At 40.6% G+C, this 72,089-nt stretch overlaps 3 protein-coding genes and 1 long non-coding RNA gene across 5 annotated transcripts in view; 3 read left to right on the top strand and 1 right to left on the bottom strand.

Moving 5' to 3' along the window:
* The first annotated feature begins 29,173 nt into the window (after positions 1-29,173).
* LOC143100327 (uncharacterized) lies at positions 29,174-32,453 on the top strand. Its single transcript, XR_012981899.1, has 4 exons — positions 29,174-29,444; positions 30,560-30,627; positions 30,811-30,985; positions 31,368-32,453. It is a non-coding gene; the product is annotated as an uncharacterized LOC143100327 (long non-coding RNA).
* A 9,990-nt stretch (positions 32,454-42,443) lies between these two features.
* gpr183a (G protein-coupled receptor 183a) lies at positions 42,444-46,581 on the top strand. Its single transcript, XM_076263396.1, has 2 exons — positions 42,444-42,763; positions 43,782-46,581. The coding sequence occupies exon 2, from the start codon at positions 43,807-43,809 to the stop codon at positions 44,878-44,880; it is 1,074 nt and encodes a 357-aa protein (XP_076119511.1). The 5' UTR covers positions 42,444-42,763; positions 43,782-43,806; the 3' UTR covers positions 44,881-46,581.
* Positions 46,582-47,983: 1,402 nt separating this feature from the next.
* Positions 47,984-52,073, top strand: gpr18 (G protein-coupled receptor 18). The gene is made up of 2 exons (XM_076263397.1): positions 47,984-48,132; positions 48,991-52,073. Exon 2 carries the CDS (start codon positions 48,991-48,993, stop codon positions 50,005-50,007), a length of 1,017 nt encoding a protein of 338 aa, XP_076119512.1. The 5' UTR covers positions 47,984-48,132; the 3' UTR covers positions 50,008-52,073.
* A 13,869-nt stretch (positions 52,074-65,942) lies between these two features.
* dachd (dachshund d) overlaps positions 65,943-72,089 on the bottom strand; it is a 118,538-nt gene continuing 112,391 nt past the window's right edge. For both annotated transcript variants that reach the window (XM_076263399.1, XM_076263398.1), the window contains one exon: positions 65,943-68,340. In XM_076263399.1, the coding sequence (XP_076119514.1) occupies positions 68,303-68,340 (38 nt within the window). In that variant the 3' untranslated portion in view covers positions 65,943-68,302. The remainder of the gene's footprint in view (positions 68,341-72,089) is intronic.

The raw sequence follows: 72,089 nt of genomic DNA on the forward strand, positions 1-72,089 counted from the left end.
CATGGATAAAGATTGTATTTTGGTCTGAAGCTCCGTCTTCTGTCCCCCATTAAAGTGATTGAGAATGTATTCAAGTTGGGCTGTACTGGTTCATCATTCTTGGACTTGCTGATATCTGTAGAAAGATGTACATTAAACATGGGGCTCAACTACAATATTTATTTATGCATGTATATCTGCATGTATTTCAAAATGTAGGCCAAGTATTTAAAAAAAAAGAAACATTAGAGCCATATTGATACAAACAATTTACAGCAGAAAGCACCATTTTAATGATACACAGTGAAATTGTAATTACACTGCTTTGCAAATAGTAAGAACCTTCATCACAAACCTGATAGTGTATTACTTGATATCGTTTGGTTATTGCGTGAGGTCCGGTGCAGGACTTTCTGGGGACGTCACCGTCAGGTCCCTCGGATGACATTTCAAATACCTCCTAAGGACCCGACAATAACGTTATACCGGGGACATGGGGGGGGGGGCGTTTGTTTATTCACACATGGCAGCGGAGTTGAGAACGCTCTGGCTACCGCCTGCAGGACGGAGACATCACATCCATGCACGACTTCACGTTACACGTCTGGGGATGACTATCTATCTAGTCTCTAGCAGTAGCTGCATTAGCCTACCGTAGTCTAAGGCAACATATCATACAGTTTATGAAGTTGTGCCCCATACACAAATGTGGTATATGGCAATATATGTAAATCACATATATTATGTATATGTCACTGTATGTCTCACACATATAAGTCACATATATACACATACATGTCAAATATATTTCAAAATATAGCAAAATTGGCCGTTTTTATATATGTCACATATATTTTCCCAGATATACAAATACATTACAAATATATGTCAGTTGCATATATGTTAATATATGATAAGTTATGTATTTGTACGCATACTAGGGATACCAATATATTGCAAATATATGTCTATGGACATATATTTGCACTCATATAAGGTAAATATATTGCAAAATATATGTAATGTTCTGCTATGTCACATTTATAGAAATATGTCACAATATATGTATCAGAAATATAACATTGTTGATGTTCCAAAGAAAACACACAAAATATTTGTTTAACCTTTTATTAAAGTTTAGTTTTTCCACACAAACAGTGAGTACACTCTCCAGGTAGAAACTTTTTTCCCCTTTATGGAAGTGGCACACATTGATTTGGCATATGCAGAATGCACTCAGTGTTCTCAGGGTAGCAGTCCTCACAAATCACCACCTGCAAACAGGGAACAGAGAAGATTAATATGCTGTAAAACACAGGACATGAAAAGACCATCACTGAAGCACTACTACCTTCACATGCATCTTTAATAAACACACACCTTGGCACAAGTAAGCTTTAATAAGGGCTATGAGATGAAGAACATGTAGCCTAATGATCCATACATCAGAATACTTTGACAAGATTTGGGAAAGATTCTTGAAAGATTGGAGTCTTTTAACTAATGCCCCCCATTCAAGCTTTACTCAAAATACTATCTTTCAAGAATCTTTCCCAAATCTTTAAAGTCTTCTGTTGTAAGGATGGCTTAACACTACCCTTCACAAACTAAAGATCCATTTAGGCCTACTAACATTCACGTTAGCCTGCATGGTTATTAGCAGCCACTTTAAATATAAGTTAGCTGCTATAGCTAGGTTAGCTAACTTACTCACACCTGATATTTCATTCAAACTAAAACTTTTATTCATAACGACATCTCAGACAGGCTTGTTGTTGGATATGATGTTAACTACCATTATAGATATTCCACATAATGGTAAAGTTAGTTAATAGAAAGAGCCTAGACTAAGGGATTTTATCAAAATATTAGCTGATGTGATGCTTGGTGTAACATTAGCAAAGTATAGCTTCTAGCTTAGCCTACAATGCGCTTTTCTTCAGATAACTGTCATTACGTGATGCATGTAACATGCTCTAAATAGGCAGTTTCTGAAAATAAAACAGATAATAAGTATGTGACTACGTTAAATAACGTAGTCACATACTTATTATCTGTTTTATTTTCAGAAACGCACACACGGCCGAATTGGGACTGAACCGGCTTTTGGAGCTGAATATGATGCAATAAAACTAGAGAAATGTTAAAAACAGACCACGTAGCATTTGTTTAGGGTTGTCTAGCAACATAAGTGACTACTTCATTTGTAAAGCAAAACGATCTAGCTCTACATTGCAGAAGAATTAAGGATGCTGCTTCTTCATGACTTGTTTAAATGTCATTGTAATTTATTTGACGCATGCTCGCGTTTAAAAGTGTCACGCATAGGCCTAGCTGTCCCCGATGTTACAGCAGCTCCTTGTGGAAACAGCAAAGAGTGCACATATCCGATGAGATTTCTAACGAGGAGCAGAAGCTCTCTGCCTCACCAGAGCCTTACTGTTTATTAATAAAACAATGATATAGAATAGAAACATCAGAATCTATTTATTTCATCTTAAAATTGGCTATAAAGAGCATTCATAGCCTAGACAAAACGATACAATTTTCTTTATCTGCAATGTTCCAGGAAGATAGGCTTACATTTATAGGCTGTCCCTGTTTGATCACAGCAGGTCCAAGAAAACGAGTGGATATAACGTCAATGCATTCTAGTTATGTTTCATGTTGGCCTACTTTATTTCATGTTGAGTTTTGCTTCCCAGCATGCATTGCGATTCATTTAGTATTTTTGGCTATTATTAGTTTTTAATATTTTGAAACAATATGGTTTGAACAATTTATCTTAGGCTAGACTAGGCCTACTCTGATGATGTTTTGAACAATATGCTACGGGATATGCCCATTAAAACGTCGTATTAGTTTATTAAGAAAATTACACCGTAGATGTGAAAGCAGCACATCCTAGCCCGGTATAAATGTCCATGTCTACTCATCATTGGTGTAATGCATTCGGAGGAGGTGATGTCATACATGCGTGAAAATATGAGGATATGAGGTGAGTGAAGTTGATTGTGTAGTTGTAGAAGAAGTCATTAATGCGTGATCATGTTCCGTCTACCTCTCTCCTAGCAACGCTGAGACTTACAGGATGTAATACCATACCAAATCGCGCTTCATGTTTTTTTTTTTTTTTACCATCGCGGAAATATAAACGTTGCGCGCATAACGTCGCGGTGACCATTACAGGACGTCCTCTCAAAGTCTCGTGGACGTCTTTTAGACCTCCCGAACAGAGGTCCGTGGGACGTAAAGGGAACCCTACACAATGTCGAGGAGGTGACGTTCGCCAGGGGACCTTTAGGGGACGTCGCCAGGACTTTATTTTGTTTACTGGGTAACCATCCCTCCCTACTTAACACGGGCAGATAGCCTGCTGATTACTTTACTCAAATTAATTTATTATCACAATGCAACAGCCAAGACGGATGAAGTTACGTGGTTAACACCACAACATTGTAGACATAGCAAAGATACTGCCATTTGGATATTTGCTTCTGCTTTGATGAGTTTGCTTAGTTTCTAAACATATTGTAACGTTTAATAGGTCAGGAGCCAGAGCTTTGTTCAAAGCAAGCTTTATTCGTAAGAAACGAGGCCAGGGACACAGACACCGAATACAGCACACACTAGGCAGGTCAAACACACACACCACACACACAGGGGTGGACGCAGCCCCCCACACAAAAAGGATCACACACGAAGAAGAACCAAACGGGCAACACACCACACCAAAAGAGCAAATAAAGGCATTTACAGACAACCCAAAGTTAACCCCCGCATCCCAGCATGCACTGTATGCACTGAGTCCATAGCAACATAGTCCGGAACGACAGTACCGTCAACACAAACGTAGGGTGTGCACACCACCAGAGCTCACTCACCAACAGAGACCCACGACTACTAGCAGTCCAACGCGGGCGTGCTAGCAGTCCTCAGCCGTTGCCGCTCGTCCCTCAGCTCCACTCCGCGACCACCCTCAGGTCACACGCACCGCGGTGTGCCACCGCAGCACTCCTCCACTCCAGGCGGGGCCCTAGGTGGCCTTCCCAACCGCCGACAGATGACTCGAGCGCTGGACGTCAGGGCCTGATGTCGCTGCACCCGCGCCGCTCCGTTCCACCGAGTCACCAACCAGGAGGACAGACACCAGCTCCACTGCAGCCGGACACGCTGCGCTTGCAAGCTACAGCAACCGGTATTCGCCGTCCCTCCTACGCCCATAGTCCGGAAGCACCGACATTACAATAGAGACAAACTTCAGTTCATTATCAGTGTGAGAAACGACGATAACACGATTATGTGCAAGAACAACAAGTCACTTACGAGATGATGAAATAGTTTTGCTTACCTTAGACTCTTGCCACACGAGAAATCGCAGCTCCTCTCTCCAAGAGTAGACTTTGCTGAGCTTTCATTCATTCACCGTGCAGGCAGGCTAGTGTTTGGGTGTGCAGCTCTAAATCACCCGTGTAGAACAATGTGTCGCATTAGTTCCACTTTTGGCGCTCGCGTCTGAAATCGTAATAAATTCTTTTTTTGTTTTAGTCAGCATGAGGTGGCCATGGACATATCTACACAGGTATGGGCCTCCCTAGGCATCCGTGTAGAACCGCCACTGGCGTATACCGGCACAAGCTCTGTAGTAGTTGATCAACGAAAAATACTGTCTCCACGGCTTGGGGTCAATTTTTGCCCGAGTTACACTTTCACACTTATTGCAATGGAGAGTATTGGCACCAGCACCTGCATCATGCCGGTGCCAAATCACTCCACTGCAACAAGTCTTAATGACTTCCATCCAGTTGCACTCACCTCCATCATCATGAAGTGCTTTGATAGGCTGTTCCTGGCCCACCTCAATACCTGCTTACCACCATTACTGGACCTCTTTCAAATTGCCTACCGTCAGAACAGGAGCACGGAGGATGCCATCTCTACGGCACTTCACTCTGCCCTGTCCCACCTTGAAAATAGCAACACCTATGTGAGAATGTTGTTCATTGACTTCAGTTCTGCATTCAACGCCATTATCCCCTCCAAACTCAGTGAACTGGGCATCAATACCCTCGTCTGTAACTGGTAACTTCCTAACCAACAGACCTCAGTCTGTTAGGTTAGATAACCACACCTCCTCAACCATGAGCCTGGACAGCGGCGTACCACAGGGATGTGTGCTGAGCCCTCTCCTTTACTCCCTCTTCATCTACAACTGCACAGCTCTACATGACTCTAACACCATTGTCAAGTTTGCAGTCGGCACTATGGTGATTGGTCTCATCAGCAACACCAATGCGATGGCCCATATGGAGGAGGTCCAGCACCTAACATTATGGTGCACTGACAATAACCTGACTCTCAACACCAAGAACACCAAAGAGCTGATTGTGGACTTCAGGAAGTCTAAAGTTAGCACACACACCCCCATTCTCATCAATGGGACTGAGGTGGGTGAGCTTCAAGTTTCTGGGTGTCCACATCTCTGAGGACCTCTCTTGGGCCCTCAACACCCCTACCCTGATCTACCCTGTCTCTTCAGATCCTGGTGAACTTCTACCGCTGCACCATACTGTAGACCTTTGAAGTTCGCCAACAAAAAATAACCAAAACTGCCATCTTTGCCCATATAAGGAGATCTGGTTGTTAACCCTTAGAACCCGATTGACGCAAAGTGCGTCAAAAAACACACCCTTTCTTCTCTGTTACATTGCTCCGGAACGGTTCATCGCAGCGAGATGAAACCTTTATTGCACGACAGAGCAGAAGTGGGGCTTTCCAACGAGACTACACACTTGTCTGTACGATCAAGTATGAAAATTAAAAAAAATCATGAAATTAAATCAAATTGCATCATATTTACAGTCTATACTTCTCTGCATTCACCTGCACACACATTACTCTAGTTTGAATTACTCGCGAACCCGTGATCGCATCGATATGGCAAGCATATCAGATGAAAGAGGGGGCACAGGGCTATCCATTGGTACCATGTTTATCGATCCTTCTGGCTTATAAAATCAGACGAAGTGACTGCAAAATAATGTCATGTACACAAACCAATGCTGCACACTCATTACTCTCGTTTGAATTACTCGCGGACCCGTGATCGCATAGATATGCCACGCACGTCAGATGAAAGAGGAGACTCAGAGCTATCATTTGATACCAAGTACATCCTTCTGGGTTATAAAACAGACGAAGTGACAGCAAAATAATAACTTCATATAGCTGGACTTACCCCACGTTTTTGTCTGTTCTTGTGGCAAAGCATGTTTATAATCCAATGCTATCATGTGTTTCTCTATGGCAAAGCATGTTCATATTCCGGTTTTGAGATCCTAGCAAATTCCTGCATGGCATCCAATTCAAGGCTCACATTGCATCCCAATTTGTTCAACAAATAAACACCTTTTTTGCCTTTACTTTTTTCATGGCAATGCAGTAAAGAGTTGAGAATTATTATGACTGCATACACACAGGCATGCAGGCTAACACGCAACCTCGGGTCAAGTCGGGTCAGATCAGTTCGTGTCACAGATATGGAGCGCAGAAAGGTCATTTTTCATCACTAAATAAAAAATGGCATTTATTTCGTAAATCACACAGCAAATATTTCTGTAAATTGCTCAGCCCCAGAGTATCCCTCCAACATGGCAATTATATTGCCCGATTCAGGACAGTCTGCCCTACACACACATGAAATGCATGTAGAGCTGTGAGCTTGCTGTGGTGAGATACATGTCGAAATATAAGATTTTTTATAATACACTTTTTATATTTTAATTCTTTAAAAATCTAAATAAAATCAATGCTAGTATTAATACATGAAATTATGGCAGATCTGAATAGCCTAAACTCTCCTAAAAAAAACAATATATAATATATGTGTGTGGCACTTACAATGACCAGAATAAATCCTTATGAATAAAGGTAGTGAAAATGCCCTAAAAACAGCTTAGGGTTCTAAGGGTTAATTGAAGCTAACTACCTATGGCAAGTTGCATTGCAAGTTAGCTCTGAGGTAGCAAAAATCTGCCGCCTTCACGTACCGGAGATCACAGTATCCACTCGAAGGCAGAGGACAAAAGTGTGTTCAGGAAAACGTCTGCATTTCAGACTTTCATCCCCACGAGAGTTTAACAGGTGCGATAATTCAAAATCCCCATGTTATTTTCCCATAGGAAAAATCACCAATGTCAAAGATGGCAGCTTTTTTGTAGGTGAACTTCATTAATTAATGCCTTAATTAAAAGAAAATAGGACATTCATTATTTTTTAATGTATCATGTAAATAAATAAATGTTATTATATATAAATGTCTTAACTTATGCACAGCATTGTATATTCTAAATAGCAATAGTTTGTACAGTGGCCTACAGTGTACAGTTGTACAATGGCTAATACTAATAATGTAATAAAGAAAAACATGAATAATCCTGTAGTACTGCAATAATCATGCTTTGTAAATGCTTGTGTTGATGGTTATGTCATAATTTGTAACTCAATCTGTCCATTTCTTTCACAAAATCCACCAGAAGTCACCATTTAAGGAGTCATTTTTTCAAAATGTTCTCTTTTCTTGGGGGGGGGGGGCTTCCTACGATCAACAGCACCGCTGCTGGAAAAAAATTCTAGGGGAAACACTGAGGACACCAGTAAAGTTCTATTTAAATGTTGCAATTGTCATATCCGTTAAGTGCACAGAGGTAGTGTTCAATTTGAGACACTTTTCTGTTGAAATTAAAGTACTGACGGAAGTATGCCAACCAGAAGGTTACACTGATTTTACAACTGCTAAGGGGGGTTTTCAGATGGTGACCTACATTCCCTTAGGCTACTTTTTGCCAGCTAGCCCAGTTAATAGAGCAAATATTCAGCCTGAATAAGTGCTTCACAGCAATGGAAGCATGTGTATTTCAATTGTTACAATGGGGGAAAGGGATGCTTTTGTTTGACTTTGACAAATAACTACAGCCTTTCTAGTGTTGCCAATTTCTCCTCTAAGTGCAGTTCCACAACTTAGGCGAAGCTGTTTGTAATGTAATTAACATTTTACATAATGGACAGAGTGGAAGTGAAAGAGAAAATGACTAGTAGAGATAGAGTACAAAAAGAAGCAAGAGAGAGATGAGTGGAAGGAGAGAATTGCCTAAGGGTAAGTTGTCGGTCACAGTGACTATACTAGCAATGCCATCTTGTGGATTTCCATGGTAATCAATTTCCGATCATAAACTAACTTTACAGTGTATTGTGGTGTTTTACTTTATAATTCCTTTAGATTGACTATAAACTTACTCACCCTTTGGTGATTTTCTTTGTTTTTATTTGTTGTTCCTCCGCACTTCTGTAAATAACTATCTGGTGCGTCAACGGGAGAGGACTAATTTCAACTACTTTCATATATAGTATAACAAGTCATTAAGATCAATACAAAACATTCATAAATTGATTAAATATGCACATAAGCCTACAAGAAACACGATAAGTTCAATTCCTCATTAATATTAAAAAACTCCTATGTAGAGAGGCGTTTTGGATATTCACTCTTAATACACTGGAACCCCATGGCCTCAATGAGGAATTGAACCTATCTTGTTTCTTGTATAGGCTTATGTGCATATTTAATCAATGTATTGATCTTAATGACTTGTTATACTATGCTCCGGTAAAACTCCTCTCTCTCTCTCTCGATATTATAGAAAGCATTGTTACATCAGCCATAGTGGTTTGGACAAGTCAACACTTCCAAAAGTCATCAGCTAAATCACTCAATATCAATTTTCTAGATGTGAGGTCATTATAGATGTGAGTAGGTTACCAGTAAGTTTGAATGAATAATTGATGGGTACTAGGGTGTGACTTGAGCTCACTGGTCTCTAAGGAGTGCAGTGATCGTAAAAACCATGCCCATTCCTGTAGAAAACCCATAGGGTTTTAATTCAAGACCTTGACAAGAAAGAAATCAATGCAATTATGTGGAATTCATTGTCATGACATTTGCAACTGTCTAACATTCCCAAAACAGTCACTAGCATAAGTAACTTCCCCCATATTGTTGGGGTCAGACATGGTGACTTTTTCCGTTATACAACCCCAAAACAGAAAAAGTTGGGACATTGTGTAAAATGCAAATAAAAACAGAATGTGATAATATACGTAATATAGTCTCGTAAACCAATATTTATCAGCAAAAAGGACATAGACAATATATCAAATGTTGAAAATGAAAATTTTTACTATTTCATGGAAAATATATGTTAATTTTGAATTTGATGCCAGCAACATGTTTCAAAGAAAATTGGGACGGGAGCATGTTTACCACTGTGCTGCTTCAACTCTTCAATTAACAAAATTCTGTAAATGTTTAGGAACTGAGGAGAGTTTTGAGAGTGAAATGTTGTCCCATTACTCCCCAATATACTGTAGGATTTCAGTTGCTCAACATTATGGGGTATTCTAAGTCATGTTTGTCATTCCATTATGCGCCTAATGGACACCTTACACCAAACAACTTTGACAAGATTTAGGAAAGATTCTTGAAAGATTGTAGTCTTTCAACTAATGCCCCCATTCAAACTTTACTCAAAAGACTCCAATCTTTCAAGAATCTTTCCAAAATCTTGTCAAAGTTGTTAGGTGTAAGGAGGCCATAATTTGACAAATCTGGACTGCAGACAGGCCATTTTAGCACCTGGACTCATCATATATGGAGAAATACTATTTAAATATGTGCAAAATTCATTTTGCCATTGTTTTCCTGAAATATTCAAGGTCTTCCCTGGGAAATACATTGCCTGGGTGGGAGTATATGTTGCTAAAAACCTGTATACATCATTCAGAATTGATTGTGCTTTGCCAAATGTGCAAGATGTCCATGCTGTAGGCCAGGGGTATTCAATTAATCTTCAGCGAGGTCCAGTTACGGAAAATTTCCTCAAGCAAAGGACCAGAGCACCATAATGTTTAACGTGCGTGTTTAGGCTATGTATATGTATGTATGTATAATATTAGGATGGATGGATGGAGCCTAGTTGTAGATAGATAGATAGATAGATAGATAGATAGATAGATAGATAGATAGATACTTTATTGATCCCCAAGGGGAAATTCAAGAAATAGAAGATTGTAGGCCTAGGCCTAATGTTTAATGTGAAATAAAATAAGTAGCCTAAAAGAGAACATTCGAAATGAGGAGAAATAAGGCAAGATAAGAGTAGCCTAATTGGGGAGAAAAACTGAGTAGCCTTGGCTATTTTTAAGATCTTCGGGTCAACATAAAAAAAACTAAAAATAAAATTTGAGCTGAGACAAGGATGAACTTAAAATAAAATTTGAGCTGAGACAAGGATGGATATTCCACACCCATTAATCAGCAAGTTTAATTTATTTTTTTTTGTTTTTTTTTATGTTGACCCGAACTTAAAATAAAATTTGAGCTGAGACAAGGATGGATATTCCACACCCATTAATCAGCAAGTTTACTTTTTTTTATTTATTTTTTTTATGTTGACCCGAACTTAAAATAAAATTTGAGCTGAGACAAGGATGGATATTCCACACCCATTAATCAGCAAGTTTAATTTATTTTTTTTTGTTTTTTTTATGTTGACCCGAAATTCTGGAAACCCAGGAATATCACGTTGTTGGGCAGTGAATGCATGTAGGCTTAACTAGATTGTGGTGGATCAATCATATTGCCTTCTTAAATCGTAAAATATTCTGTGGTCTCAGTTCACTGTTGAATGGGCCTAGCCTACCTATGCTTGCTCAAAATATATGGTTTGTCTAGAGGTGCTTCAAATTGTCGCTTAAAATCGCCTGTCTCAGAATAGAAGAGGTCCAGGGCAATTCCACGCAAAACTGTCACATCCATATTTAGTTGGCGTTACGGACGTGACAGTTTTGCGTGGTAGGCATATAGGTTATAGGTTGGTTATATAAAGCTCTGTTCTCGCTGTCTAGCTTTCTCCTCTTTGAGTAATCGATGATTTGAAAATAACTTACTTATCGTTAACTTAGATATCCATCTGATTGTTTTGGTCCCGTCTCCTCTCCTCGCTCGTTTCAGGCTATCAGTCTCTTCTCCATAGTAGGCTACTTTACTCACTGACTCGACTTTATCAGAATTCACAGATTTCACTGGCTGAGTAGCAGCAAGCGAAATGATGGTTCCTGAAGCTCCTGAAGTAAATGCTGTTATCCTAACCAACGAAGCACACTGAAGAAGGCACACGCCGAAACGCGTATGTGCAAATAAAAGAGTATGTATGCATAGTGCGGCCTCTCTCCTATTTTTCTTGTATCCTAACCAACGAAACATTTAGTGCAGCTTTGAAATCTTACGTGAAAATCTAAATTAGGCTATTATGGTCTGGGTCCGGATAGGATCACGTCACGGTCCGGACTCGGACCGCGGTCCGCCATTTGGTGATGGCTGCTGTAGGCACTAATGCTCCTCCACACCATCATAGATGTTGGGTTTTGAACTGAAGACTAAAACAAGTTGGATAGGTTGGATACTTGGATAGGCCCTCTCCTCTTTAGCCCAGATGAGTCCATGATTTTCAAAAAGAATGGCAAATTTTGATTGGTCTAAACACAGGACCTTTTTCCATGTTACCTCAGTCCATTTTAGGCCCAGATAAGATGGTGGTATTTTCTGTATCATGTTTCAATACAATGTTGGCTGTTTTGACTGTTACAATTTTGGCTGTAGTTTTTGAATTGAGTATCAAACTGTGCACATAACCAATGGTCATCAGAGGTTTTCCTGAGCCCCAACAATGACAGGTCTGGAAACAGGTTTGGTGTTGATGCAGTGCCATCTGAGGTCCAAAAGACCACGGCCATCCAATTTGTTTTTCAGCTCTTTCCCTTGTTTGCAAAGATTTCTCTGGATTCTCTGAATGTTTTAATGATATTATGTCCTGTAGATGACGAACTCCCCAAATACTTCACAATTGCATCTTAAGAAACATTAAAAATACATTGTTTCATCATTTGTCCACACAGGTTTACACAGAGTGATGAATACCCCTACATCTTTACTTCTAAGGGACCCTGCCTCTCTGGGATGCTCTTTTTCATACCCAATCGTGTTGCCAGTTACCTTTATTAGTTGTGAAATATTCCTCCTTTTGTTTTCTTTATCATTACACAACTTTTCCAGCATTTTGTTAGCCCTGTCCCAACTTTTTTTGAAACATGTTGCTGGTATCACATTCGAAATTAACATATATTTTCCATGAAATAGTCAAATTTGATATGTTGTCTGTGTCCTTTTTGCAACTAAATATGAGTAAGAAAGTTGCAGATTATTACATTCTGTTTTTATTCACATTTTACACAACGTCCCAACTTTTTCTGTTTTGGGGTTGTATTTCACATTTTATTTCAGATCCAAACCCCTGACTTAATAGTCACTTACTTACAGTAACACTCACTTGTGCTACTTTCTGTAGGTGTGCACTGACTGAGAGCTGTGCTCTGCTGTGTGTGGGCAGGGAGTGTCTAGTGCGGCAAGAGCCAGTGAATGCTTTTTTATTTTGCAGTCCTTATCCAACCAACATAAAACTCAACACTGTATTCACGTGTGCCCTTGCAGGACAGTGTGTCTGACAACTGAAATGGGAGCTAGTGCTAAGTTCTGCCAGAAAGACTAATGCTACATGATTTATTCATTGACTGCTTATGATCAGTCACCGGTCTGTTTTTGAAATGGCTTATGAACCTGTTCTACTGCTTCCAGCAGGTGCCAGCTTTTGTATGGTATCCTCCCTCCCCAACCACCAGCAGTTTGGCCCATGTCCAGTGGGTAGACTTGGTCCGATCTGTGGGGGTCTCTGTTTCAAGACCTGAACCAGGGATGGGTCCTATGTCAAATACTTTATTTCCCTTTTACTTTCATTACCTGCAAATCCAGTAAAGGAGTAAAAAAGATTAACCTTCACTACTGTTTCCTGAGTTTTTCCTGATAGAAACTGGATGTTTCAAGCTATTGTGCTGTGCATGTTTTAAGCTGATGTAGTTCATCATGTAACCAGCAGATGGTGGTGTTTCTATGACTGACTTCATTTGACTTCATATGTGCAAACCCACAATTAGTCATCAATTTAACACATTGCCTAACACATTGCCTTACAAACTGCAAGTATGAAGATCTTGGTGTGCCCATAAATCGGTTTGTTCAATAAACTAGAGTGGATTGCAAAAAACTCAAGTGAGCGTTTTCATATGATTTTACAAGATGGATGTGAAAGATGAATTAATTCAAAAAGTAATTAATAAAAGACCCTAAGCACAGGCGAAGACAAAATCTCATGCGTTGTCAGGAATGAATTTCACAACTATATACAGAAGTTTGTGCAAAAGCAACCACAACCTCCCCAGCAGAGGCTGATGCAATCTCTCATGACTGCTGTGGTAGCCACCTTAGCATACCAGCATTGTGCACATCAGTCGGAGGGAGGGAGTGAGAGTGGTGTGAGGCCAAGTCAGAGAAGGGTGAATGCAGTCAGCTAGTGAAGTTATTGGCATGCGCCTTCACAGCTTTGATTAAGAGTGAAAACACTACATGCAAATATTGTATTTTTTTGCCTATGCAGCTGTGTACTGTGTGTGAAAGTGTGTGTGTGTGTGTGTTTGTGTATGTATGTGTCTTAACAGGATATCCTCTCCATTACAAACTTCCTATGTGTAAGGGTGCCCATTGCCTTATAGCATGGTTGTTGCAATGATAATTGACAGTAATATATCATCAGAAAACACAATTAGTGTGGCATGGAACCTGACACAAATATGGGTCACGAAAACCCCCTCCCACTGGTCACTGAATACTTCCAGTATCAGTTACACCCCATGTAGCATTTGGGTACTTTCCTTTAATCCCTTGGAGAGGAGGTATCCTGTAATTCTATTCTCGTCTTTAAGATGAGAGAAGTTAAAGAAGGGGATCCACACATACTGGGAATTTTTGATAAGTTTACATTGAGTGCCATTAGGTTCCATGTACTCTACACAAAATGCATTAATTAGAAGCACCATGAACTGTATTTTTATAGTTCTCAAAAGATATTCCCGGGGTTTAGGTTAAGGAGGAGGTAAGGACGATGATGTGTTAAACGTAGCAACATGATAAAAGTATATGTGAATGGAAATGAATTGTTGTACTTGAACGTTCATTCATTTAAGTATAAGTATAAATAGTCTTTTGATCCCGTGAGGGAAATTTGGTCTCTGCATTTATCCCAATCTGTGAATTAGTGAAACACACTCAGCACACAGTGTACACACAGTGAGGTGAAGCACACACTAATCCCGGTGCAGTGAGCTGCCTCCAACAACAGCGGCGCTCGGGGAGCAGTGAGGGGTTAGGTGCCTTGCTCAAGGACACTTTAGCCGTGCCTACTGGTCGGGGTTCGAACCGGCAACCCTCCGGTTTCAAGTCCGAAGCGCTAACCAGCAGGCCACGGCTGCCCCTTTAGCAGACATTTTAATTCAAAATGATTTAGAACAAAAGCAATTATATAAACGTTCACACCTTTAAACTTACTACACTACAGTAAGTATACTGGAAGTAAAATGTGACCAACATACAGTATTTTTGTGATATTTAATAATACTATATTAATGATATATTTCAGTCCTCTATTGCTGCCTCATGAGCCATATCTCCAGTGGTCTCTGTCATTGGTCTATGAATAGATCAGGCGCAGTCTACCTACAGACTGACCGCCAAACAGACAGCACAGTGTCCAGTAAGTCACACCCACCCAGCCAGAGAACACAGGAAGTGACCCACCCCCAACACACACACACACAGGCTTCCCTCACTTCCCATCGCTCTGTTTTTCAGCACTAGCCGACATGTGAAGGGCACAAGTCCATGCTTTGTGCCAGGCCTCTGTTTCACACACACACACACACACACACACACACACACACACACACACACACACTCTAACACACACACACACACACTCTTAACACACACATACACATATTCAGACTGATGTCATAGACTCTTAGCTATTGAAAGAGCAAAGCAGGTGCAAAAAGGGGAATTCGCAGAATAATGGAGAGAGTGTGTCAGACACCACTGAGGTCAATGAGTACTATATGAATTATATTTATTATTATTGTAGGAATATTATTGTTCTGGCATTTTTTTCTAATGTCAGTGTTTCCTAATTGTAGTCACATCCCTATATTTCTATCAAACAAACAAAACAGAATGATACCGAGGTATGATGGGTATGAGAAGGATTTGGGTTACACTTTACTTGACAGTATCGACATAAGAGTGATATGACACTGTCATGAACGCGTCATACACATTTATGACATAACGCTTCTGTTATTATGACCGCCGCGCAGCGAAGCGGCGGTCATATAGGTTTAGTCAGATTTTTTTTTTTTTTTTTTTTTTTTTTTTCTTTTTCGCATGTCCAAATTTCTGTCAATGATTCCCGGGACACTGAAAGACCGGGGTAGACGAAACTTGGTGGGCATGTAACCCCATATGGATAGCATGGAACCATCGTTTTTCGTTTTGATCTGTAGCCCCCCCGCTGGACTGCACCCCCCGAAAGGAGGGTAGGGCAGACACAGTTTTCTGTGAATATCTCGAGAACCGTAAGGTTTAGGAGGACCATTTTTTTTTTGTATGTTGATCTCAAGGGGCCATGTCAACCCATTCCATAACCACTCATTTCATGTATAGCGCCACCTAGTTAAACACAAAAAAGTAAAAATGAGGTGTTGTAATCGCAGGTATCTGTGACCTAACATAGTCAAAACTGCACGAAATTGGAAGTGTAGGATCATTATGACACCCTCTGAATGCACGCCAAGTTTCGTGGAATTCCGTTCATGGGGGGCCACACAATAAATTCATTTATGTTACTATACACCAACTGGCCTGTAGGTGGCCGGAGACAGTTTTCTGTGAATATCTCGAGAACCGTAGGGCCTAGGAGGTCCACCTTTTTTTTGTATGTTGATCTCAAGGGGCCATGTCAACCCATCCCATTACCACTTATTTCATGTATAGCGCCACCTAGTTAAAAATTAAAAAGCAAAAAATTAGGTGTTTTCATCACAATATCTCTGGCTGACATGGTCAAAACTGCACGAAATTGAAAGTGTAGGATCATTATGACACCCTCCGAATGCATGCCAAGTTTTGTGTACTTTCGTTCATGGGGGGCCTTACAATAAAACAATTTATGTGTACATTTAGTGACGTACACCAACAAGGATTCCCGGGACACTGAAAGACCGGGGTACACAAAACTTGGTGGGCATGTACCCCCACATGGATAGCATGGAACTGTCATTTTTCGTTTTGATCTGTAGCCCCCCCGCTGGACTGGACCCCCCGAAAGGAGGGTAGGCCAGACACAGTTCTCTGTGAATATCTTGAGAACTGTAGGGCCTAGGATGACCATTTTTCCGTATATTTGCCTCCAGGGGTCATGTTAGCCCAGTTCATGTGCACACATGTGCACAAACAGATACACACACACACACACATACACAGTAATCATGACACATACTCACACAGTAGACATATGTACGCTTCCATGCACAGGCACATACGCAGGCACGCACACACACACGCACACACACACACACACACACACACACACACTCACACACACACACACACCCACACACATAACATAAACATAACACAAACAATCAAGAATTTCTCATAATTATGAACAGGCAAGATGAAGGTGGGGTTGTATAAAATGAATTTTACATGTGAAATCTATGAACTAATCATGTTTTGGTACTTGTTGTCTAGCAGATACCAGTGAGAATTGAGTGTGGATAATGCAATTTAGTGAGACAGTTAGAATCATATAGGCCTTTCAGCGTGATTTCTTTTTGTGGAAAAAATGTGCTGGACTGGGCGGCGGTCATATTTTGTACCGCTCTGCGGTACATCTAGTTATCATTGAGACAACAGGGGTATACAAAAAAATCCGATTGTAGCTTACAGCAGCCGACTATTTAGGTTAAGTTTATAACGTTGTGGACGGCCACCAAGCGTCTTCTGCCTCACGGCTGCGCGCGCATCCAGTTTTGTTGGTAAACGGGAAACCCGTGTATTAGTAGGCCTAACGTTACCATTTTTAACCACCGTGGCGCTAGAAGCAACAGAGATAGAGAACGACTTCAACTTCTCAAGCAAGTGTCAACGTTAGGTAGATTCCTCCAGTAGCTTAAATTCGGTTTGCTGCTGACGTGCATGGGTAAATGTAAGTTGCTAGCAGACGTCTAGCTTGTTGATACACCTTCATGTATTAACGTGTTTTGTTCTTTCATAGCTCATGTCACGTCTTCATACATTTAATTACCGGCTACTTACCTGCTACTACCCACTGAGGCTAGTAAAGTGGACCTTGGTTAGATACCAAGGTAAGTTAGCAAGATAATTCTCTATTTAAATCATTTATTATTGTTATTTTACATTGTGGTCAGGTAAAATCTATTGTCATTTCCAAGGAGATGAACTCCAGTCCATAGCCTAGGTGTCCATTCTCATTTTATCTTGAATAAATTATTGTGCCCTTTTGAAATTAGTTTGGCACAGATCCTGTGTTGTTTTTATATTAAACACAAGAGGGTCTGATGTAGCTAGCCTACATAACATCAGTGAAACCTGTGAAAACATAAAAAGAGCCAAGTAGCCTAGGCTAAAACATACATGTGTATTTGAATTTGTTTTTAATTGGTTAGTATTAAAATTGGTATTAGTTTCATCTGAACCCTGAAATATGACCGCCTCTCAGTCCTGCATATTCTCTTCGCAAAAATAAATCACGCTTGTCAATTTGTCTCCATCTCCTACTCCTGCAACTCATGTGCATGTACATGAGTGTGTGCATATGTGAGTTTGCTTTTGTTTATAAGTGTGTGTGTGTGTGTGTGTGCATGTGCGTATGCGTGCCTGTGTTTGTGTGTTTATGTGTGTGTGTGCGTGTGTGTGTTTGCATGCGCACATGCGTATGCATGGCATGCCTGTGTGTGTGTGTTTATGGGTCTGCATTCATGTGGGTGGGTGTTTGTGCATGTGTGTGTGTGTGCTTGCCTGTCTGTATGTGTTTATGTGTGTGTGTGCTTGCTCGTGTGTGTGTGTGTGTGTGTGCATGTGCGTGTGTGTGTGTGCATGTGCGCGTGCACACAAATGAGTGGGTATGGGTTAGGTTGATGTGGGCTCTTGAGACTAACATACCATAAATATTTTGTCATCTTGGGTGCAACGGTTCAGATAGGGCTAGTTATTTAGGGGAGTGGCCACCAAGTTTCATGTTAATGATGTAAAGTCAAGTGCGCTTCTATGGGACTGGTGTGTGCGCGCACAGTTTTTATTGATGAGTCGGAGTGGCAAGTACTGCGCATAGTTGCAGTGGAATGTGGCTGCCCAGGGCATTATAAAACGTCTCACTCTTAGACCTACTCATACACGGCGGTGAAATGGCGTATTTAGCTGTCTAAATTCGAATCATATGCTGGGGAAGAAATTGTTGGACATCCATGATTATTTTGTTATTCAGCACCCCTGGTCAAAAATATGTTCCCGCGCGCCTGGAAGTAGGCTATGATTTGAATGTAGACTGTTGTCAAATTTGGCAAATACAAAACGGGAGAAACAATATGGTTCATGCTCTCTCATGCTGTTTCATTCGTGCTGAAAAGGAGGGAGAATGAAACATTAAGCACGTTCCACTTTTGCATAAATAATTCCTGAACGGTTTTGGTCAGGGCTGATAATGCAACTGTATTTGACAAAGGACGATATAGGCTATTTGCTAGTGACAAAATATGAGCTTTCAGTGTGATACGATCTCTTTGTAGATTATGTTTAGTTAAAACGTGTTCCATCTGTTCTGGCTATCCCCGCTATTTGGATCTTACTGTATCTCACTCAATGAACAACATCTCAACACTGAATGATGATCCGTAATTGTCAACAGATAGCCTAATCATATAGGTAGACATTCAGTGTGTTTGAAATAATTAATTCGATAATATTTTCCATCTTTGCAGAGGAAAAGTTTTGTGTAAAGGGAATTAAAGGCCTGTCTCATATAGACGCCTCATATATCTCTAATACTAGCCGGTGCAGTTTGGCGATTTGGGAAAATAAAAGCCCGGGCTATTATTTGGAGTTTTACGGTAACCCGAATTAAAAGCAAATAGTGTTCAGTTCAATCAAACGTCAATTAGTTGACAGACTGCTTTAATTAGTCAGTCAACAGATCCCTTACGGCTCCCACACACAGCTGCGTGCATCGCGTTGCTGGAGACGCATCCCATTCACTTTAAATGGGCTCACGTGATCCGTTGCCGAACTGAATTGTGGGTCCGTCATGTCGCGTTTCTCCCGCCGCTCGCGTTGAGGAGTTCAGCTGTTGCTGCACCGACAGACGGCACCGGCCAATCAAGCCAATCTACGGACGGCACCAACCAATCACATTACGGTTTTTCTTCAAGTCATTTGCATAGCTACCGTCGGGAACACCCACTGGCATGCGTTGACGGAACGCAACTGTGTGTGGGAGCCGTTAGTGCCAGACAAGCATTTGAAACCACACAGAACAGTGGAGTCCTGGCTAACTAATGTTAACCAGCTACGTTAGCATGTTAGCTATTCCCTCAGTGGCTATTAAAATTCCAACCGTCTTTTCAAATTCGTTACAAAAAGATTAAGACGTCGTCGACTCCAATATTATATTAATGTCAGTTTAGAGTGTGCCAATTATTACAAATGATTATAAACTTGGCCATTTCAAATTGATAAGGTTATAATATAACCTACCGAAGTTAAGGTTAGCTTGCTGGTTAGTTTACCAACCATCTGAGTAGAAGCTAGAAGCCTTGCTACTGTTAAGCTAACTTCACCAATATTTCCTAGAAGGTCAAACACGTTGGTATGAAAATATATACCTGTGATGTGACATTACTTAACTGTATATTTGTAGTAGTTTTCATGCTAGCTTTCACAAGTAGCAGGAACAAAATACTTTACCTTTTACTATTCCATGCTGAACTTCAATGGCGTCCGTCTTCGAGGCATTCTTTTCAAAATCTCAACTGAAGGACGTTTTTCAGATGTTCAAAATATTTGAGGAAAAGGCTGCACATTTATCATCTTTTAGGGAACATTTTCTCTGAATATTTTTCTCGCAAATGTAGTTGATTTATTTGGGGAAAAACATAATAGTTATTTTTTTAAGGCGACTGCTTCAAGAAATTAAGTCATACTTGATTTTTTTTTGTGTAATTTCCTTGGCACCAGGATTCATTTTTTACAGTGCAATGGTGTAGAGATGACGCCACAGGGTTTTGTTTAAGTGAGCCACGTTTGCATGTAGGCAATTTATATTCACAGTACTTGGGCATACTAAAAGAATATTATTTTATTGCATTTGTATTGGTTGTTTAGAGTAAAAAAAAAACAATCGGTCGGTATTAATGCAAGTTTACAACCGGCAAGTCGGTCAGACTAAAAAGGGGGAAAAAAAAATATTTGGGTCGGTTCTAAATTGACAGGGTCGTTCGGGTTACGGCAAACGAAAATATTTTTAAGGATGGCCTTATGTGTTTTATGTAGTTTGTCGAGGACTGGTTCAGACACGTCACATCCATAACGCCAGTTTTTTCTACATAATGCAGTACGAAAATTACGCATAGTTTCAAAAACACACTTTTTGTGGTCATTCAAGTCTCCTTCATGCTACATATATCAAAGAGTTTGTAGAAAACCTGTAATCTCTCACAAAAGTGTGTCCATTTCATGTCACATCCATAACGCTGATAAAATGCCTTGTATTCTTAGGATGAAATTGATTATATGAAATGTGAGGATTTCTCAGTATTCAGAGGACAGAGGTTACAAGTTATGCAAATTAATTCACTGATACTAATTTTGCCCCCACTCTAAGGCATTTTGTTTACCAATATGAGTCCAATTGTCACATCCATAACGTTTTTAGTAACCTTAGCCTACTTGGCTTTCTTGAAGAAAGACATTGCACCAGCAGCACACGATTCATAAGGTAGTCTATCTTTTGTTTATTTAGTTGAGCATTGCTAGTGGACCGCTAATTGACCGATCCCAAGCTCCGCCCCCTTTTACTATGTCACAATGAGGACTTCGGTCCACTAGCGATGCTCAACTAAATAAACAAAAGATAGACTACCTTATGAATCGTGCAGGTGGACTAAACCATTTAGCTCTTTAGCAAGGGAGAGTGAGAGTGACCTTAGACCAGTGTTTCTCAAACTTTTTTTCTGGGGACCCACTTTTTAAAAATGACAGACTATCGCGAGTCTCGACCCAACTGACTGTGGTAGTTAACAAACTAGACAGTTTTCAATATGTTTTATATACAAAATCTAGTCAGTCAAACTTTACATTTCGTCTGACATTCATTTTGAAATTTAATTTGTAAGTTAAAATATTCAGGTAAAATAAATATATGGTGGAAATAAGTATTGAACGCTTTTTTTTCCCAGTAATTAGCCTAAACTTCCAGTGAGTAGCCTATATTCGACATTTTCACCACACATTATATTAACACACATATAAAAAATCCAAACATAAGAGGAATGACACAGGAAAAAAAGTATTGAACGTTCCTACTGAAATTTCTTAAATACTTTGTGGAAGCCTTTGTTTGTAATGACAGCTTCAAGACATTTCTTATTAGTCGCAGTATCAGGTGTGATTTTGGCCCATTGTTCTAAACAGATTCCAGGGGTCCCTCTTGTGAATCCTGATCTTTAGTTACTTCCAGAACTGTTTAATTAAATTTAATTGAATTGGCTGCCTTCAAGTCTTTTTGGAGCTTTCTCCGAGTGGTCCTTGGCTCTTGGAATTGACTATCCTTCTGACTCCCTGGTCAGAAATATTGCGAGGAGATCCTGTGCAAGGCCGGTTGATGATGCAGTGATGTTTCTTCCACTTGCAGATAATGGCTCCCATGCTGCTTACTGGAAGATTCTGAAGTTTTGAAATGCATCTGTAACCAGTTTCATTGATATGTTTTGCAACAATAAGGTTGCAAAGGTCTTGGGAGAGCTTTTTGCTTTTATCCATCATGAAATGTTTCTTGTGTGACACCTTGGTAATGAAAAACCTTTTTATAGCCCATCGATATGTAGGCTACTAACCAAGCTTATATTAATTTGCACAGACAGAAAGGATAACTACTCTCTAACTACTTACAGATTTCAGCTCGTTCCTTCCCTTTCCTTGCCTTAGTGCTTTTTCTTAGCGTGTTCAATACTTTTTCCCTGTGTTATTCCACTTCATTACACATGACTCTACTTATGGAGTTGTTTGGATTTTTATGTGTGGATTACCTGAGTTATTACTAATGCCTGGTGAAAATGTTGTGCTCCCTGTATTCCACTTTTCAAGGGCCCTCTCCTCCATTGGGGCCCTATACTTCCCACTTTCCCCCACCAGTTCGACACCCTTTAATCTGCTGAACCTTCTGCTCGTTTCCAAATATAAAAAAACTCTCTGCAACTCAACATTGGCCTGCCTGCCTCAGCTGCCTGTGAGGGGCTTTTCAGTTGTGCTGGATTACTGTTCACTGCAAAGTGACCCAAGGATGAGTGCAACTAACTTTGAAAATCAACTACTGCTTAAACTTAAAGGAGAACTCCGGTGATTTTTCACATAGATCTCCATTTCTCAACGTCCTTATCAGGCAAGTACCTCCACTCGGCGGCCATATTGCAACACTTTTTGGGCACTTATCGTGCATCTATTTCGGCAGAAATGCGTGTGCGTAAGGCTTCACGACACCAATCTTGCTCCAGCAGCGAGATCACAACAGATGATTAGCAAAATGTCTTCACAGCACACCACTTGATTGGCTCAATGTATTTTACAATACACCACATGATTGGCTCAATGTATTCACATGTCGACGTTTTGCCGTGGAAGGGTTGTGATGTGTAGACAACTGCCATATTGGCGTTACAAACTAACCCCATGCACTATGGAGGATTTTTTGAGTGCTGTATCTCCTCATTAGAAAGTCTCTGGTAAAACTAGTTGTTCTGGTACCCACTCCCCCCCCAAAAAAAGTAACTAAGTAACTTTTACTTAAAGTACATTTTAAATGAACTACTTTTTACTTCACTTGAGTACATTTTCAGATCGGTATTTTACGGAGCCCCCCTGGGGACAGGGTGGGCAATATTTTTAGACCACACTTTTTGCGTTCCCACGCAATAGTTTTTGCGTTCCCACGCAATACTTTTGCGTTCCCTCGCAATAGTTTTTGCTTTCCCTCGCAATACTTTTTCTTCCTCTGGTATGTTGGGGGCTCTGTACGCAGATCCCATTCACGTAAGAGGCACGCTGTCATAGGCTTGGCTAGGCTACTGGTCCAGGCTGGCCCCGGATAAAGCGCACGGCATCTTCTAGGCTATTTGAGTTTCTTAAAGCTGAGCTGTGCTACATTTAAATTATACATGATTTCATAGCAGGCCAAATATAAAATAAATTTTATATATAGCCTAGATATCTGTTTTTATTAGATGATCAGATGATTTACAGTTATTTGTAATATGTCATGTTTCATGTTTTTGTAATGTTTCATACAGTGATGCAGGTCTACTGCAGTGAATAGGCTAAATACAACTTTGACCGTTTTTCTTTAAAATACGCTTCAGAGTCTTCAAGCACATAACCACATTGTGTCTCACCGCCAAAGCCTCCAGCATATTTTTGTATGTGAGCCCCATGTTAAAGTAAAACTTAATCAAGTTGAGGTTATCCATGATGTGCGAACCAATGGACCTGTGTGTCTCCTACGCCAGACTGGGAATACAGAGCCCTGCAATAGCCCACTCCAAACTATTGCGAGGGAACGCAAAAACTATTGCGAGGGAACGCAAAAGTATTGCGAGGGAACGCAAAAACTATTGTGAGGGAACGCAAAAGTATTGCGAGGGAATGCAAAAAGTATTGCGTGGGAACGCAAAAGTGCGGTCTAAAAATATTGCCCACCCTGTCCCCAGGGGGGCTCCGTAGGAACGCAATAGTGCGGTCTAAAAATATTTACCAACGTGACCTAAAAATATTTACCAATGTGACCCTTCCTGGGCTCCGTAGTATTTTAACTTGTACTTGAGTAATATTTCATCAAGGTATTGGTACTTTTACTTGAGTACAATATTTTCGTACTTTTTCCACCTCTGTGCACAACACATGTTGCACTTGGCGATCACGGTGGGGATTGATATGGTAGTGGACCATGATGGTCATAGAAGAAGTGAAGGAGCAGTACCCCCCAATTATGGTGGGGTAATTCGCACTCTGGTTCAGAGCTTAAAGCAAAGACAAAATCTGTACCATATAAGGTTATCAGATTTTTGAAGATGGTTGGCCTATATCCAGCCCATTGCCTGAGCCCTGATATATTCGCCTTACTCGCTTAGCCTACTCTTAAAAGCTGACAACAAATTTAAGCTATCTTCTATCGTAATAGCCTACTCAGATAATGATTTACATATTCATATGCACTGCTACTGTAGTAATAGCATCCTTTGACACTTTTACCACAGACCAACCAAGGGACATCTCAGTCAAAGAGGGCAGACGGGCAGTTGCCCGGGCAACTTTAGCCCTGCCTGTGCACGTTCCTGGTCTACACATATCCCGCCCCTTCTGCGGCAAAAAAGTCGACATGTGAATACCAATCATGCCAATCATGTGGTGTGTTGTGAATACATTGTGCCAATCATGTGTTGTGATCTTACTGTTGGAGCAAGGTTGGTGTCGTGAAGATTTGCGCACACACATTTCTGCCAAAATAGATGCCCGATAAGTGCCCAAAAACCGTTACAATATGGCCACAGAGTGGAAGGACTTGCCTAAAAGGACTTTGATCATGCGACACGAGTAGAGCCCAACCAAAATGGGATTTTAAAGATCGATACCGAATTCAATATTTGTGGATTTCAAAAACCGATACACAAAAAATCATCCGACGACATTCATTTTTAACAAAAAACACAATGTAAAAATGTACTCTAATACTGCAGGGTTCTCAAGTCTCACGCAATGGGCGTGAGACACACGCAATTCAACAAGTTCACACGCCACACCTTGCATTTCTCACGCAGAAATATTACTAGGGATGTCAAGGTATCTGCATAATTATTAGAGGAGGCGCAGGGATACGAGAGGATTTCTCGCAGGGTTCAGAACTAGCGCACCACTCACCAGCCAAATCAAAAAATAAATAGCCACCGACATCCAATCAAAAAATAGTAGACTATTTGTTGCATCCGGGTAAAATTCCAAAATAGCATATCCCCTCCCTACAACCACGTTATGCTTGTGTGGGGTTACACGTTTAAGATTTTAAAACTGCACCAACATTCTTTTTATTCAGAAATTCAACTGTCTGTCATTTGGTAAACCAGCCTACTTATGCAGACATCCCAAGTCTCCCGGAAGTTCCGGGAGTCTCCCGCATATTAACAGCGGCTCCCTGACGCCCACAAATTAGATAAAATCTCCTAGAATCTAGAGCGACAACTACACTTCAAATCGCCAGTGCATCTGAGTGTGTAGCGCGCGCACGACAGGGGAGAGAGAGAGGGGTGGTGCGTGTGTGCCTGAGCCCATCCAAGACAGCGAGCATCCTGATTGGCCTGTTTTGCTAAATCAACCAATCAGTTTGCAGAGTAGGCGGGCTTTTTATCTCTTCTCCCGAACTTAATCAGTTCAGTGTATCTAGGAACAGGAGCGTCATGGAGTCAGTGCCCCCCCAAAAAATGTATGACCCATTTCAAAGTGTACCCTGGTCTCATAAGAGTAAAAAATAATGATAGGCCTAGTCTTGCATGCTGCACTGTTTGTAACATTGACTTTAGCGTTGCCCATGGCAGGTTACACAGAGGACAAAAGGTCAAGATTGTACTTTTTGTAGAGAAGGACCATCTGAACACAGCAAGTGTTTGCGGTCAGAGAAACGTTAGCCTGTCCATCAGCTATTTATTCTTCATAGCTCAGGTTTTTACTAACCTCAGTCTGTCAGTCAGCTCTTTATTTTGCTGATTGCAAAATAATTTGGGGCAGCCGTGGCCTACTGGTTAGCACTTCGGACTTGTAACCGGAGGGTTGCCGGTTCGAACCCTGACCAGTAGGCATGGCTGGAGTGCCCTTGAGCAAGGCACTTAACCCCTCACTGCTCCCCGAGCGCCGCTGTTGATGCAGGCAGCTCACTGCGCCGGGATTAGTGTGTGCTTCACCTCACTGTGTGTTCACTGTGTGCTGAGTGTGTTTCACTAATTCACGGATTGGGATAAATGCAGAGACCAAATTTCCCTCATGGGATCAAAAAGAGTATATATATATTCTTATACTTATTGCAGTCTGCCAGCTGAAGAATATGGCAGTTGTTTATGGCAAGCCGTTTAGGACATAACGTCTGTCAAAATAACGCCTCCACATGTAGATTTTTTACTTCTTCAGGAGTAAAAAATAGACGTCTGAGCGTGAGACGTCATATTTTTACGTGTGCCACGCGCAAAAACTTTGCGTCTGACGTCAGAAGTAAAAAAATGACGTCTGGGTGATTTGCTGCAATGCCAGAGCCTTTGTGCCAGAGTAGACACAGCATTGGCTGCTGGAAACAGGAAATGCAGCCGCTATAGTTGCAGCAGAAGAAACAAGATGCCAGAGCAATGTGCAGCATATTCCTGCTCAAATCGGCGGACCATCGCAAACAGGGCTCAAATCAGGGGGATTACTTTTCACAAATAAGATTTAACATTATCGTACTATTGGTTGTATTTTGTGAATGCAATATTACCAGAGAGTTGAAAAGGAGCAAGGATCTTTGTTATTACTGTATGTAAATCGTAGCCAGCTAGCTAGGCTACTTGCTAGGTGTTCACCCGGCTATGAACTGAGACTTGATAAGTCATATTCCATAACACTGACTTACATTACAACTGACACAAGAATGCTATTGTAGAAAGTAATCAAATATTACTAGTATAACATTGGCCGGCGAATTTTACACAAGTGGCACAGACTGTAGCCTATTATCGGGCAGTTGCTACTTGTAGCTTAGCTAGTAATATGTGTTGGTGGTAGCTTCACTATTTCCTGAATAAAGTAACTTTTCAATAGCTTAACTTCTTTATATGAAGTAGCTTGGCCAAACAAGCTACACTTTTGTCATGTGAAATTAGCACAATTTAAAGTAGCTTCCTATGTAGTGAACTAGCCTACTGCTGTGTTTGTGTTACTAAGCTTGCTACATTTGATTGGGGTGGTAGTTTTGTGTAGTGAAGTTTTATTCATGGCAGAGTAACTGATAGTTTCGCTCACTACAATTCCCAAGTAGCTTGCCCAACACTGTATTATTCACATGTAATTCACCCTAACAAAAATAAGATGCATCTCAAATCCCTTTTTATTCATTTATTTATTTTATATCTCCCCAGAACAACTGCCTTGCTCAAGGACTACCACAAATGAGCTGAACGGTCTCCTCACACCCCTGGAACTGAGGAAGGTGCAGCTCTACATTGCATTACTGCAGGGCATCTGCTAGACTGTGACTGAATATTTGATTTATTCAGATGGACTTCAAAATTACATAGTTGCTCTCCGTGGTGCTTGTAAGACCCACTGTTGCGGGCATGTGTATGTTGTAAAATTATGTTATGATGAGTTTAATAAAGGGCCCGGTCATGTGTAGCGCACAGAGGTTGCAACGGTGACGGGAAGAGTCAAAAATAAAATTAGGGCGGTGCAAATCTCACTGAATGCAGAAGTTACTGTTGGGTGGTTGCATTGGCGGAGCGAGGGGGTGGCCCCGAATCTCTTTTTTAAAAGCCCTGAATCTTTTTTTGTATGTGTTTTCAATTTCCAACGATTCTAATTTCTAATTTAACTTCCCCTCGGTTTCTCTATAAATGTTACAAAATGTAGCCTACTATTACTGAGCAAATATCCCTTACTTTCAAAGCCCAATATTGACAGATAATCTGATTTCCCACACGATGAGTTTAGGCAATGCCAGAGCCGAGATGTAGCGCTTTACGTCATAAACCTGGCAGGAAAGTTCAGAGCGGCGCAGTCAGTTTAAACAGCAAGCCGGTAAGAAAAACTATTGTCAAGACATTAGGCAATTAGGCTACTGTACCCCGGAATACAAAAATAAACTTCAGAAAGACAGAAAGTTTGTTGTACTGTATTCTGTAGTCTCAATGACCGAATCAGTAGATATACCTGTTGTCAGTTGAGTTCGTTCAATTAATTTATTGTAGGCTAGTAGCCTAGGCAAATATGAAACAGAGATGTAACGTGGCTACCGGCGGGATTTTGAACTTGCATGTTTTATGCAATTTTGGGCAAAAAGTACTATGGGATTGATGTGTTCTCCATTTGAGGATCATAATCAATTGCGGACGTGCACAGACAGCTCAGACACAGAGCGCATATAGGCCTAGGTTAGGCTACTTTCACTTTCTAGAGCGCATTCATTAGGCTACGTAAAAGATGCTTCATACTAAAACAACGATCAAACATTATCAAATGTATCCTGACGTGTTGTCACAAAGACTTACTCCAATTAGAAAATCGAAACCAAAATCATGTAAGTGTTCTCTCATTGACGCCTGTAGGAGATAATATCGTTGATCCAATTTTGTAAATTCGTCGTCGTAAAGTTCAATATGAGAGTTTAAATAAAGCCAGTCATACAGCAGAACATTTTATTCAATATTTTACACCTACTAAATCATCAAAGTAAATTTCAAAACTTTTCAGCAACCGTGAGTCATAACTCGTCCTGACTGGGGCAACCTATAAGCCTAATACGTCCCACTCTGATGAAAATGATTGGAAAGAAACCGTTTGCATGATCTTAGCTCCTCCGGCCTTGTGCCGTGGGAGAGGCCCGTCCCACCTTACCCGGAGGTGGGGGAGGGGCGCCCTCGCACCGAGCCCCTGCGGGTCCGGGCTGGGGGCGTGCCGCTACCCCCGCAAGCTCCGCCCCTGTAGCCTACCTCTCCCAGGTGCAATCATTATCACCTAGCCTACTCCTGAACAATGCTGAACTCAAATCTCGAAACTCGCCTGTCAACACCGGATAATGCATTATCATAATAATAATTGAAGGAATAACCTACACTGTAAAAAGTTTCTGTAAATTTACACCCAGATTCTAACATTATTCACCGGTTTTCTTTAATAAACAGGACTTTCCGGTCATTAGTAAGACTAATATGTAAAATCAGGCTCCAACACTGTTATTTACCACGCCCGTAATGTTTATTCTGGAACACACGTACTTCCTGTTATCTATTAACGTTACCTTCGTTCTGGTGATGGGAAGCTGTCTGCTGAGAGAAGACGATACGTTGGAATCATACCCAAACCCATCGAAAGCCATCAACACAATAAGGTGAGTTTATCTGTCACCTTTGACCAGAAATACAACGTTTGAAAGCACACTGGTCATGTTTATATTAAGTTGTATAATACAACATCTCTGAATGTTACCCTGCTGAAACGAAGTTAGTAGCAGTGCTATTCAGCTAGCCAAGACCGCGCTTTCGCCCTTCTTAAGCCATGCGTTATCGTTATCACTACACTTGTCGATCAAATTTTACGTTTCTTCATTGCAATCTGGAGCCATCTAAATGTATTGGTATGTGTAGGGTATGCGTAGTTTTTGAAAGTTTGACTCGCGGGATTTACCTGCTATAACACGTGCTTGCTAGCTAAGTCTGCTTAGCATCATCAGTTTAATAAACCAGTGGCCAAATAAACAATATGGCACAAACGGATCAGTGTTGACTGCTGCTTTCAGTGTTTACTTGTATGCATGGATTTCGCCCGTGCTGGTAATTACTTAAAGTTGTGTTAAGTCCTTCAGTTTAGAAAGCTAATGCTAGTTAGTAGCCTAGCTAGCTCTCCATAGCAGAGGTGGTTGCATGACACGCGTATGGTATTCCTCCCGAGTTCATTTGAGCTAGCGGCATGCAACAGGAAGATGTTTACATGTCAGATATGTGGGCCATACCTAAATTCATGACAATATACCCAATATAGACCTTCCATGCTGTGTTCCAGATTGGCAAATAAAATTTAAGAGACATGCAGGTCTTGGATTTCCCCTGGGGATCAATAAAGTATCTATCTATCTATCTATCTATTTATCTATCTAGGTCTTTAGACGCACATATATAGAAACCATAAACAATGTGGTTTTGATAAGACGGACACTATTTCAAAAGCAAGCCCCCTTACTTTGCACACACATTCCTCACACAAACATCTTATCAAACCCGCCTCATCACTTTTAATCATTCAACGGCAGACACACACACACACACACACCTTTCATACTCACCTTACAGACAACTCACATTCACTCACTCCTTACATGCATACACACACACACACTCAGAGATTACATTCACTTTCTCACTCACACACATAAACACACACACACACACACACACACATCACATCACATCACAGAGTTGTTGAGTGCCTTTCTTTTCTTTTGCTAAGGGATGTGCGACCGTAGCTGATGTTGAGTCTTCCAAGCCTACCTGTGACGCCTCGCCTGATATTACTAGGTATGTTTGTTTTCATTCACTAGAGTAATAATGATCAACATATACATATTTAAATCAACTTTTGAATACTAAATGTTTTTTTTTCTGTATTGAATTTTGTTTGGACAAAATCCTAAAATGAATAATCATAGTTGACATGTGGATCTATATCTTAAATTGAATATGATAAATTATTTTTTTCAGGTGAACGACAAGGTAATCATCAAAAGTGGATGGTCAGCATTGAATCCTTAATCGTTTGTGAAGGGTCCAACCTCGCCACATTTCTAACAGGCCTTGCGACATGTTTCTCCACCTTCTACATTCTGAATCTGCAATATCAGGAGGAGGCAGCGGGCACCCTTGAATTCATCCAGAGGTAAGTTCATGTCACACTTTCGAACCAGAATTTGTTTTAGGTGTGGTATGTATTGGGGGGTTGTGTAGTAGTCTACTATGTAGTTATAAGCACTACTATGCAGGATTACACCCTCTGTAGAGAGCAATCATGCATAGTACTGCTGTAATAACCACAGAACACTATACTTCTACTTCATACAACTGATTAAATCAAATATAAATGCAGTTACAGTTAGTAATAAATGTCAGTTAATTTCATTGTGAGAAAGTGTGTTAACGTTACAAATTCACATCCGATTCATTCACTTTGGCACAATTTTCCTCTACATGAATCCTAGTGTACCCTATCAGTTTTTGTAACTCTCTCTCTTTCTCTCTCTCTCTCTTTCTCTCTCTCACAGAAAAAAGGCCCAGAAGAAGCCTAAGAACAATCACTAATAAGTAAAGTGAATGTTATACTTGATTTCTCATGAATGTTACTTGATTTCCTCCCTGATTATCATTTATACTCATCTCTGTACTTTAAATTCTTCTGGACATAATCTGTCAGTTTATTCATTCTCACATGTACACAAGCCCAATGCGATGCAATGATATTGATAATTATCTGTGATAATTATTTTGTATCTTATTTGATTTTGAAATAGTACTACTGTAGATAACATGTCTACATTTTACATATATATGTGATACACAAGCCTAATGCAATGTTTTTATTTTCCATGATAATTCTTTTGTACCTTATTCACGATTTTTGAAATACAACTAGATCACGTGTCTACATTTTACATTCATACGTGATACACGAGCCTAATGCGATGTTTTTGTTTTTCATGATAATTCTTTTGTACCTTATTCCTTGTTTTTTGAAATACGATTTTCAAAATACAACTAGATAGCGTGTCTACATTTTACATTCATACGTGATACACGAGCCTAATGCGATGTTTTTGTTTTTCATGATAATTCTTTTGTACCTTATTCCTTGTTTTTTGAAATACGATTTTCAAAATACAACTAGATAGCGTGTCTACATTTTAAACGGGCCTAATGAAATGTTTTTGTTTTCCATTGTAATTCCTCTGTGTCTTATTGCCTGTTCTTTGAAATCCGATTTTCAAAATACTACTATGTATCTACATTTTACATTCATACATGATACACGAGCCTAATGCGATGTTTTTATTTTCCATGATCATTCTTCTCTGTCTTATTCCCTGATCCTGAAATACGATTATAGTCAGTCTACATTTTCCAAAATTACTATTTATCTTGCTTCATGTCCCTTCATCTTTCAAAAAGATTACTTTACTGTTAGACTGTCAAGTAAGTGCTGTGAAATAAAATATCTGTTAAATTACAAATAAGTAACTGATGTGAAAACATGGATTTTTATCTTTAAAATGTTGATTTGAGAGTGGATGAACTCAATATATGGCACTTGTTTCCTGTAATTGTAAAAAAATAAAGACCTGTTGTGTAACTAACGCGAAGATCACATTTTTTTCATGAAACATGAAAATTATGTTATACAGGAATTTAATGTTATGGTAGTCTGCCGTTAAACAACGGGAAGCTCCTGGAAATCCCGCCAGTTGTTTCCTGTTAATTTACAGGAAATTAATGTTGTTATTTTACATTAACTTAACGTTAACCCAGGGCACCGTTAAATAACAGGAATCTCCTGGAAACTCTGCTGCCAGTTGATTCCTGTTTTTTTACGGGATAATTTCTTACAGTGTAGGCTACCTCTCGCTCTAAATACACCCATTATCACAGTGAGACATTATACATTATGAACACAAATAGTTACTTCAAAACTTCTATTGACACGTCATATTTACAGGTTTTTGGTTCATACTTTTTGGTATGAGGCAGGTGTGAAGACTCAATACAAATTTAATTGAGGACATCTGTACGCACTAACTCTTTCTTACCATGCTGTGTTTATAAAAATGTCTTTACTTTGTATCGCACCAATATTGCTGCCCTCGCAGCACCGAGTCACTTAGCTATAGGCTAAGTAGCCTAATAAGCAAGTAGGCTAAGCTAGTCTCTCAGCTATACCAACAGGTGTGCTGTATGTGTTCTGGTGGATGATAAATGGAGCGATGCGATGGGCCAGCTTATCAAACTTCCCAGCAGACAGGTGAACATACTCGTGGTGCTTTTTCCTTCATCAGCTCTTCCTTCGTTCAGTGCTCGCACATCCCACGTTCTTCTTTTCTTCAGGAGTTTCAGGCTTCTTTGGTGGTTGTGTCCTACTTTCAGGCTCGACGTACCGCCCCCAGTTGGTGGGGCAGAGTATCACAGTTAATCCGTAGTGCGCAGGCGCTAACCTTAAAGATTTAACGCGCATTCAGGACAGCAGAAGTTGGAGTATGCTTCACGTCCACGGCAAAAATGACGCACGTCTTGGACACGCACAAATGTGACGCACGACCATACCAGAGCCTTTAGTTATAAATATATGCATATTTAAGGGCAATGCAAGGATTTTGTATTTAATTAGGTGTGCCCGACCGATTTGAGGGCCACTTGGCCCAAATATGCCAGGGTCGTTTTTTTGTCCCAGTCCGTCCCTGATCATACCTGTAGCTCATCGGGTAATTAGTGCCTTTCTCTGCCGCCTACCACAATTTGTGAACGTTCGCAACTGACTGCATACCATACCTGTCAACACTCCCGTTTTTCCTCGGTTCTCCCGTATTTTAATGTCATCTCCCAGCACCCTCCCGTTTTGTTATTCCTCCTGGAAAACTCCCGTAATTTGCATAGTCATCTAACTTCATTTTAAAATCATTGATCCATTCATTTTTTCTATTAGTCTGACATCTCTTAAGTTGCCAGGTGTATGAAATACACCCTACACATACACAATCACTTAGTTTCAATTTCAACCGTTTTGTCATAGGCTAAAACCTGGCAACCCAAAACCCAAATAAGGAAGCGGGTGCCAACTGCGCAGCCTGAGTCTTGTCGTAAGCAAGCGGGCTAATTGAATGGCCTACTCCAGAAATAGCTGGCTGCTTTTTAGCGCCGTGTTCATCAGGTCCCGGGACACCCATCTGAGCCTCCATGGACCATGTCAACAATGAATGAAAATTAGCTTATTATTAACACGTGTTATCAATTTGAGCGAGTATGCTACACATCATTTTTTTTCTAAAGATACAGGACTGCTGCAGACAATGACCTGCCAACCACCATAATGTAATAGCAACCCAAGACAATGAACTATGAAGCTGTCCTTATAAAAAATGAAAAAAAAAAATGGTCTCGGCATGCACATGCTTAGTCCAATGATTCAGTGACAATATAGGCTACTCAAGTGAATAAAGCAATTAGCCTAATAAATAAAATATTTGTCTCACTCCAGTGTTTCCCACAGAATTGAATTCTATTTGTGGTGGTAGGTTCTCAGAATTAACTTGAATGCAAGAGTTTTTAACAAATTAGCGCAGCGTGGTTATGATGCTAACCAGATTTAAGCACAATTTAGTACAACCTGTAAAATCATTGTGTGGTGGTCAATGGTGATAATGTGGTGGGCCACCACAAATAAGTCAATGTATGGGAAACACTGCACTCAGTACATATAGGCCTACATCTCGTAAATTGGTGAGCCATAGAATATCCCAGTGTCACGATTATTATATTTCAAGATTCCAATCTATCCCACCTAAATATGAAAAGTTATTTCTACTGACAAGGGGGTTTCCCTTGATATGGCTGACATAAGAGACATAGGCTATGCATTATACTTTCCCAGATGGGTACAAATCCCTGACTGTCCTGAAAAATAAACAAAAACAAGATATAGGATGTATAGATTACAATGACAAATTCATGGTCTCAAAGGGTTAATGCTTCTTTCCATTTTTTTTTTTTAACAAGTGAGTGAGTGCACCCCCCTGCCTGTAGGCAGCCACTCTGACTAGTCAAAGGCGATTCAAAACGAGTCAGAAAAGTCGAGACAGGACCAAAATTCCGGTGTCCACCACTCTAGTTCATCCAAAACAAACCAGAAAAGGGACTCAAAGTGCTAAATACTGTAATTTTCCTTTAACAGCCTCAAATATTGCAATACTTTGTGTGAAAGTGAAAGAAAGGGAAAGTGTGCGCACAGACATGAAGAGGGTGAGTTTTTATGTTGTAAAGATATCACAACCAAAGTGTTACACTTCCTGTTGTTTCTCCTTGATAACAGATAAAATTCACAAAAAAATTCATGTCAGCAGTTCTAGTGATATGTCCACGCACATCGTAGACTGTTCCTGATTTTTTTCCCCTCTTTCTGTCAAACACCATTTTTATGAACAGTAAACATATTTTAGGGTTACCATGAAGTAGAACGTTTTGAACAAGTGTTAGCACAAGGGCAGTAAGACAGAAACATTTCTCACATAGCAGCCCAGGATAGAAAAATAAATTTCCTGACAGCAATTCGACAGGCAGTGCCAATGACTTGGGCTTCCTGTACAATCCAAGAACTGTAACTGAAAATGGCCAAAACAACCATCACTAAGTGACACACACACACAAAAAAAATCAAGCTTCGTGTATTGCTGAAGAGGTGTGAAAACCACATGCAAGTGAGAACAGTGTGCTCTTTGCTCTTCACTCCATTCAAAACAAGGACACTGCAGATGAAGGTGTTGCCACTGTTTGAGGGGTACGCTTACAAAATAGCTAACTCAGGAAATGGCATCATGCCTGAATGTGTCGGCTCAGGTTATGCAACCACACCCATAACAGAATCATGACTTATGAATTATGATTATAATTGGCTGATTATGATCATTATTACCTTCAAAGCAAGAAAGTCTACATGTAAAGTTGATTTGAGCATGAGCATGCATGTATCTGTTGGTAGTCTGGCTTTCACCAGACCAAGCTCAATGTTTTAAGATTGAACATTAGTCTGGGGAGTCCGCTATGTATTTTCTACTGCACAAGAGGCGTTAACGGGCATAGTTCAAATGACTCTGTACGCAATTGGATAGTCATTCACCAATCAATGACCAACAAACCGGGTGACGTTTGCAGAGCGACATGAAAACTCCAGCTCTCCCGCTATTGTGATCGTTTTAAACCTGCCAATATAGCGCGCCAGGTGGATAAGTCAGTTCGTGATTGGCCCCCACAAAAGTGTAACGGAAGCATGAGAAAGAGATGTACAGGTTTTCAGCCTGAGCTGCAGGGCGGAAAAGAAACCGCCGTCAGATGCCTAATCTGTTGGTTGTTTTTTCCCCTCTTTTACAGTGTAAACAATAATGGTTGTACTCACAGTCTGACGAGCCAGACCCACATCAAGATGTAGGGTCTGGGAACTTACCATTGGCTGCAAATTACATTTGCTGCCGCTAGGGTGCGTCTAGATTTCTAGGCTAAGTTGCATGTGTAACGTGTATGAAATATGCATGAGCTTCCCTTAATGGAAACAAATGAGGAAAAGCCTCTTTTACACATGCATTTAAAGGAGAAGGAAGAGTCATTCAAAATGTGATAGACTCTAAAAAACTTGCCTATACTCTATGTACTAGTACAACTTCCTCTCCTTAATCTGTCTGAGCTGATTGAGGGTGGAACCCTTTTTGCTTCACATGCAAGATATAATTGATAAGCTTTCTCCTTCTTTAAGTAGGTTACCAGTATAGCGGTCTTGTCATTGCTGGGCTACCTGTGTTAACCACAGCCTGTGGCCCCATCACATTTCAGTTAGGGTTAGACCGAGAAGTGAGTTCCACTGAGGCATCAGTGTAGGAGCACTATGGTTGCATGCATTTTTGGCACACGTTTACACAATGTTTACCAGGCTATTTGTTGACTGAAGGCTATTCAGAGCCAAAGGTGGGATTATCAAATAGGAGGAGTCAATGTCATACAGGTCACAGCCGAGACCAGGGGGCATATCATGACCATGGAGTAGTGGCAACCTTGCTATGAGAACTCAGAGTGGTAAAGCTCATAATATGGGGCTGATGTTTTAAATCCAGAGTTTTTTCCATCCATTCCCCTTTGGATGGAAAATACATAAAAGAAGACTGGACAGTTATTTTTGTATAAGTCCACAATATTCATGGGAAAACACTCTAAATGTTGATATTTAAACTACATGGTAAACATCCTTTTGTTTACCCCAGACAGCCAAAGAAGCACTTCTTAGTTTTAAATATTTGGGTGGCTTTAGACAGTACAGTCTAAAACACACGTGCAAGAATATAGACAATTGTCTACACTTTAACTTTTATCCTACTCCATCACTCCACTGGAAGAAGAACTAGCGTGATGATGACTATGATGGTTTGAGTCTCAAGTAAGCAGACCCAGGTAAAAAAGTAATATACTTTAGTGTGTTAGAAATATGATTAAAGTACATGAAGTATAAAGCAAGTATGCTTACACTTTTTGTACTTAATGTAAAGTATGTTTAATGTGTACTTTTAGAAAGTATACTTCAAAGTGGATGTTATTAAGTTCAACTTCAGTGTACTAAAATTAAATATACTTATTGTGCAATATTCAAAGTGTTTTTGTAATGTAATGTACTTTTTTAAAGTGTACTTTGTTGTTAGTGTATTTTAAATGGTTAAGAAGTTTATTTAGTTTAAGTGTATTAAATTGCTAATACTTAGAGTTGTAATATAGTGTACTTATGGAAAGTATATATTTTGGTAGGTCTAATACATTGTTTGTATAGTTTCATAGTCATAGTATTAAGTTCAACTTCAGTGTACTAAAATTAAATATACTTATTGTGCAATATTCAAAGTGTTTTTGTAATGTACTTTTTAAAAGTGTACTTTGTTGTTAGTGTATTTTAAATGGTAAAGAAGTTTATTTGGTTTAAGTGTACTAAATTGCTAATACTTAGAGTGGTAATATAGTGTATGGAAAGTATATTTTTTGGTAGGCCTAATACATTGTTTGTATAGTTTCATAGTCATCTCACCTTTAATAAAATACTCATGTGTGTTTATGCCTGATATGTCAGCCGCATGGATGGCAATGTGCAATAACCTAGCCTAGACACACTGATCTATCAGTTTTGGTCATCAAATAATATTTTTTTCTTTTGTTGATTTTGTGTCTTAGCAAGGTAGTAGCCTATATGTTTGTGATGTAGTAGAGGTTGTGAGAGGATGAATGTGGCATTTTGTTAAATTTATAGGCAACACAGTTAAATGTATAGGCAGTCCAGTTGACCAATAACATGGTTGTTTGAATTTGAAATGGAGTGGGCGGATCTGTGCAGCTTTCCAGCAAAATGTGGTGTGAGCAAACATTAACGTTATTTTATACAGTCTATGCTTGTAACTTTATTTGCAAGACAGATGGACTGTAGAGACCAGAAAATGCATACGTTTACGGTCCGTATAAGGTTACAGGTTTGTCCAAATTAAATACCATAAATTCTAGTCATGCCAGAGACGTTGGTCCTACAGAGCCAGGACTCGTCATATGAGATAACAAGGGCTGAAGCCAGTTGGATCTAAAGTGCCAAGTTATTCGTTATCAGGTGAGTCCCAAAGCATATTGTTAAATGATTCTGATGTAGTTTACTCTTTATGACCTTCGGTAGTCTTTGGAGAAGTTAAATTGATGGCTTAGCAATCTTTCAAGAGTTTGTTTTTATCCTTGCTAGTAGCCTACAAGCTAGCAATGCCAGATTTTTTTTTTTTTTTTTTTGCTAGCCATGCCAGATCACGTTAGCTAATTTAGCTAACGTTAACGTCATAAACGTCGACCAGATCCCTATCAAGAAGAAAACTAGCAGCTAACGTTACATTAGCCTGCTTTGTGTTTGTGGGATTATTGACAAGCGTTGGCTAGCACTAACGTTAGACAAACTATGATGGAAGAAAGTGTGTTCTTTATTAAGCAACATTCGCCTAAAGTTCACCAATGTTATTTAATATTATAGTGTAGGCTAAGTTAACTCACAGAAAGGAGGATGGTGCTAGGCTAGTCACACTTCACATTCATTAGGCATGCTAATGACATTGTAGCTGTTTTTTATTTAATCATGGAGACATCTTATAAAATGAGTCTACAGGACAAATTACATGCATTTTATGAAGTAGAACGTTTTTTTCCACCATTGATATTAGAGGGGGAATTAAACCTGGTGTTGTACTAAGTTAGTGCTATGAAGCTTAGGCTACATGATTGATATTATGCCTTGGTTTATGCGATAGATTTAGATTTTTTTTAATTATTTGTGTTTGACAGAGCATTCCAGTTCATTTCATGGTAGTGTTTGTAATTTACCTAGTTTTAATCTGTAGCCTAACTATGTTTTTACAGGTGTTCCTGGACAGTTTTGAAACCGAGATGTCTGAACACCTCAAATAATCAGCAGTAAAGGTAAATATTCTTCATCCAGGACCTTGTCCCATTACTCTTAAAGCATAACTCAAGCCAAAATGCAACCTAGGGTCTTTTTGTGAATGTACCTGAGTCAAACTTTCGTTTGAAAGCATAATTAAGTCAGAAGCGCCACCATTAAGCTTGACTGTATTGTCGTTTCTGGGTCAAATGCCATTTTGAATGGGAGTCGTAGGGGCAGAACTATTTTGATACATGATGATTTTGATTCATGCATCAAAATAATAGGCTAGTGCCCCTACGACTCCCATTTAAAATGCCATTTGACCCGTAAACGATAATACGGTTGTATTGGAAACAAAGGAATCTAAGGTAATCAAATGCAGAAAACAGGGTGGTTGCACTCATATCGGTGCCAAGGTGCACAACGCTTTAAGGAAAGACTACCTGGCCAGGTCTACCCATACCAGGATGGCAAACAGATGGTGTCAATACCAATTTGACCCATAAAAAGTAAATGGCAAATAGGTACAGATAATCTGTATTAATCTCATCATTGCCAATGGATTTCTGTGTAAAATATTGTTTATCTTGTAAAATGTTGTCCATCTTCTTTCTGTTCACAGACAACAGAGACAAATTCTCTAATACCAAGGTCAATGCATTTGACTGCGGTCCAGCCCCGGGTTGCCACCTAAAACTTGTATCTTGGAACTGGAAGATGGTGTGCTAGTAAGGAAGCTAGCTACCACAGCCTTTGCCACCACATCTCAGTGTTGGGAGGGAAGTTTACTCACTGCACAACTCTACCAGCTGTACCTTTCCTCCTCAGCCATGATCCGTAACCACCATGGTTTTCTTTCTGGGCCAGAAGACTGCAAACAAATAAGCAATAAATGATCATGCATTACAAATTTAGCCATGTTAGACTGTTAAGTTGTTGGCTTGTAGGCTGGGTGTCCAGTAAACAATTTCAAGCTTAGAGGGCAAATTCTCTCACCTAGGAGGGTAAACAACTTTTGTTTTTCATGAAATCTGCATTTTGAATTGATGGTCTACCAATGAGGCTGTAGAGTATCGCGACACAATAGTGGCAAAAAGCACTTGCGCGATGAAACATGCATTCGGGTGTATTATATTATATATTATTTCACACACATAGATATTAAATGTGTGCGCACAAATTCTCGAAAAATCTATGCATGTGAAATAATATAATACGCCCAAATGCATGTTTTATCGCGTTACCACATCCAACTTGAAAAGATATGCTCAAGAGATCCATAACTTTCAGAAAAATGTTTTACTTTTGTTATGGATGAATATTATGTTTTGTTTTCATTCATGTCAATAAAATGTTTTTCTCCTAATCAAAGTGTAATTTGTCATGTAACAGAATAGGTAGAGTACTAATAGTACAATTTTAAATCACACTAATATTATACTTAAATTGTATGCCTTTATAATGCTTAAAGTATCTTAAGACTATACTTTTATTAACATAACTGCAAACTTTTAAGGCACTTATTGTAGTCAGGAAGTACATTTAAAATATTACAGAAGCATGCCAAATGAATAGAAATGAGGATAAGAGTGTATTCAAAGTACACTACTACACTATTATTAGTTATACTGTAATGCCTTTTAAGTACATTTCCAATACACTTGGGATGTTACAAAATTGTACTGTGACTGTGTTTCGAATGCTCATAAAATCTGTTTTTGTATAATGTACTTAAGAACACGTAAAGTTTGAAAAAAGTTGTTCCATTTTAGCACACTAATTACACTCAAAGTATAGTCAAGTTGGTATTAAGTTGAACTTAATACATAATTCAATGCACTTAATTACACTTGGATTTGACGAAAAAAGTACAAACGGTACTTAGTACACTTTCAAAAAGTATACTTTTAATAGTTTTTTTTTTACCTGGGGACTCTAAAGTTGCATGGCAACGATACTGTCAAACAAAAACTATCTATTCTCCACCTCAAAGCAAGAAAGAGGCTTATGAAAAGCCGGTGAACAGATGGCTGTTTCACTATTACTAAAAAGCAGGTCAAAGGTGGTCACCAAGGAGTTCAAAACAAATGGAGCTAACATGGACATCAAAGTGATAAAAAAAATATATATATTTGTGGTCACGGTCCATAAAATGTTGTTTCAGAATATGGTCCATCCTGATCCATGCATTATAACAATTGCTGCGAGCCCTTGCAACCACAAACACAAACATGATTCATCACGGATATGTTATCAATTGCAGAACAGCCCACATCCTTTTGAAATATGGAAGTGTAAGTGAAACAGTCTTCTAGAAATTTTCTTTTTACCCATTTAGATAACGGCTAAGATAAACTATTCAAGGGAAGCGTGTCTTTATTGCGTTCATCTATTCACTAATAGCACCACCAAATCTGTGATTCCATGATTCCAATGGTGAAAATAGACTATGGGGAAGTTGCTGGGCCCCTTTGTCAGTTAGCGGTGATAGATATGTGTGTGGGCAGAGAGTAGTGACACATGGTCCAACATGTGCCTTTGGCAGTGTTGTGTAGTTCCTGTTTTGTTCTGTTTCACATCAGACCCTCTCTACGCGCCCCTTGCGCCTCATTTTGAGGTGTGTTACGGGGTGGACGTCAACAGGTGTAAGTTTTGGTTTGTTACAGAATGTGTTATGTTTTGTATTCTTTAAATAAAATACAACAAAAATAAGTGTATTTCCAAAAAAGATGTGTGGATAAGAAGGATGCAACATACTGACCGAGCACACCATGTAACACTGCTGATGTGTGTACAGAAAATTGTGATAAAGAAATGAAATTTCTGGTTATGGCTGACCTTCAGTTGTTGCCTCACTTTTGCACAAGCACTATGCTGACAGACTCTATAGTCTTTTTTTAAACGTATAAACGACAAGAAAGGTCTAGTCCTCATATCATTATTTCACCGCAGGTGATTTGATACAAGATAAAGCTAGAGGATGGGGGCAGTAGCAGTTGTTGTCTCACTTTTGCACAAGCACAAATTCACTTCAATGCTGACAGACTCTAGCCTATTCTGAAACTTAGAAACGGCAAGAAAAGTTTAGTCCTCATATCGATGTTTCACCGCAGGTGCTTTGATACAAGATAATGCTAGAGGAGGGGGCATAATGTTGGCCATAGCCCTCAACATGTGCCACATACTTTCTGCTGTAGATGAAAACATGAACAAGAGAGAGAGAGAAAGAAGGAGAGATTGAGAGAACTTTGCACCGCAACACAGGAAACTAAGTCACCATAGTAACAGAGGGATAGGAATCAGACCGCTCCTCTACATTTGACTCTCTGTAGTTGGCAGTCGCTCCTATGCTGGACTCCACAGGACGAGAGGGACAGTTTGCAACAGTGCCATGCTAAAAGAAAGACTATTGCGGATCAAACATTTTCTTTATTTTCACAAAAATAAAACGTTACTTCTCTGGTAAGTGACCTCATTACATTAAATGTGAGAAGTGACTACTTGATGGCATCAAAGTATTTTTTTTTCTATCTACAGTGTCTCAAGATGTTTATGTAATAGTGTTTGTGTGTTTTTGGATGATGATGGGGATAATCCCTGATATCTATGGCAACTCAAATAGTCATTTGAAGTTATCATATACAGTAGGTAATGTGGGAGACTACACAGTGTACATTTTGATCAGTCCATTTTGCATGTAGGACAAATAGGCATATAACTTCTTGGTGCAAATTAGAATCTCATAATTGTATAACCTTTTAGTTAATTTGATAGATATGCAACTGACTTTTTACATTTTGTTTTTTACACTCAGCACAAATGAAACAACATCATCTATGCTTGTAGTGGGTTTTTTGAGACACCATGACCTAAAAACAAACATGCACCAATATTTGTGTTCATCTATGTTGCATCTGCTAGACTATTTGCCTGGGAGTCTAATCATTTTAAAGAAAAATGAATATATGTTTTCCCTCCAAACAAGTCATATTGGTAACATGAACTCAAACTCCGATCTCTGAAATCATGCGAGGGTGTCAAGGTGTGAATATGGGCAGGAAACAGATTTTTGTTTGAAACTCCGATCTGGGGAAAACAGATTTCAGCCGTTTGAACTTCAACAGGAGGGTCAGACATTGTTTCGTGCCACTAATGACTGAGACACCACTTCCTTATCCCATATAGCCTTTGTGTAGTGACCAAGGCCAGCTAACCACGAGGGAGGTCTTACCACCAGTGCTTCGAATGTGGCCACATGTAGGGTTGAGACTGATAACCAACACCCACCCTCTATGTATGTAATGAAATAGTATAGCCGCAAGTGAAAGTGAAGTAAACAAAGTGAAAACAATTAAATTACCACCCTCATCAATAATGACACATGATACTTCCCTCATGAAACCAGACTTTGAAGAGCATTCAGGAAACAGTGTGGTCTAGCGTACCAATCTCATGACTGCCTTGTGTCTTTATCTTACAGATAGCAGGGCTTGTCCACTGGCTCTATGGATGAAGCAATGGATATGGACCAAAGCACCAATTGCACCAACGCCACATGTACAAATCTGTACGATCACCGACCAGTGGCGCGGGTTCTCATGCCACTGTATTACTCAATCGTGTTTTTGGTGGGTCTCTTTGGTAACGCCTTGGCATTGCACGTCATCCGTCCCAACCTGCGCAAGATGAACTCCACCACGCTCTACTCGGCCAACTTGGTGGTTTCGGACATCCTGTTTGCTCTCTCGCTGCCGCTGCGTGTGGTCTACTACGCGCTGGGCTTCCACTGGCCCCTGGGCGAGTTTGCGTGCAAGGCCACGGCGCTGGTGTTTTACATCAACACCTACGCTGGGGTCAACTTCATGACCTGTCTGAGCGTGGACCGCTTCATCGCCGTGGTGCTGCCGCTGCGGCTGTCGCGCTTCCGCAAGGTCCAGCGCGTCAAATGGGTGTGCGTGTGCGTGTGGATGCTGGTGCTTGCCCAGACCCTGCCACTGCTGTCCATGCCTATGACCCATGCTGAGCCCGGTGGCTACGTCACCTGCATGGAGTACCCCAACTTCGAGACGGTGCCCAACCTCCCGTTCATGCTCATCGGCGCCGTCTTCCTGGGCTACGGCATCCCCGTGGTCATCATCTTGGTCTGCTACTCGTGGCTGTGCTCCAAACTGCGCCTGTCGGCCAAGACCAACCACCTGACGGAGAAGTCCGGCCGCAACAAGAAGGCCATCGGGGTCGTCCTCTGCGTCATCCTGGTTTTCGTGGTCTGCTACACGCCCTACCATATGGACCTGCTGCAGTACATGGTTCGTAAGTTGCATTACGATCCTGACTGTGGCGAGCTGCACCGCTTCCAGATCTCGCTGCACGTCACCGTGTGCCTGATGAACCTCAACTCCTGCCTGGACCCGTTCATCTACTTCTTTGCCTGCAAGGGCTACAAGAAGAAGGTGATGAAGCTGCTCAGGAGGCAGGTGAGCATGTCCTTCTCCAGCAACGCTCGCACCTCGCCCGAGGAGTCGTCCCGCGACCTTGACCACAACAGGGTCCGTCTCTACAGCAGGGGTGAACACCACTGAAAAGACCTGAAGAGTCCATGCCGGGCGTTTAGAACTCAGGGGGTTCCGGGAGGGTTCCAGAATACAGAAATATCTGCAACCATACATTATCTTTTTTTTTCTTTCCTCATTTGAAAAAAAACAGGGCTTGAGGGTCATATGACTCAAACTTCTATAAACTTCTATAGAGTCATATGACTCAAACTTCTATAAAGTCAACAACAACAGGAAGAAAGAAATGACAGCTACCATGCTTGGACTATATGATGACCACATATGAAGGGAATCACGATGAACTGTCTTAAAAAAAAAACAGATAATTACCGGTAGTTTTTTCTAAACAATTATTGAAAGACACAATCATAAAGTGGGATAAGAAAACAGAGGCTGCTAAAATGTAACCTGCCACAAACTTTGTTTATTTTGCTATGTACAGTACATGACTGTCCTTTTGATAATGAACTTTTCACCACATGTAAAGTGTCAATCTGGTTCTTCACTTGCTGAAGATGAAGTTCCTTTGCTTGCGGTTTCTCAGGGTAAAGAACAAACCACACAGAACAAATTAGGGCGTTTTGAGTGCATTTAGTGCTCAGGATCAAGTTAACTGTTCTGATGAGAATTGTTTATAAGTTAATGATGCAAGATTTGACAAGTCATCCCAGATACCAGTTACTGTTGAACATTTGGGCTTAATGGAGAGTGCTGAATACCTTGTGATTTGGTCTGATGAGGACTACAGAGCAACGGAAAGTTTCATGTTTCACCCTGTCTTGTATTTGCATCTATGTTTGTTCTCTAGAGATCTCTGTGCTCTGTACACTCACTCTTAAAACAAAACTGTGTTGTCCCTATTTGGACATACTGTAGATATGTGGTAAAAACAACGCAAGTTGTGTTGTTTTCAACACATTAGTTTTAAGAGTGCTGTTTGACATCTGGACTGTGGTTGGTTTTTTTTGTTTTAGTCCGTTTCTTTACAGTACATCCATTGCCACCTAGTGTCTGCTGTCAAGGGTTTGAGGGCTGATGACGCACTCACATGGCCACCATCTAAAATGTCGCTCTGCCACAGTGGGTGGTTGTATCAGCAGTTTAACTTCCTGTGGTACAAAGAGAAGAAATAAATACTCTTGCCTAATAGACATTATGGAACCCAAGTATGTAACCCAAGAGTGCTTGATCTCTTCTTTTCTTTTTTCCTCTCTTTTCATTCTTTTTTTTAGAATAAAATCCTCATTTTTACGTGACCTATGCAATGCTAATGGGAAGCAACATTCGCTGAAGTAAAAACATGATTTGGGTTAAATCTGGTTTTACATTGTTTACATAGTTTTGATATGATATGTTTTGCATATGAATTCATATAATTTAAAAAATGTGGATCATGGGACATTGTGCTTGTTGAGGAAATAATACACAGCCTGTGGACTTAACCTTAGTGTGGTGAAGACACAAGTGTAAATGTCAGTGAATGTCATTTACATGTAATTTACATTCATGATTGCTGTTATTACTGGTATGAACATGTGCCACGCAGAAAATATGATTCTAGTTTCCATGATGTCTGTTGGTCTGGCACACTTCAAAACGCAGTTACGAGTTTCTACCTCTAGATGGGGGTGTCAAGCAGGACAATTATACAATACAACCCCAGCTCAATTGGAACACAAGTGGTGTCATGTCATTTCTGCTGATAAACAATAAACTCCTCAAATCACACCATTCTTAATCTGCACTTCTTCATAATTATGCTGTTTGTATAAACAGGTTTTCCATGAGTAGACCAAGAGCAGCTTTGAGCACTGACTGACCCTCAAAAAGATTGAAGAGGATGTGGTGCTGAGGAGCACTCTCACTGTCAGACTAACAACAATCAGATAAACAATTGCACAGTCCATACGTATGCTAGCGTGAGCCCACTAAAACCCAAAACTGAAACACTGACAGGAATTCAGGTAACTCATACTTGAAAAATAGATCTGTGCCAAGACAGATGGTCTGGCTCCAGTGTACCATAATTTGTGGTATAATTAAAAAAAAAAAAATAATGAAAACATTTATGGCATAAATATTGAATTTCAATCTTAACCAGCAGTATAGAACTGTGCAACTGAACTCATCAAATGCTAATACTAGCAACGGGGCCAGCTATTACACTGCTGTATTATGTGAGAAGTCTGTAAAATGCTTGCGTGGTTTCATTTCATTACTGTATCACGTTGGTATGTGTGATCACCATGAAAAGAGAAACGGAGAGGGCAAATGGAGAAGTGTACATGTGTTTTTTTCTCCGCTCTGGGTTTCCACTGCACCCTTCACAACCATGTGATCAGCACACCAGTGGAAACGGTCACTCAGAAAACATGTGTACAGTGTGGTAGTCATTTCAGCTTTCGGCTTGTCTTATTCCCATGTGTATGGAGCATGGCGCAGGTGTTTGTGTACTGTACATTTCCTCTAGCCTAGAAATCTAGACGCGCCCCTAGCGGCAGCAAATTGGCTCGTCAGGCTACATTTCCTCATCTTGAAACAACAACGTCCCTGTGAGTGAGCTATTGCCATACATGATCTGCTCCGGATCCTGGTACAGCTCAAACATTTTTTTTCTTGTGTCTCATCTCCCAGCTCACTTTGCCCGACCTGGTACCACACGTCTGTAGAGAGAGAGAGAGAGAGAGACAGAGAGGAGGGAGGGAAAGAGAGAACCTCACAGAATCAGCATGAGACATCTACTCCAAAGATTTGAGTTCCTGTTTATATAGCAACTGCCACAACATCCTGTTCTTAATTAAAACTCTGCAATGCCAGATGCCTTCTCCTGCCACCTGCTGTGCCACTCTCCCATGAGAGCTAATGTACTGTGACAAACCCTATTTTTCCAATCAATAACCAGAACCCAAACCTGTCAGCTCTCTGCCAACAAGTACGCTCCACTTTCTAATCACACATTATTGTTATTATTATTATTCGTTTTTGTTTCTTTCCTGAGGAGGTGTACTTGAAGTCATTTTGTTCCATTGGTAAGCGACTAAGTGGAGGCGACACAGGAAGTGGTGGTGTTTTTCACAGCCCCCTGTGTCGGTACATGCACATGCAGAAAACCAAGGCAGAACAAAATGGTTTATAAATAACTTCCGTCTCGTCACCGCCACTGTTAGTACAGTGTACAGTGTGATGGCTGCTGGATAGAGAGCAGGTCGCTCTTTGTCTTTGGATGTTTTGATGTGATTAAACACAACACGGAGGATGATTAACTAAAGCTCACACAAAGTAAGGAACTCATGTCTTCATCTTTGATTCAAATGGAGTTGAGTTTAGGAGCATGATGAAAAAAGTCAGTGAAGCGAATTGAAAATGAGTTTGTGTAAAGCCTAGGCCTTCGTATGTTGGGTGTAGAGGTTTACTATAATAGTTTGCCTTATAAACTGTTAGCATCTGAGTTTCAAAGTGAGGTAAAGCATTACATATCACATATGTGTTTCACTGCTCATTACTTTTCTGTGCGAGGTGACACAAAGTTCGACACTTGAAAGGGGAGTGTGGGGGTCGTATGTGTGTTGGCGTGGTAACGTGTTTACTGTGAGTGGTCTTGTCGGAACTTCCACTCATGAGATCAAAAGACCTCTTCTTCTCACTTCTTCTTTTGCACTGCCATCTTCCTTTTTTAGCCTATTCGTAAAATTCACTGTTTCCTTTTCTTCTCAGACCTTTTTATTTCTTGTTGAAATATGATTTGATAACTTAACCTTTTCGACCCTCTTTGCCTGTTTGACACTCTTACTGTCTCCAAATGGGCCGAAGACTTCATTTTGTTGCCTTGGAACATGTCCAAAGTCTTTCATCAGAATGTGCATTAGCCACAGATTTGTTTCCGATTCAGTGCTAAATTAGACATAGCAGCTTCTTTGTGTTAATATATACAATACGCATCACAGTTCAGAGGTGTATGTGGTCTTTCTGTTTAGAGTAATGCTAAACAAAGCCAGGCACATGTCTCTTCCTGCCATAAAGCAGCTTGTTTTGCACCCTGTTTACAGTATACAAGGAAAGTTTTGCTCTCCCAGATGTCAAAATCCAACTTCCTCATCTGTTAACAAATCTCACTTTCTCTTTGGTTTGGTCACGCAGATGGGTGAAGCAGCCATGAACGAGACTATCTCCGTAGCAATGAGCAGGTCCACGGTCCTTGCACCGGTGGAGTACCGCACGGCCGGCCTGGTGTTCTACTGTTTCCTCTTCATCATCGGCTTCTTGGTCAACATCACGGCGCTGTGGGTGTTCGCCCTGACCACCAAGCGGCGGACCTCAGTCACCATTCACATGATCAACGTGGCCGTGGTGGACCTTGTCTTCATCCTTCTCCTGCCCTTCCGCATGATCTACTACTCGTGGGACTACTGGCCGTTCGGCGACATGTTCTGCCGGGTGACCGCCGCACTGACCGTCTTCTATCCGTGCATGGCGCTGTGGGTGTTTGCGTTGATCAGCGCCGACCGCTACGTGGCCATCGTCCAGCCCAAGCACAGCCGCGAGCTCAAGAGCACTCGCAAGGCGGTGGTGTCGTGCGCCGGCGTCTGGGTGATGACGCTGGGCTGCACGGCGCCGCTGCTCTTCCCCGACGAGGACCCGGACGCGGTAGCCAGCCACAACTTCACCACGTGCCTGAAGATGCGTGACATCGAGCACCTGCGCCGCGACAACCCCATCAACTTCGTCCGGCTCATCTTCTTCTTCCTCGTGCCCATGTGCATCATGGTGGGCTGCTACGCGGTCATCGTGGACAACCTCATACACGGCCGCACGTCCAAGCTCAAGCCCAAGGTCAAGCAGAAGTCCATCCGCATCATTGTCACGCTCATCATCCAGGTGCTGGTGTGCTTCGTGCCCTACCACGTCTGCTTCGTCTTCCTGCTACTGTCGCCGGACAGCAACGAGGTCTACAGCGGATGGGGCGCCTTCACCACCCTCCTGATGAACCTCAGCACGGTGCTGGACATCGTCCTCTACTACATCGTCTCCAAGCAGTTCCAGGACCGCGTCATCAGCGTTATCCTCTATCGGAACTACCTACGCAGCGTCCGGCGCAAGAGCATGCACACCAGCAGTGTGCGCTCGCTCAGCAACCTCACCAGCGCCATGATCTGAGAAGGGCATGCTGGGATTGACACATTGGCACTGGATGATTGGACATTGGACGATGGGCATCAAAAACAAATGACACATTGAGTCTCATTGTCTCATTGTGCAGGGGCTTAGGGAGATATAGACACAATGATCTCAGTTGGGCAGCCAGCTGTGATGGACATCCTAGGGGTTGGGTGGATGGATGGGATGAACGACTATAGAGTTGATGGGCATCAAACAAAAAAAATGACTTGGTCAGCTAGTCTCATTGTTACCAAGCCTTAGGATGCTACAGACATTCAGTCTAAAACATATAATGAGATGTTATGGTGAATGATTTGAAATTGCTGTGTACAGAGATTTAAAAGACAAATGGGACATGTTTAATGAAGACCAAACTGACCATGGCTGGGAAATACATTTAAGCTCCTCTTGTGAGTAATGAATTGCATTAGTTGCTGTAAGGTCACACATTGGTTGATTATTTCTGCTTATAAGTTTTGAACTTCCGCTTTGAGGCTGAACTTCAGGAAAGTAAAAACAAACTGTCTGTGCAATGTGAGACATAACTTTGATTTGTGGGAGCAGAGAAGAGAGAAAGATGAAGATTGTAATTGTGAGAAGCGGTGGTATATTATTGATAAGATAAAAGGAGAGAGACATATGTATTTCCCCCATTACATCTAAGGTTTACGTTTGGCCTTAAAAGTGTTATTATTAGCATACATATTAGGTAGATGGACAACATTGGCACCAAAGTTCAAAGGTCAGGTATGAGCTAAACCAGGCGCGTAACTGAAGTGTTCCGTTCGCTACGCGTAAAATCCATTTTAGATGAATGGTCTATTTTTTTCGAACGTACGCCCCTCTGTCACGTCTGGTGTAGCTACTTCCATTGATTATAATGGAAGCTAATTGTTGCAGCAGACGCAACGCGAATAGAACGTATCAGTTACGCGCCTGGTGTAGCTCAGCCCTCAAACTCAGCACGCTGTTTGTGCCACTACATGTGCATTGTCCCACTCAGCTCACTTGGTTTTTAAAGGCACACTATGCAAGATTTTCACCTTTATGAAGCCAATTTGTTGGTAAACAAACTTGTAATAGGCGAATTGTTCACCTAGCATAGCTATAAAGCATAGACGTAGCGAGTCCCTACCGAGAAAACCAGCCATGCAACTTCCAAGAGCGGCGCCGCGACAAATCTCGCGAGAATCGTGAAACATTACCTTGTCAGTAGGTATAGCTCTTTGGAGATATTGTTTGCCTGTTTTTAATCCTTCACCTCCACAACATAAGCATTTGCATTGTGTACAGGGGGGGGGGGGGATAAGTCACAAGAAGTTTGCTATTTACAATAGCAGAGTAACATATAAATACATCACGACTCTAGAGGGAGCTCTACACTTGCCAAAAATACCTAAACCTGCATAGTATACCTTTAAAGTTTTCAATCATGATATAGCCATTAGAAGAGGGCTTCGGATTCTCTTTTCCCTTCAAACTCAGAAGGAGAGGATGATTTTGATGCAACCTCACCAATTTAAAAAATGTTTGAAGGAGAATCCACATGTGGTTTAAAAAGTTCTCTCTACACCTGGGGTTAGGCATAAATATTCAAGAAGATGGAAATGAAAGCAGAACTGAGAGATTCAGTTGTCCACAATGTTGCTTAATCACAAAAGTGGAACCTGAATATGCATTTCATGATTTCAGGGGAGCAAGGATCTGTGAGGAGTGAAACAAGACCGTAGTCTAATCAACACACAACGAAAGAAAGCTATTACATTTTTTGAGTGCATTGGGTCTACTTGAAAAAATATCTGTGGACGACAAAACCATTAATCTAAGCTGGCTCAAAAATAAAGATTTGATCCTGCCATACAATAAAACAAAACAAAACTAATACAATGCAACAGAACCAACAAAAGCAATAGAAGCAGACAGTGCTTCAGCCATTTATATATGTATATTTGTATATACGTTACAACTTGTTGACAGCTGGACTCTGTCGAGAACTTTATGTCTTAAGTCTGTGCAACTTTTGTTCAAACTATTTTTTCATTAATAAAATATATAAATATGAATATACTGTTTCAATGAGTAATTTACAAGAAATCATCATGAGTACCATAAAGAGGAAGTGACTTGATTCTTGGCATATCATGGTTCTTCTTTTTTTTAACAGCAAAACTGTGGTATAACATTACTCCACACCTCTCCATTCATGACGGTTTGTAATATCATGATTGGTAAAAACTTTGAAAATGTTGGCTCTGTCTCAAAACATAATTTTTTATTATGCCAATTACGAAGTGAAAACCACTAAATTATGTATTCTAATACATTTCTGCTTATAATGTCAGTCACAGCGACCAAGGGTATGAAGGCAAGTACCTTTTCATCCAGGGGGAGGCACTGTTGCTCAGGACACATTATGTAAGTCCGTGGCTGACCAGTTCTCACCACGGCCAGCAGGTGGCAGCCCTCTACAACAGGCAGTTAGTATTCACATGCCCTGGTAGGCCTGTACAGCAAGCCTACAACCACTAACTCCACCATAACTACTTTACCGTGACTACAGTGTGACAACTGATCTATAACAAATTAAATCAAAGCATTAAAATACACCAAATGGAGGTCTTATCGCGAATCAAAGGAAATGGAAAAATGTGTCAAGACAACAGCTCCCTCCGGTACAATGAGTGCAATGATGAGAAGAGGTACACTCGGACCGAGAAGAGCGAGATAAGCATCAAAGCCAGCATTAAAAGAACACACAGCAAGGAGATGAATGATAAAAAAAAAACTACAGGAAGTGAGCTGGATTATTGACAGAGGAGGAAGAAGAGGTGAAGGAGTGTGTGAACGAAGGAAGGGGTGTGTGTGTGTGTGGGGGGGGGGGGGGGGCAGTGTAGGCTCATTTCTCCTTTCAGCTGTGGGTTCATATTGCTCTGAAGAAGAAATGTTGATAGGGGTTGCTACTGTAAATGAGCAGTGCTTTTAGAAACAGAGCTGTCAGGACACAAAAGGCAGACACTCTTTCCAGTCAGTGGTGATTTTTAAGGGAGACAGAAACAGTGCATGTTATGCATCAGCCAATCACACCAGACGGATGCCCCCCCCTTATCTCTCCCTTATCATTTGCCAGATCAAGATGGCAGTATTACCCATTATTCTGTCAAAAAGGCAACAGATGAACTGAGGTGCGCATATGGGCGACACACCTCAAAGCTAAACATCTGTATGTCTGATTGCGGGTGTATTTGAACTCTGCTGATCTGCACGACTAACCCTCCCCATACACACACACCACCCCAAAACAACACATGGTGGATCTCTCAACAACTGCAGAGGACAAAAAGAACTGTGCATGCTGATTAAAAAAAGTCTAACGCTGGGTAGCAATAATATTTGTAACATAAAAGACTTGATAAACACAGGAACAGCAGAAACGTGTGGTGCTTTGCTATATATAGCAGAGCAAACAGCAACACCCTGTGTGTGAGGTTAATTGCAGGCCAGGGATTATAAAAAATATTCAAAGCAAATCCTCTTTTGCTGTAAAAATTGCTGCTGCCACAGTAACCACTGGGTTTGCGAGAGCTGCTGGAATAAAAGTTTGTAGGGGACAGACATTATTTATTTATTTATATATTTATTATATATTTAGTTAAACTTCAGTTATTTATTGGCCTATGTTTTTTGGATGGCTGATAGAGGCACATCTGTTGGCAGGTAAAAGTCAACACAGGAACCAGGCCTTGCCACTTCCTGTGACCGTCTGTCGCCAGTGGTACAGAACAGACACCCTGCACAGAGAGACAGAGAGAGAGAGACAGAGAGAGAGAGAGAGAGAGAGAGAGAGAGAGAGAGAGAGAGATAAAGGGGGGGGGGGGGGCAGAGTGTCTGCCAACCCACCTGTTGCACTTCAAAGGCACCAAACTCGCTTTGATGGCAACTGACAGTTGCAACAATTAAAAAGTCCCTTGTCCAGCCTGTGATGAATTATCCAGAAGCTTCTCTTCATAATTCTGAATCTTCACAACAAGTGCCTTTGTCATATGGGCGGGTGGTGGCGGTGTTGATGATGGTGGTTGGGGGGAGGGGGGTTGTGGAGAAAAAAATTAATGAAAACAAGATTGTCTTTTATATGAGCTGATTTAAGCGGCCTAGCAAACAGCTGCTTCTCTCTGGGAATAAAACAGCCAGTGCGCCAAACAAAGCGAAATAATAAAACTACCTCTTTTTTCCCTTCCTTTCTCTCCCTTCTCCACCTCCTCTTCTTGTTCATTCTTTCTCTCTCTCTCTCTCTATCTCACTCTTTCACTCTCTCTTACTTTCCGTCGCTCATGTTGAAAACAAATCAGTCTGCGTGCACAGTGGCCATCTGTTTGTTATTTGATATGTGTGAATACATGTTGTAATGACTTTGTTTGTGAATCACTCAGTGCATTGGAACACACAAGAGCACTCGGAGAGAGCTGTAGTGTTCAAAGCTAATCATATAATTGGACACAATAGTCAATGACAAATGGAGACGCATAAAGCCAGCCGGCTGCAAAGAGAATATGTAATCATTGTAAAATCATATCATTTTGCATATTTGAGGACAGCTTAATAGACTCCACTTGTCAGCGCACACTATCACAGTAACGATCTGAGGCGGTGTGGGCATATTTGTTTCCTGAATATTGCCGGGTGCGTTTCCTATGTGTGTGTGGGTGTGTGAGTGTGTTTCTCTCTCTCTCTCTGTGTGTGTGTGTGTGTGTGTGTGTGTGTGTGTGTCATGTTAGATTGACACAGTACAGCTTCATGCATGAGCAGATTGCTGCATCTACTGTGCCAGTAGTGGGAGTCGAGGGAATCGAAATGGGGTTTTACTGTTCATAGGAGAAGTCATGTCACAAAAGGATTCGGGAATCATATAAAAAACATGAAGGTGACAGCGAGTTCCAGGCTCAGTGTATCAACCCCTGCTGAACTCTCCATGGGCACATAAGCACTTCATTTAACCCTTTAATCACTACAGTAGGATGCTGGTTTCTGCTCTCCTCATTGGGCAGAAACAAACAGAGCTAAAACTGTTTGCAGATTTTGGGCCCTCAGGTTTTGAAGCCTGACCAACTTCATGTTTTGTTTTCTTAAATAGTGTGACAAACATGCTATAATTACTCTGAAAGTGCTTGAAGAAAGTATCTCCCCCAAACAGAGTGCATTTTGAAAAGAACATGTTATGGGGGGGAGAACGCCGCTAAGTTGGGACGTTTGTTTTCTTTTCGATACCACAAGCGATTGAAGAACATCCTACCACACATTGAGTCATTACTTCTGAAAACAACTATAAATAACAGGTTATGGAAAATGCGCTGGATATATACAACACTGTGAAGACGTCCCCTCGAGGCTACAAGGGAGAAACATTACAGGATATGATTTGTTTTTATATACGAGACGCAAAAACATACATTGCATTCAAAGCCCACAAGCCCCGGCGAGGCATCATTAATGCTGTCATCTTGTTTCTATTACTGCACATGAAAAGACATCCTCTTGTAATTGCACGCAGGCTCCGGCAAAGCAGGCGACTCGGGAACGGACCCGGTACAGATCCTTGCCGGAGCTGGTCCAAAATGGGTCCGGGTTCGGGTCTCACAGTCAGCTGCTTCTCTATCAGAGTCAGGATGTGGGTTATATAAGACAGCAGCTGCCTGTGTTTAGATCCCCATCCAGGACACTTGTGCATAGCTCTGCCCTCCAGGTAGACGCCTGTGTAGGGCTGGTGCAGCAGGATGTTAAAAGAGAGGCTAGAGAGAGAGAGAGAGAGAGAGAGAGGACGTCTCCCTCTCTGACTGGAGGTGTTGGTGTTCTCCAGCGTGCAACTGTGTGGATGTCACACACTTCCAAAAGTGTGAATTGAGACACCTTAGGAAGAAGTCTTTGGAGTATTTAGGATATTTCACAGATGGATGCACGTGTGCACACACACACACACACAAAACACAAACAAATAAGCACAAACAAACAAGCTAAAAACACAAGTGCAAACGTACACTTATACATAATCACACCACACACACACACACACACACACACAAGCACACAAACATTGTGAAAGATCCCACAGAAACATATGCAACACACACATACACAAAAACCACACACACCTACACACTCTATTGTGCTCTTGTGCGTTGTCTCTTGAGAGCAGTGATATTTACTCTCTGTTGCTCACACATAAAGATCTTATCTCTTTGGCGAAAAATGCTTGCACCTTGCAGTCTTTAATCTCTATTAAAAGGGATAATCTCCCATAATGAATGTTCTCCTCCATGAAGAAAAAAAAAGAAAACTACTCTCATTGACCCTCCAGTTAGCGGGGGAAAAGTGAGGAAAATGTATGGCTTTGATTACATCCCTAGCTTTTTTTTACCAGATCATACTGAGCTTGATTCACATAGAGCTCGCGAGAATCGCACCCCATTAGTGTATATAAATAATGTAAAAGGCTTTTTTTTGCTCCCTCCTCCCTTACACTACTCAGCTAAGTGCCTTGAAACCTTGGGCTTCTCTTGTCAGCTTTTCAATAGATTAGTACAAGATTTATTTTAAGTCTGTAAAGTCGTGTGTTTCCTGACGGCGTTCAGGGAGCGGATCGAGTGTTCCGCACGTCGCGCGGCGAAACGGCTTTAATTGTATCATGCGAGGTGGGGACGTGTCTCCGACAGGGACCGTGTCAGATTTGTTTAATATTTAATTTCGTCTCACTTAAACTTCCTACATGATCCTCTTGTATCCCCGCACCGAACGAGAAAAAAAGAGAGAGAAAGTGAGTGGGAGAGAGAGAGAAAGAGAGTAAAGTTACAACAGGGATAAGAGACATGAACATCGTAATTCCACTACACAACGTTTCTAAAAGCTACAAAGGGAGCCGTGTTTATGGAGCAAATGTTAGAAGACATCTGTCTTCCACCAGTACAGTCTTCCTCTCTTCCACCAGTACAGTCTTCCTCTCTTCCACCAGTACAGTCTTCCTCTCTTCCACCTCTTTTTCTTCTTCTCTTCCACTTCTTGGCTCCCTTGTCAGTTCTTCTGAAGTTGCCAACTGAGAAAACAATTAAATCCAATCTGATATTCAATAGTGCGTCTGTGTCAGACCTCATTATAGGAGAATCCCTGTATTCAAAAATAATTGAAATCCATTTGTGGCCAGAAAAGGAGACCTCCTGACCAGGCCTTGACTGAGTGTGAGAGAGGGGGAGACGAGGGGTTGACAGATATGCTTCCACATAGATAAAAATAAGAAAGGAGAATCACAGCAAGAGACGCATCTTGTCGAAAGTTCAGAGAGAAAGTGGTAATTGTCCGTCAGTATGACAAAGAGAGAGAGAGAGAGGGAGAAAGAGAGCGGTTGAGGATTAAAGATGGAAGATCGAGGAAACTAGTGAACTGAGTTAGCAAAGGTTGTACATAGATATATATAAGAGAGAGCTACAAAGATAACCCAGGCCATTCACACACAGCACACAGCAAGAAAGAAAGGAGATATGATATGAGAGAGAGGAGAGAAGAGAAAAGGAGAGGAGAGGAGAGGAAAGGAGAAGACCTCTTCAGCATTAAAGCTCAGGCTACCGCCATGTGTGGAGTATGACAGGCCAGAAGGGTGCTTGAGTGTGCACGTCACGTACTGCCTCTGAGAGCTCAATTACAAGATTGATACACAGAGAGTAAACTTCATTTTGCCTTACAGATGTCTACACTGGGAGAGAGGCAGGCGTCGTTGTTTAACATAACAAGATTCTCCCACGGTGAACCAAACAAAAAAACAACGACGACGAATGGACATATTGTCTCCCTGTGTCTGTGTCATTTCGGCGGGTTCTGTGAATGACAGCACCTGGTCTTTTGCACATAAGCTCATTTTCTTTTTTGTCTGGATGTGATTAAATTGTACCTGCATCTGGATGCTTTCCTTTTTGGCGAGATAAAGATTTTGTGGATGATGGCTACCCTGGTTCCTGTCCTGTCAAACGTGAAAACAAATGGACTCCGACTGTAATTTGATCTCATATCTGGGAGTGTTCTGTTTAGCCTCATGAACATCTTAATCACGTCCTCTCGTCCCCAGTCTCAACTACTGTGTACATTCCTTCGAGTAAGCCTCTACCACCATGACACTGTAAAAAAAAAAACACACACACACACACACACTGTTAGGTGGAAACAAAACACATGGCGGAAAGGACAATGCCTTGCTTGTGTCCGTCACGTAGGCTATACCACCGACAATTAGCCAAAGCACGGTTCGGCGGAAAGCGAGGTGCATCTCGGAATAAGATGAGATCGGCTCCCCCCACTAAAAAGAGAGAGCTGTTAAAGGCAAGGGGAACAGATGGCGACAGGCCGACTCTGTCCTGCGTCTCCTCACAACTGCCACACGTCCTTTGTGTCCATTAATCTTCCCCTGTAACTCCTGCAGCACAACTATATTAAACAACGCGGGAGAGAGTGAGAGAGCGGGAGAGAGAGAGAGCGGGGGAGAGAGAGAGCGAAACAAGCCAACACAGCTGTCAAGAAGTAAAGAGAGAGCCATCAGTCCACAAAAGCCTGGCCTCGGCGACTTAAACGCTTCCGTAAAACAGCCGGGGGAAAATAATTTAGCCTTGAACCCGACCCTATAAAAGTGGTATCCATAGTAAGGGAAACCGTAAATGCTCATTATTAGACTGCCGGCAGTGCTTCATAGGGGAAGACTTCATAGGGGCCCTTGCTCAGTGTCGAAGTCGCCCACATCTGATTCCAATCGGAGCAACGGGGAAGGACAACTGTTTTCGTCGGAGCGAGACAGCATGGGAAATTTGCTCTGGTAATGGTGGGGGACTCTTTACAAGGGAGCGCAATGTCGTACAAGTCGTAACCTTTGGCCACATTTGGCTCTTTATCGTATTTCCTGCTGGCACACATAAAACAAGTGACAGGAAATTTAGCCACGTCTTTAAAAAAAAGTGAACGCTGTAGTACAGTACTCAGTGGAGCCTACTTGCAGAACAGGATACAGGTCCTCATTACTGTGATTAGAAATGCATGCTATCAACATACTGTAGCACAGACAAAACAAATGCACCAGTTGTAACTACCAATGTGACAATAACCAGCAATCGCTAGCAATATGTGATAATCAACTTTTTTTTAATGTAGTACACAATGTAAGTTGATGACTAGTGTTCTGACTGCTGTTATTTTTCATAGGAATATGACAATAACAAAATATGAAGGAATTTGTCATATTTTGAAGACTGATTCATTACAATGACTACCTAGACTCTTTTGCACCTCGCATGCAATTCAATCTATAATGTACAGTTTAGCAGTTAATGGGGAATGGATGTAGACCTACAGTATGATTACTATGTGTTCTGATTGAAGTAGCCTACTGTTGTAAAGAAGAAATGAACCATTCAGGGCCATGTGCTATCACAAATAATATCATGGCTGTATACAGCACTTGCATTCCACCTTGTGATTGCTAGGTACTGTAGCAGTTATGCTATTATCTGTGATAATACAGCCATTGTCAGGTTCGATGAATGCCACATAGGTTTACCTTTACAGTTCAACTCTAAAAGTTTTGAGCAATACATAATTCAGCCATTTCCAATGAAATAAAATGTTTGACAAAAATATTAATGTCAGAGATGTAAACATGGCCTATACTCAAAGACAATACAGTCTTTGACACAAGAGTCTGTATGTAAACACTCAACTTCAGAATTGTTACCTCTTGAACATAATAACATGCTTTAACAATTTTCATTCAATGCTAAAATAATATTAATTGATAATATTCAGTAATAATAACATTCAGTGATAGTTCATTAGTCTATCGCAAAGTGACAAAGTGAGCGATCTCACACAGATACTATGAATAGTAAAAGCATATTCCAAGGTAAAACGCAGGTCCCTTCGTGGTCACACACGCAAAATAGGAGGGACCTTGGGGACCACACATGATGCATCCTTTTCTGTTTGGCTCCAGTGTGCTTTTGTCTAATATAAATCCACTAAGGAATACAGGGCCCCCCACAAACTTAAGAGGCACACAGTCTCGGCAAATATACTACAACGCAACTCTATTTAGTCTAGCTTTCCCCCTCTCTTTCTTTCGCTTTCTCTCTCTCTTTCCCTTTCTCTCTGTCTTTCTCTTTCTGGGGTCTGTCTATAGCAGTCAGCAGCTAAATTGAAAAATCAATTCCAATTTAAATTATTGGAATAAAGAACTCCAAGAGTTGGAGATAAAAAGGCGTTCTTTTCCTAGATCCTCTTTAATTGGAAAGTCATTCCTTCAGGGTATTCTAATGGTTCACTGGGAAGATTGCAAAATAAAGTTGATGAGCTGGAGGAAGGTTAATAGCTAGTGTGTGTTTGTCATGTGTTTGCATTTGTGGATGTGCGTGTGGGTGTGTATGTGTGTGGGCTTTCCGAACATCAAATATCCTACCTTTCCTCCTGACAAGGCGAAGAAATGAAGAGAGATCTGTGGCTCTACCTGCTTATTCATTGCCTCGGACACCACACACCTGAATTTGTCTCACTGTGAATGAGGTTTTGAACCATTCTCAAACCACTCACATGTGAAATTGAATACCATCCCAAATCAATGGTTTTAGGTGATTATATACACTAACACAAATTCACCCAATTACAAACTGGGTGAAAATCACAGACACACACACACACACACACACACACACACACACACACACCACAAAAAACAATTTAACAGAGACAATAATAATTAAACACAGAGAACAAAAGCAACTGAAACAATTACATCATTTGGGAAAACACTTTCGGTTAATACATTTCTGCACCACTTCCAGAGTTACAACCACAGGGTTGCTTTTGTTTGTAAGTCTTACCTCTGTTCTCTAGTTTCGTGTATAGTGTTATGAAATAAAAAAATACGTATGTCGTAAATCATGTGTTATGAAACCCGGAATGCGAGCAATGAACAAGCGCTACTGTATATTGACATCATGGAACCCCTTTTGTACGTTTATGAGGAATTTAAGGTTTGTTAGTTTGTTAAGTGTTTTGTTTTCATTTCTCATTGGTTATACAGCTTTGCAATGTCCACTGCAGATGGCTGTGTAACAAGTTTGTTGGTTGGCAGACACAGACATTCACAGTTGCTCGGTCCAAAACAGTAAATGGAGCACCCCCTGCTGAACTTGTGTGATAGCACAGGTGACAGAGCCAGGCCCTGTCTGAACACCTATCATTGAGTCATTTGACGGTTGCTTTCTACAGTTTTGTACTCAGAATGACTGTACAGTTTTTAAAAAGACTACAATCTAATAGTTTGCTGCTGTGGCCTCCATATCCAGTCATAAAACATGTCAACCTTCATGCCAAAAAAAATGGTAACAAAAAATAAATAGGAAAAGGTCGCATTGATTCTTATATTACTGTAGAGACGTGTTTGTGCTTTCGTCAATGTGCTAAAGTAAAAAGTGTTTGGTATACACCATAAACACCCACACCGGTAGCAAAAGAAGGATCACCTATAATGTGTGGCCATTACTGCTTTATATGAGATTTGTGCAGTGCAGCAGTCATTGCTAATGGCATTTGTTTGTCTGGGTGTTTAATCCAACAGTGGTTGCCAGGTCTGACAGATAATAGCTTTGCTACAAATTCCTGTGTGTCTTCTAATAAACTTTTATAATTGCTTACACATTGGTTCCTTGATGAGCATTAATTTCTGTCCCCACCAATACACCAAATGTCTTTAAAAATACAAGACTGTGAATGCCCCCCACCCCTTCCCTAGTCTCCCCCTGTTATCTTTGGCGAAATGCTATTGAAAGACACAGTTAATCCTTAAACATGTTGAAATGGATTATCAGCGAGAGAGACAATATAATTATAAAATCCTTTCCAAAGTTCTTCATGGGGGAGGACAGGATATTTACAGATACAGCGAAAGGTCAAGAAACTTTCCCCTCAGACGGAGCCGGGGAAGTAGAGACAGGGGATAGAGGGAGGTCGAGGAGAGGGGGGTGTAGAGGGGATAGAAGCCACACACACACACACACACACATACACGCACACACACACACACACACACATACACGCACACACACACACACCAACTCTGGTCGGCTTCATTTCCTGCTAAGAAACTAAAAGTTAAAAGGTGGCCCCTGTACAAATGAAACTCAATTTCACGGCACATTATCCTCTGCCTGTTCTCTTTCCTGGCTTTCATTTTCATTAAGACCACAGACAAGCATAAATTAATAATTGCTGCAGAAGGTCTAAATGCAAGGGCCGCAGTCCTGGAGCCTTTCATTCGCCTCTGTGCCCTTCCATGTTCACGCTTGCAAAATGTTAATTTAGATAATGTGGTCTGCCCCTTGTCAGATAATTCTGTTTTGTAGTTTCGCTAATACATAATGGTCTTTCTGATTAGATGACATTAAGTCTATCTTTTGTTCAATCAAGCCATACCGATTTCCCACTTACAGGCTCTAAAGATGTGCAAAGGAAGAGCACAGCCACGTAAGCTGCCGAACATCTGTGCCTTTGATAGTTTTTAGTCTTTTAAATACATCTTTTTTTTCCGTCCGACTTTTAAAAATTGACAAATGTCAGACCACGGAGGTGGATTATTTGATGTAGATAAAAGCCATGTATTTATCTGTGGTTTGCATTTGTTTCAAGAAATCATTGTCTTCTTCAGTAGCCAGATAATATCTTAATAGTACATATAAACAGCATTGTCAATTGGATATATGTATTGTTGTAGCTTTTTGTCACTAAATGTGACCGATAAGGCCAAAAGAATGGCCATGATTTCCTCTTCAGAAAAGTGTTCCAGGAAGAACTTGACCAAAAGCCTTGGATGTCAACGGCAACTGACCAAGAGCATTCTCTATGCAAGAGGGCAACGGCCCCAAGGTTGGGAGAGCTCTGCACACGTCAAGTTTAACTATTGTTGTTTCTCAAGATTTACGCACATGATGGTGCCTCTGTGGCGGAAAACTACTGAATATATGAGATGAGCAAGCAATAAATAATAGGAAACGGAACGATCTCCACTAAGGCATCGGAGAAGCAAGCGAGAAGGAAATATAAAACGTCTTAAGAAATGCTTGGATCTGGATTATGTCTTCATGAATGGGTCTGATTGCCAGCGAAGCAGAGGCCTTGTGATAATACTGACGCTGTCCATGTTGTGAACAAGTGGCGCTTGTTACAACCGCGCTTGACACGGGACATGACGAATGCACATTTGATATCTGGGTCTCTGGGCCTTGCAGTCACGCTTGCTCGGAAATGAATTTATTACAATGTGCGCAGCGATATGAAACATCTAGCTGTAGGGGACCTTGCCAGAACAGCTGGAGCAGAACAAGGCATCACATGGCAAAATAACAATTTGTGTTGTTCAGCAAAACAAATGCAATGAATACATAATTGACAAACCAAAGGGGAAAAAAACACAATACATGTGGAAGAGAGGAAAAGATGTTAATGTGATTGAGCTGAATCATCAGTTAGTCACAATAAGACTTTATCAGCTTTGGGAGTCCTTCTGATGCATTTAGCAGAGAGAGGAAAATGAGCTTGGAGGATTTGATGGACACATCAAATGGTGGTCTCATTATTGCCTATAGACTGACAGGTCAGGTTTCACGAGGAAGCCTGAAAACCCTTCCGTTCAAGTAGAATGGCTGAATTTGATAATCTTAAGTTTCTTTTGCCATTGATTGCCACTTTATATGTATTTTTTTCTCCCAAGGTTGATTGAAACTTTAACCTCATTTTTAATAAAGAAGAAAAGTGGCGGAATGTTCCGGACCTTGAATTTTCACAATGCTGTGTTGAATTATGCAGTGATCAGTCAATTATTCATCCTCTGTCTTCCCCTCTCTGTTACACTCCTGCCTTAAAAAAGCATGCAAAAAAAAAACGGGGCCTACAGAAGGCTACGCTGCGTCAACAGTTTTCACCCAGAATTGCTTACGAGAGAAATTTGTCGTTCACTGTCGATCCTACTCTTCTTGCTGGACACATATACACTAACACGACACACACACACACACACACACATACAATCCCCAGCTGTTCCCAATCAGTGGCATCACCATATCAAAGAAAGCAAACATTACAAGTCTCCAGATTCCTGGAAAATAACCAGTGTGGGTGTGCTCACCCTCCCTCGGTTCTGTGGGCTCCTTTAAAAACTGGAAATAAAACGGCTCATTGAGAAGATTGTAATGTTTGCTTGAATAACATCCACTCATTGAAACTGTGGTAACACACTTGTGGAGCAGGAGGCAATTGAACAGTAACTATTAAATGTTTCCTTCGGAATACTGTGCTCTTTCAACGGGAAAGAACAAAAAAAAAAAGGTATTATTTTTCAATAATGTCAAGAGCATTACTGCGCGCACAGTATGCCATGGCCCAGTGATTTTATTCCAGTAGATATTGTCATTGTTCAATAACATGTGTTTTACAACTCAACCATGAACAATTTTGATTACCCTTCAGATTAAAATATAAGCATGGTGCTTATGTAATGCCGTACATGGCCCTTTGTGTGGTGTGGAGTTTAAAAAGATGAACACTCTGCAGGTTGTAATTAATTTAGCTGCAAGTTTTGAGGATTTGCCATTAACCATACTGAGCTTTACACAACGCAAGGGGACTGATCAGTGGCCTAAATGAGAGGTAAATGGGGAAAGATGTAAAGCTTACATCCAATGTCTTTGGGGCATTTGAATAACTACTGTACTTCAAATGAAGACTTCACATGTCTGCATACCACAAACTCTACATTTAGTGTACATTTCTATAAATACACAATGACAGGTGCACTTCAAATTTTGTTTGAATCCTCGTAATCTTGCCTGAAACATCTCATGTAGGCATATTATATGAATCGGAGCACTACGCAATGTGCAAAGCCACTTGATCGGCTTGACATATGAACACACCACTTGAAATTATATACAATGTATTGAGGGCAGAATAATGGATATGAACACTAAACAGCAGTCGTTCCCACTTACGTTAACTGTGGTGCGCTATGACTTGATGTATGCATTGATTACAGACTGAAATTCATTTACTACAATATAATTTAATACATTCCTGAGTAAGAGAACAAAACCACTAGCTTGAGCTGTAGGGTGACACTGTTATGGTTAACAGCAGATTGCTGTGATGCTGACCTCATCAGACCCAAGTCAAGTTTGCTATTGATTACTGTAATCACTGTAATTGTTATAAAGCTATAATGTTTAGAGTGGACCTAAATGTTATTATATTATTTACATAGGTTGTTTTATCAACACCTTTATTGGGAAATAATGAGCTGCAAAGTTTTTTTTTTTTTAAGTTAAGGAAGTTAAAAATGAAAGAGGTACAGTGGGCCTTAGATGTGATTAAAACCAGACTGTTGGCAACTCAGCTTGTCATATCCCAAGTCAAGTGTTTATACATTACCATAATCTAACGTAATGGATAGGAAAAGGTGTGTGTGTGTTGAGTGTGTGTGTGTGTGTGTGTGTGTCCATTGTCAATACTTTATCAATACATAATATGTCAATACTTTATCAATACATAATTAATATGATCTGACTCTGACTACAACTCAGGGAGGTGTATTGCACAGTAACACATACAATAATTTATTGATATTTTAAAAAAAAAAACCTATGTCTCTTATGTGTATGCTGTACGAGATTAATTATGTAAAAACACCATGGAATATAATTCAAAGACTCATTTATGCAAACTCCCATGTTCATTCTCTGTACTCTCTCTCTCTCTCTCCCACACACACACACGCACACACACACACACACACACACACACACACACAAATACGCACAATAAAAGGCAAACAAAAGGGACACTTATAAAACAAGACATTGTCAACATTAGAATACTCAGACATTTCCTTTACTGCAATACAAAGTGAGGAGGAACAATATGCTCTTAAGTCTTGCTACAGTGTATACCTGCATGTAATAATGTTATACAATATCCATAAAATAAAAACTAAAAGCGGACCCATGTTTCACTGGGTTAAATGGCAACATTTAGTTTAACAGTTGTTTAACATAATAAACATTTCAATTGTCAAAAGCCCAGAACAACAACAATATGTTTGACATGGTAATGAAAATCATTTAAGGTAACTTTAATAAATGAAATCAAAGAGCTGCCCCTTAATTTTATAAAATTGAAAACTGTAAGGGATAGCTTTGCTCACGTCATTGTTCACTGCAATTGTTTTGCCTTGAATATTCTTTCGTATTTAAAATGATGCCTCTGTTGTTTTTGCACCAAAATAGTGACAAGTATGATTTGTGGTATTTTGGCACGGCAAACAATACAACTCCTCTGCTGGCTTGACCATCTGAGTCTGACCATCAAGGATTCAACAAAGAGCAATTTAACTTTGCAGGTTTCTTTGATGCTATCAAGAAAATAAAAAGCCTTTGAAGGCTGTTCATATTCTCCATCAATAGATAATGGTCTATTTTCATGTGAGAGGAATAGTATTGTATTAGACTGAACTGGACATAGTTGTCAAATGCATTTTTCTACCAACCAATGAACTCTGAGGCTGACTGAGGCCTTGTTGGTCACAATTTCTGTTCATCAACACTTTTTATATACAGTTAAAACACAGGGAAGTGGGATTGTTATTGAGGTATCGCGGAACCACAAGGGGTTACAGCACAGTACATCCTCAGCAGAGAAAAAACCCCCAACAAAAACACATCTGAATCTATTTTTCCCTCAGGGCAAAAGACCTTATTTATTTACTCCCGCTTCCTGGTCCAGGTTTCACACCACTGATTTCACACAATGGGCAAAGAGAGCGGAGGGGGTGGAGAAAGGGATGACACAGAGTTGTGTCATTGGGTTGGGCAAGAACAAAAAAAATATTAGGTGGACCCTATCAGGCCCTATGAAGTTTGGTTTAAATTACAGAAAGAATGTCAACTTCACTGTGACTTTACGACAGGTATACCTCCATTCATTTAAGTGTTTTTTTTGTTCAATTTTTAAAGAAAAAGGATTTTCTTTCTGTTAAAGTTTGAACTAATGACAATGAAATAGAATAATAAAAACAGCATCACTTCCCCCTCCCCCCACACCCACCCCTTCTGCGTACAGTGACGCACCTTCAAAATCACATCCTTGTTTAGTGTTCAATACTTCAAAAACAGTAAACTCCCTTAAAATAATGACTATAAATAGCCATGAGATTTTTACAACAAATTGTAGATTGATGTGGAAATACTAACATCCAAATGACTGAGAAGTTCAGGGATTAAATCAATCTGTGTTTTTAGTGATGTATCTATTTGTTCGGCACAGTAAAGTTTCTTTTTTTTTTTTTATTAAATATGATCATCTCAGGACACACATGTACATGCCAGCATGCATCCTCACCAAAAAACGGCAGCTATTTGAAAACAATGATGGCTCAGAAACAAAACAAAACAAAGCAAAACAAAACAAAAAACAATAATAAAACAACTCTATAAAGTACATATAAATGGTTGGTATTGTTTTCCTAATTGTTCTACTGCATACACAATACCATTTTGTTTTTTTTTCCTTTTGACTTTATATACATACACCATAGTGAATGACTTTACCTATTCTCTCTTGTGGTATATACAACAATGGTAAAAAGGAAACTTGATTGTATCTTCTTCTAATTTAGAAAACATTTAACTCAAATATTAGTTGTTTTTTTGTCGAGCAACATATATTCAAATTCACATTTCCAGAGGCTGCATCCACCCTATTTTGTCATCTTGGCAAATATCTATGACTGTTAAGAATTTCTCAAAATACATAAAAAAGAAAAGAAAGGAATAAAGAGAACAACCTCTGAAGCAGATTTTCCTTTTCATCAAAGCTTTCTCGCTGGTTTAAATACAGTATAAAAATCTTCAGTGCTGTGGATTTGTTGGAAATATAATAACCAGTGTACACCTAGGTACATGTTTTTTTTTTACTGTGCTCAATTTGTTTTGCCTTCAGTACTGCAGACTTGAGCCATTCAATCTTGCTTCCATCACTAGATTATGATGATGTCTTGAGAAAGTCCTAATTCTAAACTCTGATTCAACTTTTTCGCTGGCTTTTGACACACCTCAGTGGAGGTTACACAAGTAACTGGACCAGTAGTTTGTGTGACTAAAATCCTGGCAAGACGCTTGCAAGAATCTTCATGTGAGTCTTCATGCGTCTTCAACTTCTTTGCAGTGTCTTATCAGTACATCACTGTGGTTTTTAAAAAGAGTCTTCCATCTGTGAACATAAATAGGAGAAGACATTGTCGGTTAGGGAATTATTCAGTGGGGTATTTGAGCATTTTAAGCTTGAAAATATGGATACACAGTTGCGTACACAAACAGAAAAAGAAAGGGAACTGGGCAGTGTGGATTTGTCAGATAGCCATGTTTGCCAATGAGACACCTTGACTTAAAACCACAACCAAAAGAACAAACAACACTCTTTTGTCCATGGCAAACAGCATGTTTTCAATGTCACTGGAAGGGGGTGATGTTGGCATTGTAATTGCATCTTTCGAAAGCCCCTTTAACCGCCGCCACCTCTAAGGCCTAAGGTCGGGACTAAACTCTCTCTCAACTCTTTGGGCCAGATGTACTAACGCTTTTGCGCCCACTTCAGGTGTATTTGTTTTGCAATGTGTGCGTAAAAACAAGGCGAGGTATGTACAAACAGGCCGTACTGAGGTAAAAGCGCAGACCACCTTTCGTGGGAGCTGAAAATGGAAATTTCGTACTGTATGTATGAAAACTGCCCATGAAAGCTCACGTCTGTTTTGCGGTGAAATATTTCCGCCTTGTAAAAGTCAATAACAACTTTTCAAAGACAACAGAATCGCTATTCAGAACACCAGTTTTGCTTACTATATCAAAAGCAACCTTAACTTTCTTTGGCCTTTCGAATGTCTTACTTTCACTTTATCCACTTAAACTTTCCTACTAGCTAGATTTGACCAATCTTCCATAGCCTACATGCACAAGTAGTTTGAGTAGAACTACTGCTCTTCATTATCTCCCTACTTGTTGACATCTTATCATGTATTGTACTATTTCATGATCGCTAAACGTTTGATTCTTTTTAATGTTGTCATCAGTTAACTTCATTCAACTACGCTTGTGACTGAAGTATGCCATTCAGTTGTGAACGTTCGCAAATTTAGGTAGGGGGCGGGAAAAGGTGCTGATTACCTGATGAACTGCAGGTTTGATAAATACCATGTAAACTGAAGAATCACAGCGTGCGCTTTCTGCGAGTTGGCCATGGTGCTGATAATGCGTTCACAAACGTGCATACATCTGGCCCTCTCTCACCTCATATCTTTCTCTCTCTTTCTATCTTTCTCTTTCTCTTTCTCTCTCTCTCTCTCTCTTCCAATTAGACTACAGCAACTGCCCAGGGTTCTAAACAATGTTAAGATACCCCTGCATGTGAAGTGGCAGTTTAAAAGGCGTTGATTACACCAGCTGTTCAAACATCACATTTCCTCACTGACTAAACCAACACAATTAGGTCATAAAAATGCTCCACGAAACAAAAAAAATATGACAAAGAACCAAAGAAAGCTAAATTAAAGCGTACTGATTATCAGACATGTACAGTACATTTAATGTTTTTAAAAAGGCAAGTTGTAAGGCCAACCCGGGTATCTTTGTGCTTGGGCATCCCACAGTAGTATGTCTCTGTTGCTTAAGACATTACCTTTGACACGCTTGTTTGAACATAATATTGCACTCATGATGACGCGAGGCTCTTTACCAGAATGGCATTTCCTGTAAGGAAATAGCGTTTATTGAAAAAGGCAGGGCACTCGTGTTCCCGATGATATCTAGCCGACACCTGCAATCTAACGAGCTTTGTCCATTTTCTAAGAACACTCATCCCCGGACACGCCTGAGCAAGCAGGCACTCTCTTCGTGGCAGAGCTGGTAAAAGCATCTGTTAGCCATGGCTCAGGAGCTTGTTTGACGTTTATTACCCTTACATCTCCACGGCAAAGAGAAGGCCACATTACTGCCTTTAAGCAGTGTTTGCTGCCCCCCCCCTCTCTCTCTTTGGCAGGGCACCTAAATAATTCAGTTTTCGAGAGAAAAGCTACACCTACGGACGTCAAGCGTCCGACAGCTCGAGAAGGCGATGGCGTTGTTCTCGTTTAGAGATGACACAATTGGCGCCGGCAGGATGCGGTGGGTGGGTGGGGGTAGATATCTGGGATCAAACGGCACACGTCATGTTTTTCCTTCTGAGCGTTACCATTGTTTTTTCGCTTCATATACAACAATGGACTGGCAGGGATGTCTGCGTTGAAGTCATGCTGTGCTCATCCACTCATACAGCAGAATTCATAGCATTCACAAATGCAGACTGAATGAATAATTGACTGAATCAATCAGCTTTCTCCAAGTGAAAGGGCTCAGTATGATTGTGTACCCAGAACAAGTGTCCAGTTCTTTACATTATACCATAATTTACTGGACATTACACATGATATTGATATTGACAGGTCTGGACAGCTAGTGAACCTCAACACACACAAAGCGGTCTACAATTAAGAGCACGAATCCGACGCTAAAAATACACTTCGGGTATCAGAGGCACTCTGGCGAGAACGGAGGCGTGACATGCCTTCATCCTCTGGGTGGCTGCTGCTGCTGTCATTGTCGCTCCTTCAGGTTGACATGGCGACGGACAGCGAAGATCCCTCCCCGTCTGATCACTTCTCACAGGTTCAATTTACAGGCTTCTGGTTTCATCCCGCAATAAAAGCATCACATTACCTAATGCATGGTTTACTGCTGGAGACCGCCATGTGCAAGTGATAGTGCGATAACAGCAGCACTGTGATAGTTTCAATAATCCACAAAGACTCTGAACTTGTCGGAGAACAAAAGAAACAGGGGCTCAGTTTCAATAATCCGCAAAGACTCCTAACTTGTTGGAATAGAAAGGAGAGACTGTGAATAAACACTTTCCCCTGTCTTTTCATCAGGCAACTGAGTGATGTGCTGTTAGACTGGGCAGCAGATTTCAAAGAGACACCCCACTTCTGAGTTATTAATGCCTTAAGTGCCCCCGAAGGACATACGAACTTAAGGAGAAAAGAAAAAAAAACCCTTTAAACATAATTGATGTGAATATTTCAATGCCAATGCGTCTGATTCGCCCATGAGACTAAGTTCCGAGCGCCCTTCGCCTTAAACACAGGTGGGATGCCGGTGGAAAAAAATGAAAGGGTCACGTGATGCAAAGAAGGTTACAGAATGCAGGCAGGAGCCAGTGACCATGATCTGTGTGCTTAGTGGGCATGAAGCATGTTCTGATCATTAGCACTAGTCAAGCGCTTTGAGCGATGCTAACAAAAGAACGCTTTGGTTCTTTCAAAAGATGTATATTACCTAGGAGTGAATGCTTCTTCGAGTGTTAGTCTGTAAATTAAATGGGTATGGATGACATAAATCAATTTGTAAACATGCCGATGTATATATAGCTCTGTTCCCTCGCTCTTTTGAGGATACAAATGTGGCTACTTAGGGAGCGTCATATTTTACAGATTGCTGATCCTCTGTTTAATAATTAGCATATTAATCTAGAGTCAAATGGGATGCATCGGTGCTGTGATGCGCCACGCAAACCCAGAAATATCTGATTGAAATTTCTCAGAGAGAGAAATCGGATGCCATGTTGTTCTATGAAAGAACCACCTCATTAAAATATGTTAAAACTTTAGCATTTTTATATTCAAATCAAGATGAAAAGTTCATTAAGGAGGATAAATATTTCATTAGATGCTAAATAAAACAAAGGGAATTTTTGGCTTCTCTCAGCATAAAATTCCTTTGAAAGATTAATTAATACATGTAAATTATGCAAATTATGCCCATGCAAATATTTTATGAAGACAATTAAGGCAACCATTAATTACTGCCTTTTTTGCTTCAGTGACATTCATTCATTTAATTTTAATTTCACTTTAACCGTTTTGATGTTTA

Source organism: Alosa pseudoharengus, unplaced genomic scaffold (genome assembly GCF_046254945.1).
Source record: "Alosa pseudoharengus isolate Yale_2024_CS ecotype anadromous, Long Island Sound unplaced genomic scaffold, YU_APseudo_1.1 YU_APseudo_1.1_scf_3, whole genome shotgun sequence".
Classification (NCBI taxonomy): domain Eukaryota; kingdom Metazoa; phylum Chordata; class Actinopteri; order Clupeiformes; family Clupeidae; genus Alosa; species Alosa pseudoharengus.

Bases quoted from the DNA above. Each gene is read 5' to 3' on its own strand.
- gpr183a (XM_076263396.1), top strand. From the start codon at position 43,807: ATGGATGAAGCAATGGATATGGACCAAAGCACCAATTGCACCAACGCC.
- gpr18 (XM_076263397.1), top strand. From the start codon at position 48,991: ATGGGTGAAGCAGCCATGAACGAGACTATCTCCGTAGCAATGAGCAGG.